Consider the following 72089-nt stretch of genomic DNA (forward strand, 5'->3'; position numbering starts at 1 on the left):
TCAGGCAGTGGCTAAGTTGCCCAGGGAAATGATGGAGTCACCATCCTCTGAGGTGTGCAAGAGGTGCTCGGATCTGGCGCTGGGCGACGGATTTAGTGGGTACAGTGGTAGTGGTGGTGGGCGGCGGCCCTGGATGATGTTAAGTGTTTTTTCCACCTTCGGTGCCCCTAAAACCCACGGATCCTTTGGCGAGACTCTTCCCTCAGGGCCTCAGCCGGGAGCGCGCGCGGCGGGGCGGGGCCGCCGGGCTCGCGCCCAGGGGAGGCTCTGGCCAACGGGCCCGCGCGCCAGCGCCCCGCGCGCTCCCGGCGCTTCCTTCCGGCCGCCATTTTGTCGGCCGTGCCTCGCCGCGCCGCCGCTCGGGGAGGGAGCGCAGAGCGCCCGCCCGCCGCACCCCGACAGACCGACCGACCGACCGCCGGACAGACCGACCGACCGCCATCGCCATGTCCAAGCGCCACCGCCTCGATCTGGGTGACGATTACAGCTCCAGCAAGAAACGCACCACCGACGGGTAAGGGGTGGCGCGGGCGGCGCGGCCCGCGGCGGGGCGGCTGCGGGGGATGGCGGCGGCTCCCGCGCCATCCGCTCCCCATCCGCAGCTCCGGCCGCTCCTCCGGGGCTGGCGCTCCCTGGGGCGCGGTGCGGCCGCCGTGCGAGGCGGGGAGAGGCTGCAGCGGCGCCGGCTCGGCCGAGCAGGCCGCGGCGCCTCGCGGCTCCGCGGGGCGTTGGGCCTGGCTCGGTGTCGGGCCCCTCGGGGGGGGATGGCGGCGGGCGGGCGCAGGGCCTCGTGCGGCGGCGCCGCCAGGGGGGAGGGAGGAAGGCGCCGGCCCAGCGCCTGGGCGAGCGGGCTGGGCTGGGCGCCCGTGGCGGGGGTGGCGCGCTGCTGGGCCCGCGCCCCCGCGCCGCGCTTTGTTTGCGGTTCTTCGCATTCTTATTTGTATTCACCCTTCCCACTCCTTCTCCCCTCTTCCTTTGTAGTTGTTTACTTAATCTCTGGCTTGAAAGGGTCTGGCAAACGTGGGCCTAGAGGTGAGCACGAGGTTTGTGCAGCTCGTGTTATTAGTGCCTGCACTGGTGGGAGCGTTGTTCCTTTGTTAACGTCTTTCACCCAGTCACCTTCGGTGATGTGCTTGGCTTGAAGTAGGAATCGATGGTGAGGTGGGTTTTGAGGTAGGGGGCAAGGGAGTGGTTTTTTTTTCTTAGTTTTGCGAAGGTTGAAGTTTTAGGACTGTACTGCACACGCTTCAGCATATTTTTGTTGAGGTTAAGGTATTTACAGGAACACAGACTATGCACTGATGCTGTCCTTAAATTCAACGTTACTTTAGAGCTTTCTTTACATAATCTTTTCCCCTTTAAATGGGCAGGAAGGGGAGAAAACGCAGGCGGCTCTTTAAAGTAAATTTCTGAAGTCTCGAGTACAAAGAAACGCAGTGTTTATCTAGTCTGGCCTTCTTTATGGAGCACAGGAGGCTTCCGTGAATTAAACAATTACTAAAATCCATCAGCATTGTTTTGGACTGTTTATCTAAGAAAAGTCCTTCAGTTTGTTCTCAAAAGGATACAATGGCTCTAAAGTCTAATGTAGCAGTTAATATTCACTGATAAACAGTCTTTGCAAAACTTGCCTTTTTTTAAGGTAAGCTTGTACAGCTTCAGTTTTTAGCTTGTAGAGTGTGATGAATTTTTCTGAGCTAAAGAAAATAAACGTTTATTATTCAGCTCTTATTTCCTGTCTGTGGGATCAGCATAATCACGGGTTTTTTTTAATATATTGAGCTATTTGTCTTAGTTAATGCATTTTTGGAGGATTTCCTAGAGAAACAGCTCCTCTGAATCTACAGAAAAGTTGTACATATACAGCTTTTCTGTATGTAGAGGCTTTTGTAAAATTATCAAGTGTTTCTGTCAAAACCGGGCGTTACTTAAATGTGGTATGACTGTTACAGTTGGTTGTAAAGATAATCACTGGTCAGTATTTCCTTGTTTTTATGTTGGTGGGTTTTACAGTTTTGGTGTGGCTTTATTTGTCGTGCAGGTGTGTGTGTGTGATACAGGTGTGTTTTACTGATCATGTAATGTCATTCTGAACTCTTAGTCTTACCATTTTGTATGTACTGCAGTGAGTTCCCAACAGTGTTAAGCTAGAAGACATTGACCTTTATGGCATCTAAAAACTGTAGAAATGCTGGTCTTGTGCCCCTTTTTTGTCCCCTCTTCTGTAGTTAAAGCATTAAATAGTTTAGGACTGAGAAGAACTCACTCTAAGCATGATTAGTTCTTAGATGACCTGAAATCTTAATTCGTGTAGCACGAGTCATACTGATGTTAAATGGTTGGTTTGTTTTAGAGTAGTTTGGTTTTGCAGCTTATGCAAGGCCATGAGGAAGATGTGTGGAGTCTCGTTAAAAGCGTGTGTGTACCTGCCTTCCTCTGTGCCAAGAGTGCCTTTCTGCAATTGAGGTGGTTTTGGAGCTGGATTAAGATGGATGAGCTCCTTGCATGGTTACCACTTCACATTCAGAACAGCAATGTTGTCTTCCATCCAAACTGGACTACCTCACAAATTATGAAAGTTACTTCAACTGAACCTGCATTTTTTAGTTCCTCTTTCGTGGAGGCCTCTGGTATGGGTGGCTCTACTTGGCCAGCAGGTTTGTAATTGTTGGTGTAACTTTAAACATCTGCATGACATCTGTTGTTTTCCAGACTTGAAGTATTGTCTGTGAAGTAAAAAACATTTTGGAAAAATAGAAATTGTATGGAAGGTTTTTGGTTACAGTGCTTCTGTGAATTACATACATACTATTTTAAAGTATGTTAATTTATTTTCAAATATATTTGAGTTTTGTAACATCAGAGTTAGTGATGTAGTGGGTTGTATCATTCAGACTAATTGTACTTGGTTGATTTCTGTATAGATCAGAAATGCCTTTAGCTGCAGTGCCTTTTTTGTATCAACTATTGGGATAAATACTGTTAGATGGGCTTAAGCTTTCACTGTGAAGATCAGTGGTTTACCTTGAGTGTTTTGTTTCTGTTTTTATTTTGTATGCTTTTTTACAAAATAAAAGTAGCACTCTTACTTAGTGATTGCTATAGTGCTTATTTGGGGTTCATATATATTATATGAGTGTGAATGTAAGGAAGTGAAAGCAAATAGCAGACCAGACTTTTTCACTTAAAAGCAGAAAAATTGCCAACGCCTTCTGATCATGGAGGCTGTTACTGGTTTCAGGCACAAGACAAATGCGATTAAATAATTACTGTTAATTTTTGGTTTTGAGTTCTGTTTTCTTTGGGCAATCATGAAAAAGCAACTAAAATGTGATAGTTTATAAGTGAAGAACTGCCAAGCCACGTTTTTAGATAGTTAAGGAAATTAATATGGCAGCATAACTGTCATTCCTTTTTTTTGCTTGTTGACCAAATGAGTGTATGTTTGCTAAGCTTCAGTAATAATGGGAGTCTGATAAACAGTTTTAGGGAAAGAAAGTGCTGCTGTATAATTACAAGCGTTAGCGAGTAAGTTTGAAGGCATGCTATATGTTGTGCTGTTTCTATGGTAGGGTCTGGTTGCCCCTGCTTCTAGTCTACATTTTGAAAACAAGAAATAGACTCAACTCCTTTTATTAAAACATAAATAGTTTTTACTTCTGAAATGTACATAAAGCTTGATCAGTTTCCTTTCTGTTTGTACAATTAAAAAGCTGTAAGAGTTCACTAAAGAAACAGAGAAATGGGAGATTAATGGTTTTTCCATGATGGATTGTATTTTTAGTCCATTTAATTAGCTTTTTGTTCATGAGATTGTGTTTTTAAGTCCACACAAGTAGTTACCAAGTGCTTCAAAGAGAGTGTTTAAGAGGCTAGATCAGAGATACTGATCCAAGTTAAAATTAATGCTAGTGGGAAGGTTGGTTCTTCACAAGGCTGGTGAAATGCTTGTTCTGACACATGGGAAGGGTAGGCAGCAGTGAGAATCTATTAATTTTAGTGCTAGTGCTGCTTTGTGGAGGCTGAATTGAATGGGGAAGGTACACTTGATGGTCTGTAGTGCAGAAGCTGCTGACCTGATACTGAGTTAACGGTTTTGGAGTAGATTCTGTTGGTATGGTTTATTTACACATAAATTGTATACCAGGGAAAGATACAAATCCTTCAGAAACACACATACACAAAAGAATGCTGTAAAAAATCAAGCCAAACCTGCACGTTAGTAATGTGACTTATTCTGCCTTTAGTGAAGTGTATTGTTGCATTTTACCCTGGCTTTACCATTCTTGAATTGCTTTTATACCTTTATTTCTTTTTCCTGCCGGTCATATTGCTATGACCATGTACTTGTATATCCTGGTGCCTGCAGCTGTTTAGAAGGTGAATAAATAGCTCGTCAGCCAAGTCCAAAGCTTTGTTGCTGTCTGATAAGTGCTGTTAGACTCTTACACCCTTGCGAATAGCAGAATGAACCTAATTCTTAGGGGAAACTTTTATATGGAGAATATGAACCTAGTGGGTTCTGAAATATCTGCCTGGCATTTTACAGTAGACAGATTTCTAGCTTGTACAGTATTTGACTGTGTTGGAAGTAGTGTTAAAGCTAGAGTATCTCAGATTCAAATACCCTAGAAAGGGTCTTAATTTTTAAATTACTCAGAGTCCAAATCTTGAGGAAAATCTGTTTACAACTAAGTAAGTGACAGTAAACGGTATGTTTTGTAATCTTTCTTTATTCTCAGTGAGTCTGTGTTAAAGAAGTAATGTTAAAAAAATCATAATATGACCTCTATTGTCATATGTTGAATTATTGAGGGGAAAAAAAGGCTGCATACATTACATTCATTCAGTCATTTATACAAGAAGAGTAGTGGTGGTTGTTTAAAAAGCACAGCACACTTTGAATTAAAATTTATAGAACCAGTAGTAATATAATCTTGGTTACTGCATCTTCCCTATAGGTCAGAATTTGGTATTATTTTGGTAGTTACATTTGAATGCCAAATGCATGTTTAAAATAAAAGCTGTGGAGAGCAGTGTTGGCAAGAATTTTCTTTGGACATGGTCTCTAGACATGCCTTAGTGTTGGTGAAGAAGGAGGGAAGGTTTTGTTTTTTGCTTAATATTCCTAGAAATGTTTGTGTGCACTTATTATAAAGCCGGTGTTGGCTTTGTTGTTTTGCCCTTTAGATGGGATTTCAGTTAATGCAGAAAAAGAGACAAAGCTGAGGATATTCTCTCTTTTGCAGGCAAATATGCCACTAATCTTTTTAACTTGATCTAGTTTAAAATTGGATTGATTGTTTTTCTAAAGCAGGGCTTTCTTCAAAGTCCTGAATTGGGAATTTTTATTAAAAACATGCAGCTGTAGTTTTTGGGTCAAACTGTGGATTCTTTTCTGAGTGTATTTGTAGGAAGAGTGGGATTGTGTGCGAGAACAAGTACATGGACTTGCAGAATCAGAAACTCTCAAAAAGACTGAGGTCAGAGTTTGAGAATACTGTTTCTTTTTCTTTTGCACATGCAGTGAATTCTTCTACTTAGTATTTGGAACAAATGTGAATACATAAGTGCTGTTTAAGTGTGTGGTAGGAGGTGATACTGGAGAAGATACAGCTTGATAGTGTTGGGTTAACATAGAGATAGAGTTGAACTCTATGATCTTAAGGGTTGTTTCCAGCCTAAATGATTCTGATTCTGTGAACTGTGATGGTTGGTTTTAAGTCTTAAGTTCCAGACTCAACAATCTCTATATTAAAGTAGATGGAGTCAAAAATGTGTGTAAGACTTGAAACAAAAAAAGCTACAGAGTAATTGTGGTATAATAAAATGAAACTTCCACAGCTTGCTTATTGAGTTGATTTTGGATGAGTATAATTCCTTTGGTAGGTCGGCAGAAAAAGCTATTTAGTGTTCTTATTTTTCTGCAGCCGCAGGTGAAGATGGGAAGAACTGTGAGATATCTACACTGCGCAGCTGATTCTTTATAATCATTGGATGAAGAGAGTTACAATGTTCATCTCTCCATGAGATAGCTTTCTTCAGTCTTGCCTGTAATGAAAGGAGCTGTTGTAGTGTTTAGGTACAATAAGTGTAGCTATATATATATCTAATGTTGAGTATGCATCATACACACTGTTGGTCCTTATCCTTCCAGATAGCTGCCTGAAATACTTTAAAGATTTGGTTTGTATCCACTTTACACTGGCACCTTTAGGGTTGCATTGAATCAAAATTCCTCCTCTGCATTTAAATATTCAAGTGTCTCATTTTCTGCTGTGTCTCTTAACTCATTTTAGGAAAGATCGGGACCGGGACAGGGACCGAGATGACCGTTCGAAAGATCGTGACAGGGATCGTGACAGAGATAGAGATCGTGACAGAGAAAGGGACAAGGAGAAAGATCTGCGACCTACGTCTAACTCCACATATTATGCGGCTGCTGGGTTACCAGCTATCAAACCAGCAATGATTCCACACAGTATTAACCCTTTCACAAATCTACCACATACCCCACGATATTATGATATCCTGAAAAAAAGGCTGCAGCTTCCTGTCTGGGAATATAAAGAAAGATTTACAGATATATTGGTTAGACATCAGTCATTTGTGCTGGTTGGAGAGACTGGGTCTGGTAAAACAACACAGGTGAGTTCTTATCTCTGTGATACTGCTTTTTTTTTTTAAAGGTTGTGGCTGTTGCTGGGTGTGTGTGAGAAATTAATTGTGTAGGAATACTTAAAAAACTGTGAGCAGAACTAATTTGATGAATGTTATACTTGCTTAATGTGTGCAAAAGTTGAGGAGAATCTTACAGCGTCTTTCAGTACTGATTCCAGGCTGCTGCTTCCGGTGGGCTTTATGATTGGTAGGTTCCTGGTAGAGGAAGGTGGACCTTTAGTGGTGTGACAGAAGTGTACTAATCCACAAACCGAAGTGGTGGTTCCACATAATTTATTTAGCTGCCTGTCTGATGTCAGCTACAAAATGTGAGCTTGTTCATGTTTTGTGAAACTTATTGCTGCAGATAAAAGGAATTGAAATGACGAATACTATTCTCACATCTGGTTAGCTTTCGGTGATAATCAAACTTGAGAGGTAGAGTCTTGTGTTTCTTTGGTGCTGAAACTTCTCAGAGATTGTAGAGCTTTTTAGTGCTGCAGTTAAAAATCACTTTTTCTTTTTGTGGACTCATGGCTGTAAAAGTCTTCCTCAGCACCAAAAGTAGTGATAACAGACGTGTTAAGACCTTAAGAAAAATTTCCTCTTAAGCCTTAAGAAAAATTTTGAGGACCAGTAAACAGGAAATATCTAAGATACAAGGAGCACCTTGGTATTTATAGCAGGGCAGATTTGTTCAAAACCTTATCCTCTAGTTTGTCCTGTGTTTAAAAGTAATGTAAAAAAATTCTGTAATCTGATAAAATCCTTTTGTTTAGGCAGAAAATAAAAATAGAAGAATATTTTAGTCTTTATAGAATTGTTTGTAGCTGACTTTAAGTCTTACAGGCAATAAAGTTTTGGTCACGCAATTTTGGATGTTGAGAAAATGTAAAGGATGTAGTAGTATACTGGATATCTTCTATAGATGTGCTTAAAATATTTAAAGTTACAGGACCTTGCTGTACATTCTAGGAACCAGTGTTGTGTTAGTGGGCACATCATCTCTTGTTTTTTTAAACTGTATAAGCCAAGACCAGGAACGTATAGAATTCTTCAGAAAGGTTTGATTATGTAGTTATATGGAAGATGAAGTATCTTGGATGTTATATTAAAAATGTTACTTACCCATATGAAAACAAGATTACTTGTTATGTGGTCTGAAAATTTGAAGATCTAAGGGTTGTGTCAGTGTCGTTCCTCAGGCATAAAACTTTTCCTGAGTTGACTACTTTAACCCTTTATGAAAGGATTTAAGTAATTTAACATATCTTTCCTAAAAATGCTAAAAAGCTACCAGAAGCATATAAACTGTCTTGGAAGTTTCTCTGCTTCCTCTGAATTTGCTCTGTGAAGTTGCAGATACTTTTTTTAAACAATTGACAGTGTCTCTGTAGGGACATACCACTGAAAATTGTCCTGCTGCCACCTAATGAAAATTCATTTTCCATGTAATAGTATCACATCGTTTTTGTGGTCAATTGCTGTCTTAAAACCTGTTAGGGGATGATTGTTTTTCTTCTTAAATTCATTGATCAGAGCAAGATAAATACTTTTCTGCAGGTAAGAAATCCTTCAGTGCTCAGACTGTAGGTGTACATAAGCTGTTAATGTCAACTTTATACAAATACAAGCACCACTTGCTTATTATTTCCAAAATTAATATTTTCTCTTTCATTTTGGTAGTAGAAGAGAGTATACAGTAGTAGATATCTTTTTGATAGTGAACTACTGCCTTCCAAGTCTGTTCCCTGATTATTATCTGCACCTCTCCTGTTTAGACAGGTTGAGAGAGTTGGGATTGTTCAGCCTAGAGAAGAGAAGGCTCTGGGGAGGCCTTGTGGCTTTTCAGTACCTGAAGAGAACTTAAAAAAAACATGGAGAATGACTTTTTACATGGGCAGATAGTGATAGGACAAGGAGAAATTACTCTTAAGCTGAAACAGTGGAGATTTAGATTAGGTGTTAGGAAATTTTTCACTGTGAGAGTGGTAAAATGCTAGAACAGGTTCCTGGAGAAGTTGTGAGTGCCTCATCCCTACAAGTGTTCAAGGCCAGGTTGGATGGGGCTTGTAGGATTCTGGTCTTGTGGGTGGCATCCATGGCCATTGCAGGATTGCTGAAATCAGCTGATCTTTAAGATCCTTTGCACCTGAAACCATTTTGTGATTCTCTAATTATGTACATGTTTTTGTAGAACACCCAGGATTGGAAATGCTTGGCTCAGGCAATGGAAGAAACGGGTTGTTAAACTTTTCTCACTTGTTTCACATAGACTTTAACCCCAAAGTACTGAAGAAGTATATTGGAAGCCAAGACATTAATTTTCAGTTCTTTAGTATTTACAGTGGCTTAATTTGTAGTTTAAACTTAACCTTCAAAGTTAACTGGTTTTTCTGAATTGCTGGAAACGGGCTCAGTGGTGGAATGGGTGTACTAGATTTCTCTTAGGAAGGGGTAATTACTTACTGTAATTGCAGTGTTTACTCTTTTAAATCTGAGATCATATGTGGTTCTGGTATAATAATTTCACTTTGGTAAAGAGAGTGGTAGAGTGGCATCTCCTTTGCATAGTGATGCCACTTCTTTTGCAGGACTTCTTGGTGAAGTCCAGAAGCAAGGTGATGCTTAATCCATGTGCAGGAGAACTGACACAGGTTCTCAAATAATGAGATTTAGAGAATTCTATCATGTAACTTTTAACTGAGGAAGTTCTCAGTAAGTTGGAGAGGCTCAAAAAAGCTAGAAAGGGCAGTGCTCTTCTGTCTCTTGCTGTGCATTCCTGATGGCGATCAACAAAGAGATGCAACCCCCGTTTGAAGCAAGCATGAAGCCAATTTATTGATTTCACTCATCAGTATATATACCTTTCCAGCTATGGCTAAAAATAGCACAATCACATGATTGGTGTTTCTAAGTAACATTACTTAATCAGAGCTCTGCACTGAGCCTTTGCACAGACCTGTACAGACCAACATAGGCACGTACAGTCTTGCATGATTTATCTTAAAGCACACCTTTTGCTTCTCCATTTAGAGATCTGCCTTGGCTTGCCAGGGCTTGTGACCTACCAAACTTAGTACATCCACTTCAGTCATGAGTTGAGCAATGCTCTGAGCCCTGTTCTCCAGCTGCATTTCTGCATCTCCCCCTTTCTTTTCTAATAGTGTAGTCACCACCTCCTTGTGCTTATGGAAGTTATGTTTGAAAGTCTCTCTTAATTGAGAAAGTCCTTGAGATTAAATGAGGCTAACTAAAGCCATTCCTCCTACTTTTGATATTGATAAATTGACCTTTTTTATAAGGAAAGTCAGAGGTTTTGATGATGTTGCAGGGTTTGGTTTTTTTTTTGTTTTTTTTTTTTTTTTCTGTCAGTGGAATTAACTTTAGGCTAGGTTTCATAAGAACAAAATTACAAGAAGTGTTGAGTATATTCCCAGACCTGACTGAAGTAAAAAATGCTGTATGGCACAGTCCTTTTTCCCAGTATTTGTATGTCTTTGAAAGCTGGACAGAAAAAGTCTTGGGGTGGTTGCCTGCTTAGCACAGGGAAGTCTGTGGAACCCTTTTCTTTAATTTCACCAGTGCTGAAGGTTTTGCTGTTTACTGGAAAATCGCTGTTAAATTGGTTTTATTTCATTCTGCAGTGGCCTGACAAACCTGCTGGTTCAACATTTATTACAGGAATTGCTATGTTTAAAGTCAAAAGATTTCACCTAATATATATACTAATATACTAGTTGTGCTATTACTATTGATTTGGGAAGCAGGGGAGCCATGTATGTGTTACAGAATAGGGTTTCATGTTGCTGCTTTTAGTGTTCAAGAACTGCTATTAGTTCTAGTTTTGAATAGGATTTTCATAAATTTGAGTTCAAGTCTAGTAGTCTCATGTCATATTTTGATTCTATTTGCTTTATTGTTCTTATATTTAAAGTGGAAATATATTCTTCATTATAAATGCTTTACATGACATCTGCTTCTGGTTATGTTTTACTGTTTACGTATGTCCATTTTGCTGTAAAAATATAGTAATGAAGAACCAACATTTTCTTGGTTTAAATTACACTTTTTCTCTTATTCCTCATTGGTTCAATGTATAAAGAATGTGTTTTCTTTTCCTCTTTGCTTTTAATACTTTGAAAGTAATTACTAAGAACAAGTGGGGTTTTTTTTTAGTCTAGGCTTGGAACTAGTTAGGCCGGGAGATGTTACCTCATGAAGTATTCCACTGAGAACATGTGGAGAATAATCTATCTCCATCAAACTGTTACTGACCATAGGAATTCTGAATAAAACTTATTTTGGATTATTCTTACTGTTTCCACGTTCCTAATAGGAGCAGAAAACTACTGACTGGCAAATAAAACAAGTGCTAACACAGGAAGGAATGCATAGTGGTTTTGTGTCTGAAATTTCCAAAGTAATAAACCTAATGAACATAATTATCTGTGCATTTTATTTGTTGCATTTCTTGGCTACTGATCTCCAGTTTTGAGTGTGTTAGCTTTAATTTTGGTTGCCCTTGGAGTGTGTTGGCTGCTGCTAAATACCTGTAAAAGGTATTGATCTGACAGGGCTAAAATGTACTGTGAACCTATGTGTTTCCATGCTAACTTCAAAGATAGCTATGTGCATGCTTAACAAGAGTGCTTTATTTAGTAGCATAAGTAGTGTATCTGCTCTCCTGCTTTGGATGTTTTTTTGTGTGTAATTGACATTTCTGTGGAATTCTCGCTTTAGGCTCAATACAGAGGTGATAGATTCTGTATGACCATTTGAAGTGTGTTTATCAGTGAATTTGATTGTTGCCAGATCCCTCAGTGGTGTGTTGACTACATGCGCTCGCTGCCTGGCCCGAAGAGGGGAGTGGCGTGTACCCAGCCACGGCGAGTGGCTGCCATGAGCGTGGCGCAGCGCGTGGCCGATGAGATGGATGTCATGCTGGGCCAGGAGGTCGGCTACTCCATTCGCTTTGAAGACTGCAGCAGCGCAAAAACCATTCTGAAGTAAGTATGGCAGCTCTCAGGTAAAGGTGTAACAGCATACTTGGAAGTGGGGGAATCACAGGGTAATGAAGAATGTGAGCGAAGTTATGAAAGGAAGAATAAGGGAGTGACTCTGGATTGGTGCATTGTGTGTGAGTGGGGAAGAGACATGGGAGCTGTAGCATGAACTGAGAGAAACCTGAGGTCTCAGGCATGAATAGAGCTGGAAATGATTCATTCCTCTTGAAGAAGTCACTGCACCCTGTAAAAATTAATTTTAAATGATCCATAAAGAAGGTGGTGATCTGAATAAGTATGATTAAGGTGCTGTTCATAATAAAGCCCTTCAACATGCAGTTTCCCTTTGTTGTGCATTCAGCTGATGTTTTATGTGTGATGTCTTCTACTCGGGATCCTTCTGGTAAACTTATTTCAGTAAAGAGAACTTCTGAAGATTCAAAACTGGCCTATACCTGGCTCTGGAACACATAGGAGTGTTTTGTTGTCAGCTGCTATAGATTCTTGTGCTGCTAGGAACCACATTTAATACATCATTTGCAAATTACATTCAAAATGCTCTATTAAAAACACCACAGTGTCTTTCAAGGATTAATACTTTTCTATCAAAAGATGTCTTCTCTTTGGTTGTACAAGTAGTTGAAGGGCTGGGCATAAAGTTAGTATGGAAATAGAAATGTAACAGTAGGAGAAAAGCAAGAAGTGAATAAATGATTTGCAGACAGAAAAGGAGAACAGTTGCAGAAACAGTTTATCTTGGATTTTAGAGGGGTTTTTAAGTTTTCCCCCCATAATCCCAGATTCCATTTATACTCTATTTCTACTTGAAAACTTAAATGGTCTTGCTACAGTGTTGGAAGTAGTTTGCTGGTGTTCCTACTTTTAAAAAGTTGATTAAAAGCTTAGTTCAAGAAACCTAGTGAGCATAGATGAGGATTCTGCATCAAACCTAATAAACAGAATGTGTGTTGGCATTTGTTCAGGTATATGACTGATGGTATGTTACTTCGTGAAGCAATGAATGATCCTTTGCTGGAGCGCTACGGTGTTATAATTCTTGACGAGGCCCATGAGAGAACACTGGCTACGGATATCTTGATGGGAGTTTTGAAGGAAGTTGTAAGACAGAGGTCTGATTTGAAGGTCAGTAAGGATGAAGTCCAACAGCATCTCTGTTCTAGTTGCAGTCATACTGGATAAAGTGTCTGTGTACTTACCATTAGCTGAGTTTTATAATTGCTTTTTGATCTGTGGTAATGTATATTGGAAGGCTAACCCTAGGAAATTCTGAATGTGTTTTGTATTGAGAAAGCTCCTAGAAACAATGTAATTGTAGCTTAACCTTGTGTATTGGACTTGGAATTTTTTTGAACCTTTATAAAAAGGGTGCTGTATTCAGTTAATAAAAGCATTCAGCAATTTACTTTCTTAAAATTACATATTGCATGCATAACATGTCACAAGCTCTTCTAAATGTTGAGTAACTTTTTGTCCTCTAAATCTACAGGTTATAGTTATGAGTGCTACTTTAGATGCTGGCAAGTTTCAGATCTATTTTGATAACTGTCCTCTTCTAACTATCCCGGGTCGCACCCATCCTGTGGAGATATTCTATACTCCAGAACCCGAAAGGGACTATCTTGAGGCTGCCATTCGAACAGTGATACAAATTCACATGTGTGAAGAAGAAGAAGGAGATCTCTTACTCTTTCTTACTGGACAAGAGGTACTTTTTTCTGTTTTCTATTCGTTGTTCCATACAGAAACTGCCATAAGTGACTTATGTAGTCTAAAACAGTTTTCTTTCCTGGTTTATTATTGGGATGACCTGAGGTTTATCTACCATACACTGTAGGTCCTTCGACATTGTACATATCTGCATTGTAAATTCTGTGCAAGGCCTTTCAATAATGAGACTTCTCAGCAACTCAAGTACTTCAAAAAGAGAAATCCAGAAAATGAACCCTAGGTTTGTACTGATGGGAACCCCAAAGATCTGGGTTCCTGAAAGCGTCCTTGTTTTTTATTGAAAAGATAGTTTTGTGCACTTCTGTACATGTGTTGTACAGCTTAACTAAAGAAGAACCATTTGCTTTGCTACATAGCCAGTCATTTTAATAAGAATATTCAGATTTTGTTTTTTTATTAACTTTGAGTATTAGGCTGTAGATTTTATGTACCATAAATTCAGGGAGTTAGGTCTCAGAAATAGACTCTGTGCCCTGAAAAAGAGGATTGCATACAAGCACTTAGACTAAACTACACCAGGAAATGAAAATTTTCTGGAAATTTTAAGTACTTCACTTGATATAAACTGGGGTATTTTTTTGGTCTTGGTCTTTTTTTGAAGCTCTTTTGAGTGTCCATATTGGTAAATTGAGACTGAGAAGAGGTTAAAAACGCGTAGGCATTTTGAAAGTTTGCTGGAGTAAGTTACCCTAATTGTGTTTTAGTAGGGGAAGAAGTGCCACTAGCAAAAACGTTTTTCAACTCCTTCTTGGAATTACTACTCTTACAGAACTGCCTTTCAAGGGATGTGGAGCAATTCAGTGTCTTCTAAGTATACACAGCCTTAACTATGCCAAGGGGGGAAAGTGGTACAAGTAACTTGTGATGCTAAAGGTACCTAGGCTTCTTGAGTAGACTTGCCAATCATAAAGACACTGACTCTTAACATGAGTTTTGAGACATTTGATTTACGAGTCTTCTGGCAGGTCATGTCCCTTATAAACCTAAGCAATGACTGTCACTATAAAGGCAAATATTCTGACTTTTACATTTGTCCTTCTTTGACTGGAGTATTGCTATAAGTTAAAGTACAGGTAGGAAGAAGTACTTTTAGTGATAGTGGCTTTGAAACCTACCTGCTTGGTTTTGATTTGAAGTTGTAGTTCAGACAAGTTTAGTTCAGACTAGTTGGGTACTTAAATGTGTGAATTAGTGAAACAGCTGTTGCAGAGGGACGAAAATTGGTGACAAGAGAAAGAAATGCTCCTGTCCTGTAGTTTCAGCAGATTTTATTTTCTTAGCAGATATTCTAAATCAGGCTTGTCTTCAACCTTTCACAAAGCACAAATACATGGCCTTCTGATTTATGAATTGCGTGCTCACTACATCAGGTGCTATGTATTACTCTAAATAACCTGTTGGAATAATCACTGCAGGGCATGGGATGAGTGTCTTCCTTTCGCAAATGGCTCTAGACTCCAGATCCACCAGCACTACAGATGTCCTCTGTTATTTTGTATGAACAGGTTCTTGGATTTTCACTGGGTTTATTTGCAGGACATAATGAATTATAAGCAAATTCTAAATAAAACTCAGTATGTGCTCTTAAATGTATTTATGTAATTAAGCGTAAAAGCATCTAACATTGTGTTTTACTGTGGTTACTGAATCACTTTAAAGCAGTCATTGATAAGCCAGCATCCTCTGCTCTGGAGTCTAGAGTTCTCCAGTCCATGTGTCAGTTGATGGTACTACTGGAGTTGACTCTGCCTGGAGCTAGTTGTAGTTTGGGTGGTTAGCATGAAATTCAAGTCTAGTTAAGCTTCTGTTGAGAAGCTTGGAAGTACTGTAATGCTTTTGATGATTGACATTTTGGGGTCTCTGTACCATCATAGTAAAGTCTCTGTATCACTGTTGAATCTAAAGTGATGTGACCTGCTGTACTCTCAAGAATGGGAAAGTGTGCTCTAGGTACCATTACCACTGTGTGCTTCAGATTCATTAGGCTTAGTAGCTAGGCTAAAATTGTTGTATGCTAGACAGAAATGCTTTGTAGTTATTTTGGATTCTTCAAAACACGATGTAGAGGGTGCAAGATTATTTGTTTTTCTTGTCAGAGACGTGCATATACAAAGTTAAATTATGGAAAGGAAACATGCTTTAGCTGCAACAGTGCTAAGGTGGCTTATTCAGAGTTTGAGGCTAAAAATGAGGTGTAGTTGCAGTGGTCTGTGGTAGTCTTGTTCCTTATTTGCCACTGTCTTCTCATTCAAATGAATTTGAAGTCATTTCATATGGGAATTAAGATAGATAGCAGTTAATTAGTACAGATTAGTTAAGACATAGAGAAGATGATGAAACTTGGAGATAGCAAGAAGATTCTGTGTTGTCATGCCCAGAAACTTAAAAGAAGCTTAAATGTGTTTGGAAACTAAAGGAATCTTTAATTGTATTCGCCTGCTACTGGGTGATAAAATTGTTTTTAGTGTGCAGAAATATGTGTTCAGTAAAATTTTCCTTCCTGAATTGTGAAAGGAGCAAAAGGATATGATTACATTGTATGAGCTGCTTTTAAGTCCATTAATAACAAAAGAGGATGTTTAAAAGCAAAATTTACTAGGAAAGAACATTTTGAAACAGGACTTGTCCTACAGGAAAGTTCATTTGTGATTGTTAAAACAATCAGCCCCCCTGCTATATCAAGAAAATTTCAGGACATGGGAGTAGTGTTCATGTTTAATGCCAGCATTCAAAAAATGTGTAGCCTGCTTTATTGGGTTTGCATGGCCAATCTTTGGTAGCAGAGTGGCTTCTTTGAGGAGCTTCTAGCAGCTTCATTCGCGTCCAGCAGAGTCAATCCCTGGCGGCTCCAGAGATGGATGTGCCACTGGACAAGGCTGAGCCAATGATGGTCATGCCTCTGTGATAACATTTAAGAAGAAAAAACCCCGAATTATTTAGTAGTTGTAATTGCAGCCAGAGAAGAGCAGGATGAGAACATGTAAGAGCAACAGCTCTGCAGACACCAACGTCAGTGCAGGAGGAGGTGCTGCAGGCACCGTAGCTGGGATTCCCCTGGAGCTGGTGAAGCAGCTGTTCCCTTGCAGCCCATGGAGGACACCTATGCTGGAGCAGGTTGATGCCTGACAGGAGGCTGTGACCACGTTGAGGGCCCGTGAATGGAGCCCCTCTGGAGCAGTCTGTCCTTGAAGGACTGCACCCTGTGGAGGAGTGACCCATGCTGCAGTAGCTTGCAGAGGTCTGTTGCTCACAAGATAGCGAGCAACTGATCGACTGAGCAAGATAGACTCATGCCAGAGAAGTTCATGGAGAACGGTCTCTCTTGGGGGGGTTCTTGTGCTGGAGCAGAAGGACTACTCTTTCAGAAAAGCAGGATAAATAACGTGATAAACTGACCATAACCCCAGTTTGCTGTCTCCCTGTGCTGCTGGGGTAGGAGGTAGAGCTGTGAAGGAGGGAGGGGTGGGGGGAAGGTGTTTTTAAAGTTCTATTTTAATTTTTATTATCATGCTCTGATTTTTTTAGTAATAAATTCAGTTAATATATCTAATCTGAGTCTGTTCTGCCCATGGTAGTATGATGAGTGATCTCTCTCTGTCCGTAGCTCATGAACCCTTATATTTTCTCTCCCCTGTCCAGCTGCAGATGGGAGTGATGGAGAGACTTTGGTGGGTATCTGACATCCAGCCAGCATCAACCCTCTACAGCAGGATAGCTGTAAGCTAGGTTGCCTGTCATCAGTCACAGGCAAAATTGGAAACTGAGAGGGATTTTGTTTCACAAGGGAAAAGCATAATTACATTTCAGTCAACATGTCTTTCTTAGACAATAGGTGTTGTCAAACTTGTTCTCAGTCTTTGAGCTTACAGAGCTGGTAGTCTAGTTGTGTAGATACACATTTGTTAAGCCTGCAGATCTGAGAGGCAGTTGGTTTATTTTCTACTGGATTTCTTCTAAAACAGTATTAGATTTTACACTCCATTAAGATCAGTAATCTGAGAGTAGGTGTAACATACTTAGAGATGAAACTTGGGAGGAAAAGACAGAAATAATGACACAAAAACTGTACAGATCTGTCTTACATGTTCTGGTAGCATGAACATTTACAAGTGCCAGTTGTGTTCTCTGTCACCTTTTTTTTTTTTAATGCCAAATGCATCATTACACGTTTATGAGGAAGAATTCGAGTTGCATCTGGAGATGTGAAATACAGATCAGCACTGTTCTTGATTGTAGATAAATATACTTAAAATTGTTGAAGTTCAATATTCTAGAAAAGCTTAAAGTGATATTGGTAAAACTGATGATTTAGAAAAGAGTTCCAAAATATTTTTCTTGTTTTGGTAGAAAGTTTGGTAAATCAGGGTTTATTCTAGAGGCATAATATTTTCATCACAGTGAGACTGGTTAAACTCTGGAGTTGAAAGAAAACAGACATTTTTCTGTGGAAATGGAAGTAAAAATTGCCAACTCTCTTGGTGGCAGTGATAGTGATTGGGTGAGGTTAAGAGGAAGTCTGTGTACTGAGCTAAAGATAACACAAGTTGTCCTGTTTAGATTGAGATAGGAAGTATTTGTGGAGTTGGGCAACATGAACTGAAAAAAGAGCAATAATACTAATCTTCTTCAAATGCTAAGAGGAAGAAGGTTTTTTGCTCTTCATTCGAGAAGATGCCAGTATTAAATACTAGAAATAAATTAGGTCAAAGAGATCTTGAATATGGGAATTACACCAAGGCAAAATCAGTTTTGCCTTGACTGAGCAGTTTTAGTTATGGTCAAGTGTTGGGTTTTTCCATGTTTTTTTGGTTTTTTTTTTTGTCTATGTACATAATTTTGCAAAGTTTAGTTTTGCACAGTTTGTATTCAGAGGTCTGAAGTGGTGCTGCTCTTGGTGCTGGTTCTTTCTACTGCTGTTTTGTCATTTTAGCTTGTAGCAGTCTGCTTTCATTTCTAGGGGAAGAAAGTGAAATTAAGGAAGTTCTTCACAGACTTTGAGGACAAAGACTATATTTCTAGAAAGGTTCATGCCATCAAATCCAGATGTGACTAGCTATGCCCTGCATGTGATGGAACTCAAAAGGGCACAGGTTAACATTTCTGCCAATTATTTCTATTTTGCAAGGTACTTCTTATTTATGCATTTGTTTCCTTTGCCCTATATTCCTTTCTACACAAGGTGAAATTGCCTTACAGCAAGTTTTTTGGCATTAGTTTCCTTTGGGCTTTAAGAGTTATGTCTGTTTGAGCCATGTATCTAAGATGAAGCTAAATCTGACTGTATAGTGTAGCAACTGATCTCCTGTATCATGATCCTGTATCATCCCCTATTTAAAAGAGTTTAAAGTGTTTTAACTGGAGCAGTCTTGAAGTTTTGCTCATCCTGTGAGATTCATTAAGTGAATCAAATACAGGGTCAGCTGAAGAAAGGGGTTATGCAATAATGTTCCCAAGGAATTTGTTTATAAAATTATTGAACTCTATTTTGCATGCAAGGTGCTCAAATTGTCCCATTGAATGTGCTTAAATGACATCACTACTCACCATCTTTTTGTAGAAAGAGTTCTGATAAAGATGAGATACAGCTTAGATCTTATGATTGTGTGGAGCCTGGCCCCCAAGCTCACTGGCTGTTTGCATAGACCGCTCTGGCCTGTGAGGTAGAGAGAATGCGTGCACTGGAATTACTTTGGCTTAGGGTAACTTGTGGTCCATCTTTTCAGCAACTGCTGTTTAGTATCAGTGTAATTTCACTATACCTTCTCCATGGCAGCACAGATGAGTCTTGCACACAAACAGAAGGCAAGGATTGATAGATTGCAAGAACGGCGTAACTCAGTAACTGGATGCCACAAATATATTCAAAGGAGTGGGAAATGCTGAGGTTTGTTCAGCCTTGAAAAAAGAAGGCTCAAGGTAGATCTCATCACCATGAGCCAGTATTTAAAGGGTGACTATAAGATACATGGAGACTACCTTTTTACAAGCACCCACATGAAAAGATGACGGGTAATAGATAAAAGTTAATCCTGATGAAATTGTGATTAGACATGAGAGGAAAATGTTTCACAGTGAGAATAATCAACCATTGGAATAAACTCCCGGGGAAGTTGCGGATTCCACAACATTGGGCATGCAGGATTCAGCTGGACAGGTTGTTGGGCCGTCATGCCTAGATTGTTTATGACAAGAAAAGTTGGATTAGATGATCCTCGAGTTTCCTTGCAACCTCTTGTTCTGTGATTCTGAGAGCTGCATTGCTGCTTGTCATTTTGGGTTTCTTTTTATGTTTGTGGTTTTGGAGGTTCTTTTGCCTACAATTGCATGGAACTTGTAATGGAACTAGTAAGAATCATGTATTATTTTCAGCACATGCTTGCTTCTTGAAGATGGGGTGCACTAACTCAGTAATAAGTGCAATTGCTCCTGCAGTATTTTTCTGTTCATGATCTTCAATAGGAGCACTTTGACTGCAAAAATGCCATCAGGAAAAGAAATGGAAGCGAATTTCTACAGAGCATTCAGCTTGAACATGTAATAAAGACTTCATTTTCAACAGCAGAAAAAAATAATGTGCATGATAGGCAAAATCAGTCTCTTGTGTGATTAATTTTATACAGCTCCTTTTAGAGGAACTGCTAATAATACATTCAAATCCTTAGTTTTTGATGCAGAGCTAGGGCATGTTTGGTATTGGAGTAGTGAGATGATACAGAGCAGTGGAAATGTGTTATTGGAGGCTGCTGATAAGGTATTGGCTTGTGGTTCATTTCCTTCCAGTTTCTCTTTGCTGTGTGTTTTGATACACAGTCTGAGGAAGCAGGAATTTGCACAGACAGTATATAAAAGTCATACCTGGAAGATTTTTAGTAATAAGACTTTAAGGTATATTTTTTTAGGAAAAAAGGTGAGTATTGCTAAATATTACTTAGTAATACTTTGTTCGAGACATGAACAAAGTTCATACTTTCAGTCTGGTTAGTATTTACACATCAAAGATGGTGATGGGGTGAAGATTTAAGCGGTAGTCCTATAAGTGGTGCTCTCGAAGTTAAGCTGTGGGAAAACTTATGGTCCTCTTGGTTGTAATCCTGGCATTCTGAGAGTTCAGGACTCATTTGTTAAGAGGTTTCATATGCAAAAGTTTGCTTCTGGGCTGGTGGACCTTTGCGTTTCTGGCTGCACAAAAAAAAAATAGCTTTAGGGAGAGGAGTAAAAGGTAGTGAATCGAAGTGGTTTGGGGGTTTTTTTTAGGCACTAGCCATTAACCTGACTTTTCTTTGGAAAAGTAAGTTAAGGTAGAGTAAAATTCCTGTCAGATTTAGGAGGCATAAGTAACCTACCTACTGCTCTGTGAAAATACAGATGGCTGCAATGCTGTTACTAATAAATTGAAGGGTAAATGTGCACACTAGTCTTGCTTTGTTTTCTAAATAATACAATGCTAAGCATTGACTCCCATGCAGACTTGGGTCTTGTACAAATGGAAGTTGACATTTACATCCTGAAGCTTTTTTGGGGTTTTAGAATTGCTTACTGATACTTAAGGCCCCAAATTAAATTTCCCTAATATGACAGATACTGTAAACATTGCCTGTTGTCCGCCAGTTATTTGAAAACAAAGCAGCCTGCGCAGGTTTTTGTCTAGAATCAGTCAGTCACACAGATTTGTTGGAAGGAGCACCATTTCAATTTGCTTAAATTTGATTTAGTAATGATAACCTTGATAAAAATATTTTTCCAATTGCAGCTTTTTTTTTTTTTTTTTCCTTTAAGCTATTTTTATTTAGCTGTAAATTCAAAATAAAAATTGTGGACTGTCACTTGGATGTTGAGGTGACTGTTTTTCCTGCTTAAAAAATATCCACCACCCCATTACCTCATTAAACACTAGTATATATAAAAACAAAAAAATTCTCTTTACTGATTGTAGTTTGTTTTGGAAGCTTTTCCAAGGAAAATCACTTAAGGTGTTGATAGTGTGGAAGAGTTTTGGGGACTCTGTGTTAATGTTTAGAGTGTAGTACTGTGGGATTCTTAACTGCCACTTGATTCTAGTTTCCATAGTGTTGCAGCTTAACTGTAGCTATTGCCTGTGTATTGTAAATTTATTTTGATGGGATCAAGAGGAAGCTTCTGGAAGCTTTAAAGCCCAGTCTGATCACTGGGTTTTGTGAAGTACAGATGTGTTGTCACACTTGCAGCCTGAGAAAAAATATTAAATGCTAGTATGATCTTTCTTGTTTTTGTGATCTGCTTGCTTTTTACCATTTGGTAGTCAGCTCTTTTTAGAATGAGTGCATCAGTGGACAAAGTTCATCGACTATGATTTTACTGAGAACTATTTCTCAAATACTAGTCCTAAGAAGTCTTTTTTGTGGCTAAATTTTAACTTCAGGAAGTCTCATGCTTTTTGTATGTTAGACCTGTTGACTTTGTTTAACTGTGAAGCAGGTCCTTTTGCTAATGCACTGGGCATTGTAGGTCTAAGTGTGGGTTCTTAGATCTTTGATCAGGTCTATTCCTGCATCCTGTACCCCCTTACCCACTATCTCAGTGTGGTAGTTCAGGGCTTTGAGGAGCTCTTCAGGCATAATCCACACACAATGCAAGTTCATTCTACCTTCTTGTTGTTCTGCCTGAGAAGAAGTATCTTCTGCTCTGCAGATTGTTCAATAATCTTTCTTCCACAAAGGTGTTTTATAATGATTTTTTTTGGAGTAGGTGGTATACAAATATTTACAGGTGTATGGTTGATTTGTTTGTTTTTAAAAAGCCTTTCTTACTTGAATTAAGTGGGATAGAATTAGGCTTGCTGAATCTTTAAAGGATTAAAGATAGGATTGTGCCTTTGTCTCATTTCTGGATTTAAATATGTGATGCAAACAGATCTTGAACATTCAAGGGTATCCTTAACGCTTTCAAACTATTATTACTATGCAAAATCCTTTTCTCTTGTGTACATAGGGATACCAATTTTGGTAATCATCTGTGTGTGGTTCTGGATACAGTTACAATCATAGAATATCCTGAGCTGGAAGGGACCCGTTAGGATCATCCAAGTCCAACTCCTAGGCCTGCACAGTATAGCACCTATATATATATAGCTATGTATAACCCTTTGTCAGAGGGCTTTGTCCGAATGTTTCTTGACTCTGGCAGGATTGGTACTGTGAGGACTTGTGTGGGGAAGCAGATGTACTAGTAGTAGATCTACTGAAGTAGATACACTATTTTCTGTTGGAGTGGTAAATAAAAGGAAAATACTCTTTATTTTTCAAATTAAAACTACTACTATTAAAGTATTAATTTTTACGGTCTTCATATGAGTGGTAGTGGGTCTTGGTCTTCTGCATCCTTCTTAAAGCAGTTTGTGATGAGAGGTCCATATTTACCTCTGCAAATATGGCATCTCTATTTTGAAGTATTCTAATGATTAGAGGTACTTTGAAACTAGATTGGTAAACTCTAGGAGGAAGTAATACTTTTATCTCATCTGAAAGTTGATTAGTAGCTGTGTACACAAGTCCTGAAGAGTGTAGTGCTTTTGTTTTTTCTTGCTTGCTTGCATTTTACCTTCTCTTAAGTATAAAACTGTCCTGGAACTTCTAGTTATTACTATTGAAGACTAAGTAGCCTATCCAATTATTACAGCCTTCCTAATTACACAGTATAATCTACATAAATTCCATGAATGGTGTAGTGACCTTCAGATCAGGAATTAAGGTCTGCTGTATTTTTGTTTATATTCTATTATTTTGTTTATATTTAACTCCCTTTGCACTGGGAGGCTATCACTGAACTTGGAATGAGATTATCAGAATAAAGGATACTTGCGCCTGTGTAGGAAAAAAAAAATTCATCATTCTCTTACAGTAAGCCATTAGTGGGCATTCCAGCTCAATTTCTGTATACCCCGTACATTTCATGAATGTGTTGGAGTTGGGTTTGTTGGCAAAGTGCATGGTTTTGGTAAATATCTGCAACTCTCTTAAATTGGCAGTGCGTTATTAGACAGCATTAGGCGTACTCTTGAAAGGGCTCTTGGGCATCAAAGAGCCTTCCTTTTGTTATGCTTACATTAATTGTATACACTGATCAATACAGAACAACTATTGTCTGTGCTTCTTTCAAACTCAGTGCATTTGTGCTGAGAATTTAAATGTCTCTTTAAAAACAAGTGAAAGAGACAGATTTGGTCCAGATCTACCTGAATTCATGATTTCTAAAAAAAGAAACTGCTTTTGCCTTTCAAATCATGGTTTAAAGCAGTCATTTTACAGGGCTTTTATATTACCAGTTCAAATATTTGCTTTAGGGTCTTAAGTATCACTTCAGCTTCAGGCTAGTGAATGTGATAAGGGAGGTTCCCCTCTTTTCTCAGAGTGTGTTGTAGTAATTTTTTTTTGCTTTTACGTACTGTTGCTTTTTGTCATTACTGTATTCTCCCCCCCAGTGGTTCAGATGGAAGATCGATAGTTGGTCAGTGTTCCTCTTAGTTACGCTAGTGAAGGCTCTGTGATTTTTAAGTTGAAGATAATGAGTGGTGTTACTTATAAACCTAAATTTCTGAACACTCTGATTTTCCTTAGATCTTGTCATAATTATTGGTCACCTAGCTGGCTTAAGTGTAGTAGTTTTAAAATGAAATGGACTTAGAACAGTTGGGCTGTGGTGAACCATTTTGTATGGTAAGCAGAAAGTAGGCTAGAAAATACTATCGTAAAAAAGGCATAAAACGTCTTTCATCTTCAGAGTATTTCACTGATTTTTCTTAAGCTTAAATGGTATTTCAGTTAATTTTAAAGTAAGATCTGAAACCTGGTATTGAGAAGTTTGGTTTTGAATATCCATGTTTATACTGTAAAGGTGTTTGTTCTCATTAGGTACAATGAAGCAAATCTTCCATATAATTGCATTAGTGATACGTGACATTAAAGCTTAATTGGCTTATTTTAAATATCTTGCACATCAATTTCCTTCAGATTGTGAAAATTGAAAAGGTCATGAGTGCAGTTTAATATTCCAGGGTGAGAGATTTCAATTTTAGTACAATTTGTAGAGATTTAATTAGGAAACACGACTAAAAGAAAAAGGATGTTGAATGCAAATTAGGCTGTTCATTAGAGTATGGAAGCTGAAACATCTTGAAGTATTGTGGAAATTTGATTGCAGATTCAGTAAGCACCTTGATTGATTTTTTTTTTTTTATTATTTTTTAAAGTAGAAGTTATTGTAATCGTTCTTCTAATTGTCATAAGCGCTCTAAATATGCTTCCTTTTCCATGGAGTTCTCTTCTAACCAGTATTTTTGTTTTGCAGGAGATTGATGAAGCCTGCAAGAGGATAAAACGTGAAATTGATGACTTAGGTCCTGAAGTTGGTGACATAAAAATCATTCCATTGTATTCCACCCTTCCTCCACAGCAACAGCAAAGGATATTTGAACCTCCCCCACCAAAAAAACAAAATGGAGCAATAGGAAGAAAGGTAAGTACTAAGCCATGTTAGTATTCTGTTCTCTAAGTAGCTGCTCACAGTTGCATGAGCCATGAAATATGACTTTGAGCTCCTTTAAATATATTTGGACAGCAACAAGTACAAGGGTTATTTTTTTTAAATGAAGCCTTAGAAATGCAGTATTTTATCATATTAGAATTTTTAGATAACTTGAAATTTATCTTTCAGTACAAATCACGGTTCTGTCATCCATCTCTATAGGGCCAGGACTTGAGCTAACAGTTTGACTTGTCTGAATTGAAATGGGATTCATTTAAGTTCTTATGTGAAATATAATTTATGTGGAGGATGGGATTTTTTTCCATAAATAATTATTTTGAGATGTGCTTTTTTGCCTTTTTTTTTTTTGAGACAATTTGGGCTGTCTCTTTAAGGTAGGTTGTCAGGCAGGTTTTATCTGTTTCTTAAGGTGTATGAAAAGGTGCAAGTTAACACAAGTATGTTGAAGTTCAAGGCTTGTATTTTTGTAGTAATAAATGAGGAATTGAGGTTCTTTCGTTAGGCAAAATTGAGAAACTGAAAAATTTAAAATGGCACAGTGAATGTTATTCATAAAATAAATGTGTCAATGCTCACAATAATCCATAGTAGAAGCTGTTTTATTAGAAAGGAGTCATAGTAAAGCTTCCTAAAACTAAACTCCCGCTCTAGAGAACTGGCAGTCACAAAGCTAAGATTGTGAAGCTCAAAGCTGAATCATACTATGTGCTCTAGGCAGGGTTTGTTCCTTGATTATTTGTTGGTTTTCTGCAGTACAATGCATGTAGATTACTAGTGACAACTTTCTAGTGTTCTGGAAGAGTAAATCACTTATTAAATTTAGTGAAATTATCTTCCTTTTCCTGTAGAAGTTGATTGCAGGAAGCATTCAGTCTGAAATCATGAAGCTAATGCTGCAACAAAATTGTATTTGCAAATGACTTAAATGAATGAAATTGCTTTTAAGTAATAAGCAGCAACTGTGTATTTAATTAAATTTTCACTTGTGTTTAAAACTGTGCCCTTCAAAATAGATAGGTTTTGGCTTTCTACATAAGCGGACAACAAGTGCAGAGTGTAGTTTTTATGTTGAAATGGCAGAGCCAGTACTAGTCTCTGAAAGGAAAAATACTCTTGGTGTAACAGCTGTTTAACTACAAGAGAAGTTGTTACGCCCAAAAGATTCCTACTATAGGCAAAAGCAGGTATAGCATGTAGGCAGCAGACTCAGACCTATGAAGTTACTTTTCCTCTTCGCCTGCTTTGGCTGAAATATTCTGGCTTCCATGTTTTACTTTTTATCCCCATAACACATCTAACTGTGAGTGAAAGTGCATCTGCGCTGCGAATTCTTTAAATGTTAGTTTAGTTTCAGTTAGTCTTAGTGATCAAGGTATGTAAAGTAAAACTATGCGGTGCTGTCTATTTAAGAAAATGCCTGTTTTCATCCAGTCTTTTTGGGAGTGGAACCTAGATTTTAGAGCTGCTGAGGAAAGAGATAAGAGGTGATCCTAAATCCTTTCAAAGGCTCTAATTGTCGTACAAGTGTAAGTGAAGTGCTTGCAATAGCTGAATAAGTATCTCCTGAGCTTTAACTTTGTGGAGTGAGAGATGTTGGAAGTGGTGTGGCGGTTTGCTGTAGTAGTGATGGTGACAGCTAGTAGTGATGCAGCTTGTCAACTTCACACTTTTTTGTCCTCTCTGAGCTATCAAAGTAGCTGTTATTGTGAGAAGGCTTAACAATGTTTTTTAGTTGAGGAAGATGAAGATGATTTAACATTTCTGTTTGTGTTAAAGGCTCCTTGTCATCCCTTCTTTTCAAGCTGTATTTTAGTTTGTTTCAGCAGTCTTAAGCATTGCTAGTTAATATATAAGCAACATAGATACATTTTTAGATGTAGATACTATGTATATTTTAGTATTCAAAAGAAAGTTTTTAAATTCTTCTCAAATTGCAAAACTACAGCTAAGGCTAATTATAATAATTTTTTTTAGTTTAGTGCTAATTTCAATTGTTTGATATTCAGGTTACTTTGTACTTTGATTTGGACTTGAAAGATATTCTTTCTTCAACCTTTTAAAAAATTTCTTCTGTTTTTACAGTCAATAATTGTCATTTTTTAATCAATGTGACATTAACAAGTGATATCTGTATGTGCAACAGAATCCGCTGTGTAACTAACTTTTTTTCCTTCTACCTTAGGAAAGTTCTGTATAGATTAAGTGATTTCAGGTACAAATTAACTTGTTGTACCACTGTGGACTAAGCTTACTAACTGTATTGAGTTCCTGGTATTGAAGTGTCCTAATGTAAATCAGTGGTTAAAAGCAGGATAAAAGCCTTTTGTCTCTGCTCTGTATTTGAATAATCTGGGTGAATGGTTCTGTACATTAGCAAAAACAGAAAAACACAAAACTTCTTAAGTGAGGAATACTCTATAACAGCAAGCTAAATGTGGATTGAATTTAATTCGTATATTTAATGCCTTTCAAATTTGTAATGAAAATGTATTGAGATTTTGCACTGACTTGCAGTGATATTTGTAGCTGTTATCTCTTGACTAATTTGTTCAGATACCTGTGAATGATATGCATACAATATTTTTTGTTTGAGGAATTCTAAGTAGCACAACATTTTAGGGTGAAACACCATAATTACAAACTAATTGTTGGTGTTTTTTCCACCAAAGTACTGCTTTCAATATATTGTAATATTTGGGCAAGTTTAGCCCTTAAGAAGAGACAAGCTGAGTGTGATTAAAGTAGCTGACTGGCAAAGTGGTCAGCCAGCAGGAAGGGAAATCAGTGGTCACTGGCCTCACTAAGTATTAGAGGTCTCTCCAGTTCTAATTGATAAACTGAAAGCAGTGAGACAGAGTGCTTTGAAATTAGGAAGTGGAAGGTAAGCACTTTTGATGAAGTGCTGAACAGATTTTGGGTCTTTTCTGAGATAATTATGTGTCAGTAATGTGATTCAGTATTGGGATAAGAGCTAATGGTATCCATAGCCTGTTACACTACATCTTTGGACATAAAAATTTAAATGGTGGCAAATCAAGCCTCAGAATTCTGATAGTCACCTTTGCTTTAATTTTTGCATGTGACTTGAGCTTCTGAAAGGCTAAGAATGTAAAGATATGTTAAAGGTGTTTTAATATCTGGTGATAGAAAAGACAAAGTAGAAATCAAATACATATTGTTCATAATTTTAGCTGGAATGTGTCAGTAACAGATTTATTTCATACCAGAAGAAAATACTGTGCTGGTAATGTATATAACTTTCAATTTAATATTATTTAACCAGTTTATCCTGTTCAGGATTTTAGCAAAAGATAAAAAGCTAGTATTAATAGATGATGTTAAAGGGTTCCCATTATAACATGTCGTTTTGTACCAGAGATGTGAGAAAAAAATTTGAATAGTAGTTTCATAAGTTAAACATTTGCTCTTCTTTTTCTCAACTAACATTTGTTAATGTTGTTAATAGACCCATAGGGGAGCAAAAAACAGTGAAAATTGCTTTCTTTTCACTAGAAGTTCCTCTGGTTGATTTCAGATCATCCTGTGAAAGTGTTGAAGTGCTGCTCTGGTAGTTACTGATTAAGTGATGGAAAGTTTACTGAAAGTTATTTGTGCAGATACAAAATTGGAGCCCTTCATCTTCAAGATGAAGTAATTTCATTTAGTTGTTTGAGTTTTTGTTGGGTTTTTTTTTTTGACAGGTTGTGGTGTCCACTAACATTGCTGAGACATCATTGACAATAGATGGTGTAGTGTTTGTGATTGATCCTGGCTTTGCAAAACAGAAGGTAAGTACTATTTTTTCCTCTTTATAGTAGGAAAGTTCATGGAATCTGTTTTGCTCAGGCTACTCTTCCCTTTGCAAAGGGTCTTTTGACAGGTCTTTTCAGTTGAATCTTGAGCTTGATTGGTTTGAATTTTTGTTTTTGACTCATGATTTTTATGGTTTGCACTCAGTCCATGAACTTCAGATAGAATAATTTTATTTTAAAAAAAGAAAGAAATGTGATAATTTTGTGTTAGACTTGGAATATAGTTTTTTCTAGATACTTTAGGAAGGGTAGTTTTGTACTATGTCTCTGTGCTTGAGGATACTCAAGTAAAACAAATTGTATGAAAGTAAATAAAAGTGGTTCCAGAAGCCTCCTCTTCTTTTAAGTCACCGTAGAAAACTCCAGCACTAAAATGAGAAGAAATGATCCCTGATGTTTCATGTCAGTATTTATCATGTACTCCTGCAGCTCTGAAGATTGTAATCAAGCTTGTATTGTGGTTCTTGGAACATCATAGGGTGTTCAGAGGAACTGAAGTAGCTTTCCTACAGTCAACCCAATAACTGCATAAAATAAAATATGAATCTCATTGTCTTAATCTGTTTTTTTCACTAAATGTAGCTTTCTTTATAACTTGGTTTCTTAGTCTTTTCCTTTAATAGTGGTACACATTGTTAGGCTTTTTAACTTTTGCAGAATGAGACAAGACACACAGTAGAATGTGAGTATAGATGATGTGTTTTTATGCATGAATTTCAGTCACCATTAAGGCTGAACTTTTTTCACAGCTAGTTCTTTTTATGGAAGGTAGTCTTCCAATATAAGAACTAAGGTTTCTCTGTGTATTTTACATTGAAATACACCAGAAAGGTCTTAAAACATGGACTGAGAATGTCTTCCTGTGAAACTTTTTAACTGCTGCCTTTGTATTCCTTTTCCCTGAGCCGTATTGAGTTGGCTAGGTATGACTGCAGTGGAATTTTTACAGTAAATGCAGCAGATATTTTGTACTGTGATAGTCTGTATGTATCCTTGAAATACAGTATTGTTTTGTCATCAGGCTGATCTTTACAGTTGCATAAAACCTTGATGTTAGATTTTTCTCATCTCTAGAATGATTATTCAATCTCATAGTTATATCAAGGCAACATTTTAATGGGATTTTTGAGCATCGTGAGCGTTTAGCACTTTTACCATGAAAATCTTACCTAAAAGTACGTTTAAGAACAGGGAGCCTGGCAGGAGTTGATGTTAACAGATGGATAAAAAATGCTGTTCTCTAGACAGTTGTATTTGAAGCTCTCTAAAGTCTTTTGTAGCAAGCTTTTTTAAATTTTCACATACATACAACTTGTGCAGAAGCTATGTTTAAAAATAAGTTTAAAGCAGTTTGGATAGTTGTCCTATCCATGAACACTGTTGATTCTTTTACCTGCTCTGCCCTACTCTGCAATAGGTGTACAATCCTCGTATCAGAGTGGAGTCTCTGTTGGTGACTGCGATCAGTAAAGCGTCTGCCCAGCAGCGAGCTGGCCGTGCTGGTCGTACTCGGCCAGGCAAGTGCTTCAGGCTTTATACAGAGAAAGCCTACAAAACTGAAATGCAGGTAGGATTGTGGTTTTTACATTGTGTTTATAAGAATGTCTGATTCAGGTTGTTGAGTGCTGTGCTATTAAACAAAATTAGAATTTGAATGCTTCTGTGGTATAAAGTGTCTGGAAGAAGTGTTACAAATTTTCTTTTTTTTTTTTTCCCCCCCTCATCCCCCCAGGACAACACATACCCTGAAATTTTGAGATCTAACTTAGGATCTGTAGTATTACAGCTCAAGAAGCTTGGTATAGATGATTTGGTGCACTTTGATTTTATGGATCCTCCAGGTATCTCTTTCCATCTTTCCAATCTTTATTTTTGTGGCTATTTTATATAATGACAACATGGCATAAATTCTCTCATTGTTTTTTTCTCTTTTTTTTTTTTTTTATTATAAACTGTAAGCAATGTCTTTTGTTTATCCTGAAAATCAGTGCTCTGTGTCATATCCAAGCAAGCTTTTTCTTTCTGTGTAAGAGCTTTTAGTGGAACCAAGGAAGTTACTGAAAGCCCCTTGCCTTTAGAGAATAACAGAAAATTCTTGACATGAGAAAGTCTGTTATTTGAGGTTTTTTACTTGTCACCTTGATTGCGTGTCCTAATTGTGCAATCAGTTAAAACTGTTTGTAAATAAAATGGGCTGGTGTTTTTAAAACTGAATACATGGTTTGGCTCAAACTCTAATTTATATACATCTTTCTTCTAAGTGTTAAATGTTCATATATGCTTCAGAAATAACTGATTTATATTGCTAATCAAAAATGTAAGTCAGTCATATATAAATAGGTGAGTTGTTTTTTTCCCCTAAAATAAAAATCTGACATATGCTGTAAGTTTTTAAATAGTTCTACAGAACAATTAAATTCTTTATTCTGCACAACATGTATGATAGCTTAGCAGAAAGACTTCTGGATTTCCTTTTATTTTTCTTTATGGGTTAATACTGACAGTGTGAGGAATGCAAGATAAAGAGAACATTCTTACAGTCTTTCTGAAAGTGTATCTAAGGTATCTAAAGTTGATATGGCTGACATATTAGGACTATTGATCTATTTAGTATGGAACAAGGGAAAAAATACCTGCAGGGAGAAGTGATATTACTGATACTGAATATTTCACAATGCCACTGCTTCTGAATTTTGAAAAGCAGTAATCTTGAAATATTCAAAGCTTGTGATTAGGTTAAAAGCTTTTCTATATGAGTATGCCCTCCTTGCTGCCCCTATTCATTCATGCTTGGGTGTGTATTGCTGGATTTGGTAACAGTTTTACATTTGGATGATAGTGAATGGAGAACAGAAAAAAAAAAAAAAACCAAACCAAAACCCCTAAATATTATAACAATCTGTGCTTCCTTGGTTTTTGCTGATTGAGAGCATTTTGGTTAATGTGTGAATTCACATACTTTTTTTTTCTTTCAGCTCCTGAAACTCTGATGAGAGCCTTAGAGCTTTTGAATTATCTGGCTGCTTTAAATGATGATGGAGACTTGACTGAGTTGGGATCGATGATGGCTGAATTTCCATTGGATCCACAGCTGGCTAAAATGGTTATTGCAAGCTGTGACTACAACTGTTCTAATGAGGTCCTATCTATTACTGCCATGTTGTCAGGTAATAGCAGGAATAGAGAAACTAAACAAATTGCAGATCTTCAGTTTGGGGAAAATTTAATTTTCCTACATCAGAAAAATAACATAATAATATTTTTAATAAAATTAGAATTACTTTTTAAAACTTCATATATGGGTTCAGTTATTAAGGATTTATGTTGAGACCTTGAATCTTGTGAGTAGTAATATTGAAAACTAGTGCATAAAATGATTTAAGAGTTTGCTCCTAACATCAACATTAAAAATATATATATATATTTGAATTGTTAGGAGTGGGGAATCAGACTAGTGGAACAGAATTTTCCATTTAGTTTCATGACCAGGCCCAGAAATGTCATCTTGGCCACAAATTTTTAATGAAGTAAAGTCTATTTTGTATTGTGCATTCTTCTGCACTTTGATAAATCATGGTCTTCCCAAAGGGATTGGAGTATAATTAAATCGTAAACTTGTACATGATACATTTTTCAGTCATTAAATAGCAAAACTGGAGAACAGTCAGTATTTCAAAGGGAAAAAAGAAGCTTGGAAGGAAAATGTATCTTTATAAGAATTAACTGAGGTGTACAGTTATACTCTGCTGCTGTTGCATGAATAGCTCTGTGTCAGAGCAGAGCTGTGTGCTGAGAGAGCTTAAAGAGAGGAAAATGTTACTAAGCAAACCTTGTATTTCATTTCCCCGTTGTGTGGAAATGACTTTGTTTTATAACTAGAGGTCATAGGACAAGCAGCAGGTTTTAATCTGTTATGGAAATGGGGGTGTTCATACTCTGAAGTACTCCTTTGTCTGTGGGATTTACCTTTGGTAATCTACCAGGCTCTCCACAGTGCAGGTGTATTGCTGACATGCTTAACTTGGATGGATAGAAAAAAATATTTGACTAAGTGTAAAATCTGTTGCTTCAGTTTAGTCTTACAGTATATTTATATGAAAGTTTTAAAGAACAAGTTAAAATGTTTGTTTCAGAGTTATGATTGTTCAGACTCAGAGCAGATGGGCAGGGCAGAATCATAATATTTTTCTTTATTTAAATGGTAGGCTTAATTGCGGAGGTGGTGGTAGGTTGGTGCCTGTCTTTCTCTTCTCTTTCCCCTTCTCCCCCAGTATCTACTATAGGTTTAGGTTTTTTGTCCATGGCCTTCAAATGATTTGCTTTACTCCCTTTCCAATTTACCTTTTCCTAGGCCATGATACGTACTTGTTTTAAACCAAAATTAATGTAATTATAAATAATTTTTTTTTGAAAAATAAAAAATTGATTGAAGCTAGTTAATATATGGGCCATGACTAAAACATTACTCTTAAAAAACCCATAGTCCTGGTCTTTGTGAGGGCTGTTTCCCAAATTAAGCATTTTAGACCTGCAGCATAATAGTATGTTTTGGTGCATTAAGTGCACATAAGGATTGTCGGGTTGTTGATAGCAATCCATGTATTTAGTTTGGACTGAATGGGAAACTAGGTGACAGAAAAGAGCAAAAAGAGCATTAAGTAAATGAGCAGAATAAATGATTACACAACATTTTATAAGAGCCATAATGTCATGCTGTAGGATGGAAAGTACTATCACTTTTCAAAACACTGAATTAAGGCAGTGATGTAATAATCTGGATTTTGCTTTTATTAGTATGAGTTAGAAATTAAAATATACTTGATATTATCTCTTTTTTTCAAATGTGGGTCCCATTATACAGGGTGTTTATTTCACGCCTGCATTTACATTTTCTTTAATACACTGGACTTTGTGGATTTGTTACCATGATTCACTGTTACAGTGTGATTTATTTATTTATTTATTTTCCTCAAGTTGCATCTGGTATTCAGTTTACAGTATCTAGTGCTTTGGGACTTTTATACAAATTTAAGAGTAAAGAAAAACTACATAACTGCACAAAAAAGCCCTCATTTGATAGGGGTATGTCATGCAAAGAAGTGTTCTCATGTGTTCTCAGGGCTTCAGTTAATGAAAAAACTAATGTAGTTCCAAGCAGCTGGAAAAATATGAGAAATTTTTTAGTATTTAATCATTAATTTTATTGAAATTTAACCTCTTAAAAATTGCACTTGCTTAAAATCAAACTGATCTATTTTCTGGTATAGATCTCTGTAAAGTAAATCACAAAATGGGTAAGGTTGGAAGGAATCACAGTGGTGGCCTGGTGCAACCTCCCTGTTCCAGCAGATCTCTTATAACTACTTTCAAGATCTTGTGGGTTGATAGTAATTTTACAGCATACTAGCATGTTGATGGATCATGAATTAAGTTGGCTGCAATACTATATATGGTCTTGGCTAGCTTGTGTCTGGAAATAAATGATAAAACGTGATTTTTGGATGGAAGTGAGATGAGTCAGATGTATGTAAGAGAATGTAACGATAGAGAAAGCTCCTCATGTTATATTTTTTGATATATAGTTTTTATTTGAAATAGTACCAAAGGACGGTTTAACCTTCCACCACTGCCGCTATCATCACAGCCTTTAGACTTATTAATACTTTCATTCACATGTTTGTATACCAGTGCTGATAGCAATACCTTGTGGGAAGAGACTTGACTGGTGTGCTCTGTCTGGTAACAAACTTTCAATAATCAAATCTCAAGTTGTTTAGACCGTGCTAGTACACTACAGCTTCAGGATTATTTACTTTGTCTGTTGGGGCTTTCCGGAGAAGCAAATTTGCAGTTAAAGTGTTTCATTCTATGTGGTACTAGCTCCTGGTAGAGCTATCAGCACTGGATTTGAACTAAGATCTGTTTAGCCTTCCAGTCTGTGTAGGTAACCTTGATGGCCTTCAGACTAGTCATTTTGATGCATACATATAATTCTATTCAAATAATCAGGTACTCTGTAGCTTTGAAACCCTCTTGTCTTACAGATGTGGTTAGGTGTTGATGTACCAAATCAAGGTAGTAAACAGTCCAAGATGCAGTTGGAGGCCATCCTGCCCTGCCCTATGCTCTGTGAACTGACCTAGCTAGGCCTTGTTCCTCTATCTGTGAATGCGTGACTCATCGATATGGGCGTTTGTGTTGGGCCCATACCAACCTTGTTTAGTCCCACAGTGTTTTGTTCGCCCCACGGAAGCAAAGAAAGCAGCAGATGAAGCCAAGATGAGGTTTGCCCACATAGATGGAGATCATTTGACGTTGCTGAATGTCTACCATGCTTTCAAGCAAAGTAAGTCTGTGTCCGTTATAGTAAAATTATTAGTTATGCTTCGTGTTGCCAACTTCTGTTTCTGTGTTCCAAGTACACTTGAAAGGCTTGGATTTTGTTATTTAAGTGCTACTTTCCTTTGGGGGTCAAGCAAAACCAAAAATGTCCCCAAGCAATCTTGTAAGAAATTGATGAGCATGCAAACAAGCCAGGCTTTAAAATCAATGCTGGGTAACCTTGGACAGAAGGAAGCAAGTGTTCCTGTAATTAAGAAATATTGGAAGTTTATCTAACATTAATTATAAAAAAATCTGCATAATTGCTTAGTGATTTTTCAGGGAGAGCAGTACAGAAAAAACTGTGAATTTGGAGAAGGATATGTTCCTAGAACAAAAACCTTTTTAATCCTAACTTCTTAATGTAGTTAGGAATTCAGTAATAGGTGTTTGGAACAGATTGGGAGGCAAAGGGGTGATGCATCAAGAAGAATCAAGGTAGAACTGTGTGATACATATGTTTCAAGTATGTAATTTCTGTGGATGGAATTTAGAGAAAATGTATGGTCCTCTTCCGCATAGCTGAATATATAGTTTATAATTTAGCAGCTTAAAGAAGGTAAAAATGAACAGGTGAAGCTAGGAGTTCTTGTGAAAAATGAAAGTGACCCACTTTTTTTAACAGTGACTTATATTGGTGGCCAGTAAAAAGATTGCTATAAACTGCCAGCCTGGTGCTCCAGTTATACTTTCCTGTTAGCAAACAAAAAGCAAGCAGTCTTTTTACCCTGAGTAAAAAGAAATGCAATTCAATGCCCCTTTCTGTTACAGATTTGATTTAGAAATTTTATATTGAAACCTAACACTACCATTATGTGACAATCCAAAATAATGCAAAAGTACAAATACATTCAGTTTACAATACAAATGAGAGCTGAGAAACTTTTATTAAACATCTGTAAATTTGTTGCTTGTTTTTTTCCTGTTAGCTTTTTCGTTAATAGGATCTGGTGGACAATTTGTGCATGTTTCTTTAATACTCAGTTTACCAAGGGATGGAATTATTTCAGGAATCATTTTGTGAAATTGTGAATTGACCTTTGGGATCAGAAGACAAAATGCTACTACTATTTGTATCTAGAACAACATAAAACATCTATGGGCAATCTGTGATGCATAGTTCAGTTGGCTCAGAAAGCAATATGCGATGGTACTGCACAGTAGAATCATAACTGTACCACAGCTTCATTCGTACTTCATTTAAAATATATTCTGTAAGATAAGCCCAAGTTCTTTCTTGTACTTTACCTCAACTTCCATAGCCTTTGTTCTTTTCAGTGCAAATTAAAAAAAGTCTCTTCTTTCTGAGTGTTACCTTGAGTTTTAATTCTTAAGGCTGGCTTTGTTGGATTATTCAACTGAAAAAGATTAGAAGAGCATTACTTGGAAAGTCAGAATTCCTAGGGAGATCTGGGTTTCTTGATGTGAAACATGCAGGTATTTATACTGACAGAATGGCTGAGCCTTGCTGTTTCATCAGATTTCTCAGCTATCAGCAGTAGGAACAATTAGAGTTCTGTTACAGTGGCTGTATTTTACCAGTCACATTTACTTAAACTGCTGTGAGGCGTGTCACACTTAGAACAGACTGTTTGTATAGCTCTTAGCTGTTACTTGGGTGCATAATTTAAGGTAGGGTTTCATTTCTCAAATACAACGTAGTTATGTACAGTTGTCTTGTATGTTCGTTGCGTGCGACACTTAAAGGTTGTGCAGTGTTCCTGACATCAGGAACGTTATGTTTTACACTTCAGGTTTGGAAGATGGTTTTTCTAGTTGCAGGATGGGATTTTTCAAGTGTCTGAAATTTATTGGTGTGGTATTTCAGTAAAACAGCAGTGTTATTAGTGAGGGGGAAAAGCCCTCCTTTTCTTCTGTCCTGACCATGTGCTTCCTGAATAGAAAAGTTTTGGCAGGTTACCTAGTTGCAAGAAATCGACTGAATGAACCAAGAGCTGTTACCATTTATAAAAGTTTATGGATATTTTTTGCCTGCTTCATCTGACTGATGAATCGGTTAGTTGCTATTTTATTTACTTCTTCTAATTTTGATTCATGTTTTCTAATGTTGCAGATCATGAGTCGGTTCAGTGGTGTTATGACAACTTCATTAACTACAGGTCCCTGATGTCTGCAGACAATGTACGCCAACAGCTGTCACGAATCATGGATAGATTTAATTTGCCTCGTAGAAGCACAGATTTTACCAGCCGAGACTATTACATCAACATAAGAAAGGCATTAGTTACTGGGTATTTCATGCAGGTATGTGTGTATTCTCATAGGGAAATCAGTTCAGTGTTCGTGGCTCATAATGTTAGTATTGCTGTTACAATTTACTAAAGCTTAATATATGTTATTTAAATTACATGTGGCTAACTATATTGCTATGTAGTTTTTGTCAGGCTGCTAGGGATGACTCGAGTAGCTCATTCTTCAGTCAAATGGAAAAAAATGTTCTAGGCAGTCTTAACAGTGTATCAAAATCTCCTTTCTGGCGTGACCATTCATGAAGTAACTACATAAAACATTCCAAAGTAACTGCAGAATATGTAGTTCTAAAGTTACTTGTAATCTGATACTAAAAGGGGAAGTACAGCGGTATGTAAATGTGAAAAATATGATCTTTACAAAGAGTATTTTCTTTTGTATATTTTTCCATATTTGTATTTTACTTTTCAATTACATGGGTCAGATACTGGAGTACTGGAGCACTTCTGTAATCTCAGTATGCATACTGTTTGAAATGCATTTGCCACTTGAGCCAGGATGCTGTGGAAGCCAATCTCCCCTGCTGCCACCTGCATGCTTTGCATTTCAGGTTAAGCATGCCCCAAGCTAGAATGCAGGCTGCTTGGGTTTTTGTTTGTTACTTTTTTGTTTGGTTTTGGTGTGTTTGTTTTGGTTTTTTTCCGCCCTTAGTCCCATCCTGTGATTTTTCTCTTCCAACATTCATGCTTAGGACTGCTAGAGTCTCTTTGCTGGCTCCTGCAGATACAAAGTGAATCTTCATCCTTATTGGCTCTAGACTGTTGTGATAATGCTTTTCATAGCAAAAAAAAAAAAAGCATTTGACACATCTCTGCAACATCTCTGCTACAGCTTGATACCTCGCTTCTGGAGAGCACAATCTTGTTGTCTTGAAGAGGCTGACCAGTGCCCATGGCATTTCCTAATTTTGTCCTTGGGCTGCATTCTCGTGGTGTTTAAACACAAATGCTTGCCAGTTGGTCAGTGCTGTGCAAGTGAAGATGGCATGGGCCTGACAAGCACACCCGAACTGGGACACAGACTTGGACACCCTGTCCTTAAACCGCCTCTGCCAAGTACTGTCTCCAGGGCTCAGCCAGTCAGTCTGCAGCAGAAACATCTTCCTGGGTATTCAGAATACAGAAATATCAATGTCAGCAACTGCATTTCAGTGTAATGCAAGTGGGAGATTAAGGCTGTTGGCTGCTCTTAAATAATTAAATGGTTCTAAAGCCCCACTTCCTGTAACCTTTCAGACAAGTAGGCTGTAACAGTGAGTCCTTGAATTTGGGGCATGTTTTCTGCATATTTCTTGGCAAATGCTTCAGAACACATTCCCACCTATACTTTTAATTCTGTAAATGCTTTGAAAGACAACAGTTCTAGCTGGCATTCCATTTTGGGCCCCAGGCAGGTCTGAGTGCCACAGCTGCACTTTTGTTTGGCACTATACCCCATTCCTTCTTTCACTTAATTGGACCTGTGGGGAGGCCATGTAGTTGAAAGTTGGTGTGGTCTCAGTTTTGTTTCATGTTACTTGGAGTGAAACTCTTCCTCTAATTGGTATTTTGTGTTAGAAAATACTATTCTCATGCATGGGGAGCTTCATCAGTGTTGGTGCAAGTAGATTTTTAGTCTGTGCATCTTAGAGGAGTTAAAGATCTTAGTATTTTTGCTGTGAATAGAGTAGTAAGTAGGCTATGCAGATGAAAATTAAAGCCTGTCCAGAGGTCTCCTTAGGCTTCCGTGGTCAGTAGATTGTTTACTGCCTCCCTTACCCAAAATGCCTAATGGAATTTTTGGGATGTATCAAGAGATAGTTATAGCAGACCTGATGAAACTGTTTGGAGTGGAAGCCATTTCAGTTGTGATTCTTCTGCTTCAAAGTGTTTCAGTCTATTTTAGTTTGAATTCCTTCAACTCTTTAAATCTCTATGATAGTGTGGGACCTATTTGACCTTGACTCTGAACCTTCTATAATGAATTCCACATTGCTTTAAGAAATCTTCAGTAGAAAATTTTGAAATACTCAGATGTGTTTTACCAGCAGCTGAAGTACTTACAATTGTAGTCTGTATACACATTACACCCCCTCTCTTCAAGCTAATACTCAGGCTGTAGCATTTGGAGGTTCTTGTTCAGAAAACCTTAGTAATGAAATGCATACATCATCCTTTGTCCTCTTAGTACAGGACATGTGTGGAATTCCAAGTGTGGGCACTTGCAAAATGTGTGTGTGTGTTGTAGATGGCTTCTGCATGTAAAGTACTAAGGTCTGTGGACGACACATGGCAGAAGTTGATTCTTTAGACTTTCTAAATTTAAAAAGACAATGTGAAGTGGAAAAAGCAGTAACAGCCATTGTCTTGAAATACTTCTAATTTGTTCCATTGTTTATACCTTGTAATTGCCTGCTGTCCTGAAACGAGTCTTAAAATTTCACTGTTGAATTTTCTGTACTAACCAAGGCCAGTGGTTTAGGTCAGACAGTTTAGGCTTGTACTAACTATTGTAATAGTACTGGTTATGTAATCAGGACTAAATACTGTATGTTTACCTGCCTTCAGTTGTGTGTCAGAGACAGATAAATGTGGAATTTCTGCTGGTGATGAATCATCTCTTTACCCTTCATATTTAAATGCAAATTTGAATTCCAGTAAATCTGCCATAGACAAGCAAAGTGAGTAGTAAAACAATTTAAAGCTGTCAACAATTCTGTATATAGTAAAACTTCTGGAAAGACAGATATTGACAATAAGTTAAATGTCTTTTTAAATTTTTGTGCTGTGCCACAGATTTCTTATAGTTCTTATAATGCAAAACTTTCAAAATTACTTTCTGTATCGCACATCAGAATATGCAGAGGACATGTAAAATACAGCAAGGGTAATCTTTGCATAAAGAGAAGTACTGATTTCTCAATTATTTTGTTCTGAACATAGCCTTTCTTAGAAAGGGAGAGAAATTGGCATGTTGTACTGTAATATATTTGTAAGTTGGTAATAAAGTTCCAGAACTAGGTATAGATTATTTCTCTTATTTTTGTTAAGTAACTAAGCATACTTTAGAAAAATCTAAATAGGATAAATACTGTAACTTAGTGTTAGCTGGGGATCAAAGTAAGTAACAAGGATAGGTAACCCCGGAATGGAGGCTTATTCCTGATATCCATTGAAAAGTGCTTAGAATCTTTAAGGTGTTAATAGTAGTTGAAGTAACTGTGGTTAAGACTAAGCAAAAACTAGTTATGCTACAGAAAGCAAGCTAAGGAAACAAATTGGAAAAGGCAAGCAAATGACAGAATATCTTAAGGATGGGTCATCTTCCTCTTAGTGATTTTTTTTTAATCAGTTGTCAAAAGCAATCTAGGTCTTTATCATTGTATTTTCAATCTAGTATTGAAGACAGAACAAGAAATAGTTGAACATTTGAATCAGAATTTAAAAGTGGAAGCAAGTCCTGTGTTTTCAAATCAAAGAATGGATCAGGTTGGAAGGGACAACAGTTGGATTATCTGGTCCAACCTCCCAGTTCAAACAGAGTCATCCTAGAGAACATGGCACAGGATTGTGTTCAGATGGTTCTGGAATATCTCCGTTGAGGGAAACCACAAACTCTGGGCAGTCTGTTCAGTGCTCTGTCACTGCACAGTAAAGAAGTTAGTAATGAAGTTCAAATGGAACTTCAATCTGTTTCTCTCTCTTGTTTCTTCTATTGCTTGGCACCACAGAAAAGAGCTTGGCTTCCTTCCTCCAGCCACCCTCCCTTCAGATACTGATGATGTCTCTCTTCTCGAGGCTGAACTGGCCCAGCTCCCTCAGCCTTTCATTGTAACAAAGATGCTCCCGTCCTTTAATGATCTTTATAGCCCTTCTCTGAACCTACTCCAGGATCTCCATGTCTCCCTTGTACTGAGGAGCCCAGATCTGAAAACTTCAGGTGGAGCTCTCTAGGACTAAGTAGAGGAGCACTCATCCTGCAGGCAGTGCTCTTCCTAAAGCACCCCAGGATACTATTCGCCCTCTTGGTTAGAAAGGTATGCAGATCAAGCTTAGAATCTTTCTTGGGAGATATGACTTGGTCAAACACATGGTGTATATATCATGGTCACTACAGAGGATAAACTTAAATGACCAATACCGTACAGGAATTCAATTGTCAGATGAGTTGCCTTCTAATTAAAATCTCATTCCTGATGCTACTCAGCTTTGGTGCTTATTTCTTGTATGGAATTATGTATATTTTCAAGTCTTTACATAATCAAGCTCCTCCAATAATAGAATGGAAATAAAATAAGCCTGTGACACAAAGGTAGTCACTGGTGCATTTAATAGTATTCATTTTGCTCTTGAAGAATGCAGAAGAGTGGTGTAAAACTTTTTAATATATTCAGAAGCACTCCTGCATGTGCTGCAAGCAGAAATTTTGGAAATCAAGGCAACTGCCAGGATTCCTTTGGTGCATGCTATCATTCTTTTGTCAGAACGAGGACCAATAATTTCTTTGAACTGTCTGTCAAGACTAGCATGCCACAATATATAGCCCTAAATCGAAAAGGGCTGGATCTTGTGATACTGTTCCTGCTTTTGACCTTACAGTTGCATTTGGATTATGTTTTAGTGTTTGATTGAAGACCCTAACTTCGCCCTCTAGGTTCAATGACATGATAGCTAATAAATAAGCACAAGCATACTTAAAATTTCAAAGGAGAGTGCGTAATTCTTACTAAAGTTGTGGTGAGAACTTGAAGTGAAGCATTTAACTTTGGTGGTATGTGCCACTGTTTCCATTTGGGTTTGTCATGTTCATAAGAATAGTATATTTGTCTTTAAATCATCAGCCGTGTGGGCTTTCTGGGGCTACATAGTAATCTGTTGCAGCAATACATGGGCTGGCTTGGCACTTGCCCATTCTTTTAAAGTTGTGTTCAGATAGTCTAGTTCTTTGGTGATCTCAGGGTTTTCAGATATGTTCTGTAGGATCTTGCTAGCTACCACTACTCATTAAAATATGAGCTCACTTCCAAGACATACTTTGTATGATCCTGTGATTTCTGTGGAAGCTCACTCCCTGTACTCTGAAAAACATCACAGAATGGTTGAGGTGAAAGGGCCCTCTGGAGATCACCTGGTCCAACCACCCCTGGATTTACAGGCACTGGTATTGCTTGTAAGCCAGGGTTTTAGAGGAGTGATTTAAGCTGCTTCACATTTGTACTTGTTTGTTCTCTTGTGTCAACCTTGGTGTGTGCCTGAGCCCATTCTAAATTCTTTCTGCTCAGTGACCTGTCAGGCCACTTACAGAGTGGAAGCAAGAATGGGCTTGGTCAGCTGTGGTGGAATAGTGCAGACCAGGAATGAGCAGGAAAATGTAGCAGCTGGCAGATCACTCTGGAGCCATAGCTTCACTCTGTATTTCCCCGCAGAGTTGACCCTAAAATTCTTTACCAAGGTGTGTGCCAACAAGCATACTCTGTAGAAAAACTTAAGAGGACAAATATTATAGCTCACTGATATCTCAGAATTGAAGCCATCACAGTAGTATGTAACCACTTAAAGGTGGCTTGTCCCTGATATCAATGGTCTAAGGAAACATTACATTTTCTTTGTAATTGGGGTTATTCCAGTTCTTGTCCTTCCCTGGAAATTAAGAGCTAAGTGTATGTTTCTGGAGCATTTATTTTTCTTTTGAGTATGCTTCAGAATTATACAAAGTCAATAAGAAACATAGCTCTGCCATTACAAATTACATGGTAAAGGAAATTGTATTTGGGAAAGGTAGAGTTTAAGACTTCACTTTTAATACATATGAGTGAGACTGAGGTGCTAAAGGTAAATTGTATTGAATTTAACAGCACACTTTTCTAGAATGAAACATTAATAATGCATTGTTCCATCCTTTCCTAGAAAGAATTAGAACAGGTAAAACAGATACTTTTGTGTGCATGTGTACTTTTGATCTGAAAAATGAAATTGATTAAAACTTCCTTTTAAAAAAACTGAGGTGCTGTGTTTGTGCTAGGCCTGTGACAAATGAGTGTCTAGTTTAGTCTAGCTTGCACCTATACGGCTGTTTAGTATTACAGCTGATGTTGTATTGAGTTAAATAAAATTAGGCCTAAATCATTACAGACAGTATCTGTTAATCTCCATTTAAAAGAACCTCTGCTGGTTTCCCAGACTTGAAATAAAATGTTCTCTCAAATATTTTGTGACAAAATTTGCAAACTATTGAAATAGTTTGTTCTACTCGTAAAACATGTTCGGGATATCCATGTCATAATGTTTTAAAGGGAAGCGCACTCAAAGTAAGTAATATAATAAAAAGAGATTCTGGTGTAAAACTTGGTAGCTATTGCTTTTGGAGGCCTGGGGTCTTAATCTAATATGTGGAATTTGCAATTGACTAGACAAAAAAGAAGGGTAAAATATACCTAGGAATTCAAGGAAATACACAGTCTACATTGAAGGAAAACAGCTAATGAGCTTATTAAAAATAGGTCTTTTTGATGTCTTTCAGCTGTTGCCCAGTCAATTTAATCTTCTTAGTTCTCTGTGTGTGTGTGTGTATATATATATATATAATGAGACTAGGTTATTTTCAATTACTGGTATCAAAGGGTTAATTTTAGTTACTTGTTCTGTTAGATTAGCTGTTTGTACAGAGGATATCATTCTAAGGATAACTGTCTGCTTTACCAAATCTTAATGAGCTAGGTATCGGAGTATCTTGGCAAGCCAGGCATTATTCCCTTTCACAGAGCAGGAAGCTTAGTCAGAGGGAGGTTAATTGATTTTCACCAAGGTCACAGCACAAGTGTGTTGCTGAACCTACATTTTCCAGCTCTGAAGCTCATGCTGTAGTGAGACCTCTCTCATAAAAGGATAACATTGTGGCTTACTGGTCCCACAGTGGCTACTGCAAATGAAATGCTTGAAGCAAATGTCTGTAGTATACCACAGTTGACTTTGTGTGAAGTTGCAAACCTGTCCAGTATATATTCCCTTCCAGTACTTTGTGTTTGCATTGTTGCTGTTCTCATAATGATTATTCTCTTTGGGTGATAATTATTTTTGTATGTTGCTTGAATTGTGTATTTAAATATACGCTTACCATAGTAGTTAGCAAAAACATCTGGCATCTTGATTGTGTCTATAAAAAGCATGAATACTTGAAGTGGTCAAGTCATGTGCCAAATTTAGATGAGGTTTGAAAGTTGGGTTAGTATGTTTTGTGTAGAACATTCAACAATCAGCTTGAAATCGCTTCATTTAAAAATTACTTGTGTTCATTAAAAAATGTCTTTTTGTTTAGGTGGCACATTTGGAGCGAACAGGGCATTACTTAACAGTGAAAGATAACCAGGTGGTGCAGTTGCATCCTTCCACTGTTCTTGATCACAAACCAGAATGGGTGCTGTATAATGAGTTTGTCCTTACAACGAAGAATTACATCCGGACATGTACAGACATCAAGCCAGAATGGTAAGCCAGAGTCTTGCAACAGTCATGATCTACTGTAGAGTTCTTGGGTTGTTTTTTTTTGTTTTTGCTTTTTTTAAGTTGAGGTCATTCTTTTCACTTTTCCTGAAGCTAGTTTTACAAAAAAGGTTTGAGGAATGGCAATGGTATGGACCTCAGATCTTGTAGGTGACTGAAGGTTGTCTTTGTGAGTACTTGTGCCTTTTTGTGGGTTTTGTGTTTAGACCTTTGATGCTTGGACTCTGTGTGCAGTGCACAGCTTGACTTAGAACCAGGTACTTCAGTAAGCTTGGAGTTGCAAAGTTTGGGGGTAGGTCCTAGCACCCACTTGCATACCTGAGTTAGGAGATACCAGTCCCTCAGTATCAGTTCTTCTGTTCTCAAGATCTAAGGCTTCTTCTGTCTGATTATTTCAGAAGGCTCTTAACAGTTTTTATGTTTTCTTAAAATTCTAAGGAAAGATGTGATGATAGTGCTGCAACTTGCCATGTCATGATATTTATTCATCAACTAAGTATATCAAGGAAATTGGAAGCCTGAATCTTTGCAGACAAGCAGAGATGTGAAGCAACTTGCCTGTCTTTAAAGTTGTACTTCAACTACCAGGTTGCAGTAAGCTTTGGGGACATAGGAAGCTCTTCAGTTGCTGTGATTTTACTGTTCTGCAGGAAGAGTTTAAAGATTCATAAGCTGGAAAACACAACATATATATTTATATTGTCTGTAGTAACTTAATGGAAAATATGTTTGAATCCCCGCTTAGAAATCTTGTTTCAACAAACACTGTCTAATCTAAAGCAGCATCCTGTGGCCTTGGTTGTATTTTTTAAGTTTAAAACAGCTAAGGCTGAAGTGTACTCTGACACAAGTGGATATTTGCATAGACTGCTGTGGCTGACGGGACTCTGACATTAAGTAGAGGCTCTGGCTGTGTGGGTTACCATGGCAGGTATGAAGCAGGAGGAAGAGTCTGTGAGGGGCACATGCCAGACAGCATCTCGTGAGACTCGTGTGCATGCTTTTTGCTTTGGACTTGGACACTTGTTCAGGATGGCACTGCTATTTTAAATGTATGTGCAGAATGAGCTGAAGATAATGGATAACCTTTGTTTCCTTCAGTTGTAGAACTTCTGTAAGATGCATCTTAAAGTTTGAGTAACAGTAACAAGCTTTTCCTTTTTTGACAGGCTGGTGAAAATTGCCCCTCAATATTATGACATGAGCAATTTTCCACAGTGCGAAGCAAAGAGACAGTTGGATCGCATCATTGCCAAACTTCAGTCCAAGGAATACTCACAGTACTGAATTTATGCTTTGAACTGAAGTTATTCAGAGGACAGCTTTAAGAGATGAAAGGATTCAAAGTTCAAGTTGTGCTCTTCACTTTGGTTCAATAATGGCCTTTATTTGAAAGCTTTTTAATTTTTCTTTACAGTAAATATTCCATTCTGATTTCATAAATTAAACATTTATGCCTCCCTTTTGTGTTGACACTGTAGCTCATACTGGAAAAGCTAATCAATGTTTTGCAGTTTATTGAAAGTAGTTCTATATATAACAATGTTATAAGCATTTCTTTAGAAATGGTTGAAAATGCTTCTAAAAATGTGATTATCGACCATGGTATGCATGATCGTTGTAATTGTTGACATTCCTTTTAGAAGTTGTGAAATGTTACAACTTGTGCTTCTGTAGACACAATCTTTGGCTTCAGTACAAGGGTACTGACTTCAATAAAGTCTATTTATACTAATTTTGTGCCACAGTATGTCAGTATTTCTATTGTTTTGACTGAATATGAGAAGCCCATTTAGTCTCCCACTAAACTGCTGTTTGATTGACCTGGCAGTAGTTTAATATTTTAATATTAAAAGTACAGATGTTTAAGCAGCACAATGACAATATAATATGATGCATACAATGTTGATCCCTTGCAAACTTGTTAAAATTATTTAGGAAAACTCAAAATGCATGCAGATGTGTTAGGAGAATGCTTTCTTCCAACATAGCCCTAAATATTTCTCAGACAGAACTGTAGTGGTGTGTCCTATAAAGTGAAGTGTGTGTGTGTGGCCAGGTAGAAATTGTCCTGCTGGGCAATATTCAGGTACTGTTTAGGATCAACACAAACAGCAGCATAAGTGACACTGTAGATCAAATCACACTGCACTGTTGTAATTTCATAGTGATTTTTTGTGAAATATGATTTGACAGCATAATCCCATGAAGAATTTATAGTAAAATTTTTTCACAGGGCTGGAGCACCTCTCTTAGGAGGACAGGCTGAGAAAGTTGGTATTGTTCAGCCTGGAGAAAAGGAGGAGACCTTATTGTGGCCTTAAAATACCTCCAGAGGTTTTAGAAGAATGAGTGGGGATTTTTACCAAGGCCTGTGGTAAAAACTTTTGCCAGTGACAGTACAAGGGGCATTGGTTTTACTTTGGTAGAAGGTAGATTGAGAAATTTGTCACTGTGAAAGTGGTGAGGCACTGCAGCAGATTGTCCAGGGAATTGTGGGTGCCAAATCCCTGGAGTGTTCCAGGTCAAGTGGGATGGGGCTTTGAGCAGCCTGGTCTAGTGGAAGGTGTCCTTGCCCATGGTGGGAGGATTGGAACTAAATGATCTTTAAGGTCTGGTTGAACCCAAGCCATTCTATGGTTTAATGTATTTGATCAGTTTTCTATTTTTTCTCTTCCCCTGGAATACACTGAGCTTTGGTCCTGCTGACAAAGAGCCAGCTGGATCAGCTCTTGCTGAAACTGGTTCCCTTGGGAAGAGAGCTGTGCTACTGTCATGCAGTAAGGCTAAAGCAAAAATAGGTTAGATTTGCAGAGCTGGTAACTAGCCTCAGACTAATTTTAACCACTGATGTTTGGGGTATCCTGTCCTATTTAAATCATAGCACTGGGCTATAAAATTACTTGGATTTTATTCCATTTCCAACTTTTTTTCTAATGGCTGCTTCCATGATGGAGAGTAGAGAAGTTTTGAAAACTTTGTTAGCAACTAAAATAGTAATAGTGAAGATAAAAATGTCAGAAGATTAAAATTTGAGTGGATTTATAATATGCAGTAGGCTTGGGAGTGTCTCTTGGGTTTACTGAGTGAGAGGGAGTGTGAAATGAGTCTTTCCTACCCTTTCCTACCCTTCCAAACCATTTTCAGTAGGAAGGAAGGAAAGAGCTTCACTTTGCATAAAAAGTCAAACTAGATTGTATTTTCTGACTGCAGTTAGAAGAGGTTTTATTTGAAACAGGGATTCTGAACTTCTTAAGCAGCTGGATTTCAAACTAGTATTCCTGAACATGCAAATGTAGATTTTGCAAATTTCTGCTCTGGGGTGACTCAGGCTGGATATGTGGAGTTTCCTGATGACTTGGTTATCCTCTCTGTGGTGAGCAGAAGGGATTGCTCTGTGCAGTGCTGAAAACAGGCTGCTCCCCAGGTAAGAACTGCTCTAGTATTTGTGTGCAGCCTTCAGCTGAACGGTGTAGAACCACCTTCGGCATGACTTTGCCTAGGTCTGGCAAGGGCCACAGACAGTGCTCTGCATGAAATGCCTTAGGGATCCCAGAACCAGCTGGCATCAGCTGCTGTAGCTTGGGTCCTTGGGGAGGGGGGAGCAGATGGCTATGGCTGTAAGTGGAACTTGAAAGACTTTGGCTTGTTCTTGGTGGTTTTATTTTTTCCTTGAATTGTCATACCCACAAGCTCAGCTTGGGCTGTGACAGCTGACCTGGGCTCTTCTCTGCTCTGCCTTTGCTACCAGGAATGCAAATATGACTGGCCAAACTTGTGTCCTCTTTCTTGACAGCTGTGCAACCCTGCCACCTTCCAATTAAGCTGGTGACGCCTGGGCTTAATTAGAAGGCTGGCGGTGTCCCAGCTGTCACTGGGGACAGAGCAGGCCGGGTGCCCCCACCCCTCCTGTGAGCAACAGGAAACAGCTTTCCTGCTGGGATGCTGATGGAATCTGGGGGATAGTGCTTCAGGGACATGGAAGCCTTGACACCTGGGGAACCTATTGCATTTGATACTTGTAATGACACTCGTGTATTTCTGAAAAACGCCTCCCCTTTATTGAAGAACTGACAAAGCACTTGAAAACTCAAGTTTAGGACTAAAGCATTTTCTTACGGGGTCTTTGTGTGCTGTGTATGGAGTTAATCCTTTGCTAAGAATTGAGTAGTGGAGAATGGCCCCAGGGTTGGAGTGGCTTTGTGCAGTCTGCTCTCTACCCTGTACTGATCTCAACTGAAGCCATTCAAGAGTTCAGGGTAGAAACACAGACTCCCTTAAATCACTGTGGGTACCTGAAGAATTACTGCAAAACTCACTTTTGATGTAATTTTAGAGCCATATAGCAGTGGGAGGGGAGCCAGGTGTCCAAGGAGTCATTGTCTATCTCTGAAGGAGTAATGACGGGTACAGCCGGGCTTCTTGAAGTACAATGTTTCCTGAGCTGGGCTTCTTGAAGTACAATGTTTCCTGACTCCTACCGGGAAACTATCAGGAACCACCTCCTTAGCTACCACTGTCTCAGGTACAGTGGATGCATGCAGACGAACTTGGGTTTGAGAGTACCTCTGGGGTTTTTTCAGTTCAGTGTTGAAAGGTAAAAGCTTGTTCCATTTTTTCTGATGAGAAAAATGTCAAATAAGGTTGCCCAGAGAAACAAAAGTAGACCAAGAAGGAGGCATAGGACTGAGACTGCTTTATCTGTGAGCGTAGGGAAGTTACTGCCTCCCTCTTAAACATGTTAAAAATACTCCGAGCTCTGCCCGTCATCAGAGCTCTGGCTGCTTATACTTACATACTTAAGCAGAATGCAGAAAATAAGGGGAAAAGATAGAAATCAAGAGTTTGCTGGTGTCAAATAGAAATTCAGCTTCTGTTTCGTTGTGTGAAAAGCCACAAGTAACTACAAGACACTGGGGCTCTTTTTGCTGGTTTGTGGAGCGAGGGTTCCTAAATAAAATGCAGTTGTCCCCAGCAGCTGCAGCTTTTGCTGTTCTGCTATGTTCCTGCCTTGCTGACACCACTTTAAGGTGTTCAGACTGTTAACTGAGGGTGTACATGTATTTTGGAGTAGAGAGGAACTGCTCCTTAGGATTAACTGGTTATCTGCTTTGGAACAATCTAAAAGGAAAAGTGATGTGTTGTTTACTTAGAGTGATCCTTTTATCAGAGACGTTCTGATGTTTTTGAAAATACTTGCTTTGTATATAATTATTTAATATAGTGTGGGACATTTGAAAATACAGAATATGGATTAGATGACAGGAGAACAGTACTAAGTGAAAGGAGTATATTTTTTGAAAAGAGGAAGTCTTCCGTCGTAATTGTGCTGCTGTGTAATACCTCAAAGCAGATAAGGGCTAGTATCAGTGTGAGGTCATAACTGTATTTAGGTTTGTTAGATGCAGAGGTAGTTACTAATGGCTAAGTACACGTGGTTAGGTACTTATCTTCATTATGGAGATACAAAGAAGTGATTAGTTCATACTGTGTTTAGGTTAGCACTTAGAATTTTTGTCAGGGAATAGAATAAATGGTGACTCCATGCTTTGCCATGTTTTGATGTCATAAAAGCACCTGAACTCTTGCTTTTGGGAGGTCTGTATGTACTGCAGTGCTAAAGACAAACACTGATGTTCCTTTGGGGTTTATGGGAATGTCTTAATTCTTTGTACCTGTGCCCATTCATGGAAGGGAGAGAGCAGCTGGGTTGGTATGTTCTGTATCACTTTGGTCAGTTTTGTCTGATCACCACCTCCCTTTTTGGATCAGGGCTTGTGTCACAGCATTGGTTTGTGATGTGTAGCTTGCAGACTGCACTGCTATGCGCTGCATACTGGAAACTGCTCTTTATTTGCCATAAAAAATGCAGCTTAAAGCAAAAATGCTGACATTAGATTTCACCACTGTCATGGTTTCATTTGAAAATATACCGTAGCAGAAGTCAAAAGGCAAAAAGTTTTCTTTGCATCCAGTCCAGCTACAATTATTAATTTGTAATCAGATTGCTCTAGTTCATTTCTAATAACATATAGCAATAAAAAGCCATAACACACCATGACAGTAGAAAGCAGAGAGTTATATTCTAAAGTACACAAATTTATTCATTTACTGTAGTTTGTGAAGATTAGATGTTTATCTTGGTTTTAGAACAACTGAGGATTCTAATAATAAACACATTTTACTATTAGAAGTATAATCTTACTCTGGTCGTTTGTTGACCTAAATTTTTTTAACTTCATAGCTATGTATGGGACATTTGATTTACGTGAAGCAGTGGAAAAATTACCTACTTGGTCAGCCTTACCTCTGACACTGGTAGCTTTGTTTTGGGGTATGTACACTTCCTGGAACTGTTCCTAGAATTGGACATCGATTCCCAGTAATACAAATGTCTCATATTTTTAAGCTTCAAACAGGCAGCTTTAAATCCAGAATGAAACCATTATGAGAGTATTTGCCCCTCTCTTCAGTTTTTCTTTCACAAATGATAAGCTTGGGCTGCCTCTTAATTGGTTAACTGATGCGTTTGAGATAAGTGGTTGGCATCAAGCAGATTCAAGCTTCCACTATCAAGGGATTAAACTAAATATGGTAACAGCAGTAAAATAACATTCCTGTAGAAGCGATAACAAGACTAGTTCTGCTGATTGTAGGTGTTTGATCTTGCAGTTTCAACTCGAATATAGTGGTTTCTCAGGAACATTGAATGTATGTTGGACAGATGATAAAATAATTTTCATTTGTGTACATCTCAGCTCTGAGTGGTTCTTCCAGCTGTGAAAGCTATGCAGTAGTTTTGTTGTATAGAAAAATAAAACATAGCACAAATTAATGCTGATAATAAATATTTCTTGTGGCTTTAAACGTGTTATTTTGGGTTGGTCTTATTCCTTTAGCTAAAGTAGGCCTCTTGCCTTCCATTTGAATTCAGTGTTAATTTTGTGAGCCTATTCCATTAATGTTCCCAGCCTCATTGCTTCCAGCAGCATAAACAATAAACACTTAGAGCAGCAGCTCTTACCAGGCTCCATAGAGTGGAGGGCTACTGGTGGAAGTATTTCCCTGAATGCTTTGTCTATTTAAATATTCAGCTGAGCAGTCAAACCACTTCTACTTATATTAGTAACCAATTTTAACCTCAAAAATACCAACCTTTTCAGCTTTATGAAGATGCTAGTGTTTGCTATCAAAATTTGTGTTCTGCTTTAAAGAATCAGACTTAATTTGACCTTTCAAACCTTAGAATTGTATCTTTGAGGTTGTTTCATTTTGCATGTTGAATAATAAGTAACTGATAAGCCTTTACTGTGACAGGGACAGAATCATTCTTTTTAAGAAATTAATGACCTTTGAACCCTTCCTAAAAGACTTAAAATTTGTACAGAAAGGCTTACACTTTGTACAGCAATAGCAGCAGCAGGTTTGAAGCAGTGTGAGTCACGACATGTTTATCTAAACCACTGTCCAAGAGGGCATTGACAGCTTTTTTCCAATGTGTTACTGCTTATACAATATAATGGAAGTAAACTCAAATTACTGCTACTTCTACATTCTTTAAACAAATAATTTGATTAAGAGCACAAATCAAATACAAGAATTGGAAAGAACTTAAAATTCCAGTCTTGATATTCATAATATGTACCCTGTTTGTTGAAAACTGGCATTTAATATTTTGTAAATTTATGGACAATGAACAGTTTCTCCTTTTAAGCAAACCAGTGTTGAAGTGTTCTTGCTCTCAAGCTCCTTGCTGGACTTGCTGGTATGTAAATCCACACTATTCAAATGTCTGTTCTCTACATTCTCAAGCATTGTCAAATACAAGGTTGAATAGTAATGCAGGGATTCTGACTCTTCTGCAGCCTACAGAAATCCTGCTTGTTTCTGGAGGAGAATTATGGAAGGAAAACTGAGTAGGAAAATCTCACTTTGAGATCTCATTCATAATCACTTTTGTTCTTCACGAAATAATTGCCTCTAATGGATATTATTTTTGCAAGTAAAGTTTAAGGATACAAATATAGTCTAATGGCTTGATATGAGACTAATATTTAGATCTCATTAGGTACACTGAGGTCTCAGAAATTAATTTATTTTTAGCAAACTAATTTGTTCATAAAAACAACTCTACTAATACTAGGTTTTCTATACTCAGAGTAGAACTTCCTAAATGAGGAACAAAGTCAACAGCAAATCTTTGTTCTTACTACTTAGAAAACCTGCTTTAAGAAAAACAGTTTATTCTTTCTTTGACTAATATGTAAAGAAAAGGACAAGCTGTGTTTCCTGTACAAATGCCTGCCTAGGTTTTTTCCTAACAAGGTTTGTTTTACTTAATTGGCTCAGATATGATGTCACTGAAGAAATCTAAACTTAGTGTTCTATCAAAACCCTTTGAAATATCTATCAATTATTTCTGAGGCTTTGCTGCCTCTTTGTGGTATTTCTTGTGTAAAAATGGAATTCTGTATTGATAAAAGCTTTTCTTGGGATTTTGCAAAAGACAGTTAAATGCAATTTCCCCAAGTTCTACCATGTGTGGTTGCGAGTCTGTCTTCCTCCATCCTCCACGTTCCTTCCCACGTGATACAGCCCATAGTGCCAGAGGAGTAGCTAAATATTGTTTGAATCTGTAATACAGTTTGTGATGTGAAGGTGATATTGCTGTATCAATGAGCTTTGAGTAATGTTCTGAATTAGGTGTAGCCTCCTGGCTTTTTCATTATCTGAACATTGAGGAGATCTCCTCATACCTTTCAGTACATCCATCCTTAGACAACATCTTTACTGTGACCAATACGATAATGCTGAGTCCACTCCTTTTTCATTACTCAGTACTTTGCTAATGAGCCAAATGTACCCAGAGGCTGGCAGAATAGCTGGGGGGGGATGGTTCTCAGATGTAAAGATAGTTACACTAGAGGCAGGGACTCATGAGAAGCCAACCATCTTGATTCCTGCTGATTTGGGTTATTCTAGGGTTCTCCCCCCAGCTCTGATTAGTTACTTCATAACTATAATCACACAAACATAATCACAGGAATGCTATTTTGGGGAAATTATAATCTGATAGGGCCTTAGCAATTTATTTACATTGTTAATTGGTGGTGAGGCTATAAAAGTTATGAACTACCTCATAAGTTCATGCCTGCTGACATTTGAATGGCATGTATTTGCTGGTTATTTATAATTTTGGGGGTATTGAACTGATGGAGATTACTCATGTTGAAAAGCTGCTGGAAGGCCTGAACTAGGAATTAAATTATCATAGTGGCTTCATTTTGTTAACAGTCTCATTGAAAATATCTTGCTTGCAGGACAATCAAACTCATCAGTGTTCTGCTCTTCCACTTCACTAGACAAAGTTTTAATCAGTGGCACACTTGATCTTGCAGAATTCAAGGAAAATAATTTCCTGCATTTTTGAGATGAGCAAAATTCATGTAATCTAGCTTTAATACTCCTGTCACTTTTTTTTTCTTTCTTTTTGAATAATCAGCTTTACTTCATTCAGTTGCCTTTTCATGTAACTTCAATTATCGTGATGACCCAATGCTTAGATGGAATTTGCTCATGGATGAAGAGCAAGCAACTGAATCTGAACTCAGGCAAAGCAGATAATAGAGTGATGGTGAGATCAAAACATTTTGAGAAATGTCACTTTTTCTTGGTTGTGAATTTTCAATCGGTCTTTGCATTTAGATGGCTTCTGAGAACCTTGTTACTCATTTCTGATGATCTTACGTAGCAGCACTGAAAAAAAATTAGTTTTTTACTGTCTTTTCTTTTTCCTTGGAGCTGCTATCCTATCTTAGCAGTCATCTAGCTTCAATTATTTTTTTAGCTGTTGGATGAAGCACAACAGCTTATGCAATCTTCACCATCTAGCAAACTTAGAAAAATGAGTTGCATTTCAGGCCTTGATTTTCTTATTCAAAAGTTACAGCCTGAACTCAGCTCTGGGACTGGAGACCAGGAGTACCAAAGCCAGTGCTAGTTAATTCTTTGGTATAACTGAATTTCCTGAAGTAAGGGTTTAACCTGTTTGTGCAGTAACCACAAGTAATTTTTTAATGGTATTGTGAAGCTGAAGTTTGGGAGTGGTGTCCTAGGATACTTTAGAAAAGCTGTATTTTGAATAATCTTGAGCTGTTATCCTAGCATTGGAACATCTGCACCTATAGCTCTTGTGCTTGAGGCTGCTGAATCCATTTTCTGGGAACTCCAGATCTCTCAGGTAGCTTGGAACTGGGCTGTGTAGCCATGTTAAGGTGAAAAAAACTATTTGGATTTTATCTAGAATACAGTGAGAAGCCAATGGGAAAAAGAACACTGAAAAGATGTTTTAGAGGTGACCACTGTTGCTGTGTTCTGATCCACTTATAGTTTGATTCTCAATTATGTCTAATCTTACATTTTTGTATTACAGACACGAGTTATCTTTCAAGTTAAACAGACGCCTAAACACTCTGAAATCTCCACTTATTTCTGCTTTAAGTAGGCTTTTACTCCTCTGGGGCTAATTGCTTTTATAAACATTGTCTAACAGTGTTGCTTGACTTTTCCAAGGTTCTGGTACTTACACTGTTGATCTCCTCAAATATTAAAAAGATGTAATACCTAGCTCCAGAGGTGTTCATAAAGCCAAATAAAATGATTTGCTGGAAAGTGCTAAGGAAGCTTTAAGGTATTAGCCTAATAGAAAACCTATCAGTGGACTTCTAAAGCCTTTCCTCTTCAATTTTTATGGACTGTCTTAATTGACTTTTTATGCACTTATGAATGGACTAAAAAGAAAGTATTTTCTTTTTTCCCTTTTTCTTTTACCTGCAAATAAGATAGATGGACAGCTTCTAACTTTATTTTAGAATATCTGCTATTACAGACTTCCCCTCTGAGATTTTCAACTAATGAAATCAGGTGAAGTTGCACACTTGCTACACAAGTGACAACAGTGAATAAAAGAATCATATTCAGAAACATTTTGAGGTGTTTATGATCACAAGCTTTAAAAATATGGGGAACACAGCCCTAAGTTTAGATGCTACACTGACTACTGGAGGGACACTAAGCTAAACAAAACCATGGAGTATCACCTTCTGTTACAGAATCTTAGTTTAGTGGCTACAGCTGAGTTGAACCCTGATTCCTTGGGATTGTTTTGATAATCTGTCTTCTTATGTGGAACATCTAAGTTGCACAGGAGTGGCTTTTCTATCTCAAGTTCTCCATATGCTTCTCAAACCAAAGACCTCTAGAAGCCTTCCTTGCTCTTCAAGAAATTTCTAAAGAGATCACTCTGAATAAAGAAAAGGAAGATGCTCTGCCTTCAGCCTATAACAACAGGATACTGGTTTCCTCTTTGAGAGGTCTCTGACAAAACCTGCCACTTGGTGATACCAGATCTATTTATTGTCACAAACAACAGCCCTTGGCTTCAGTCCTGTCTCAGTGCATTTCATGGTCTAACCCCAGCCAGCAACAAAGCCCCTCACAGCCTTTTGCTTCCTCCCCACCTCCAGTGGGACAGGGGAGAGAATCATAAAAGTGGGAACACTCATGTGCTGAGATAAAGACAGTTTAACAGATAAAGCAAAAACCATGGGTATAGATATATCCCAAAACAAGGAATTAATTCACCCCTTCCCATGGGCAGGCAAGTATCCAGCCATCCCCAGGAGAGCAGGGCTCCATCACCTGGAAGGATGACTAGGGAAAGCAAACACCATCACTCAAAATGTCTCCCCTTTTTATTTCCTCCAGTTTAGCATGGTGCCACAGGGTATGGAATATCCCTTGAGTCAACTGGGTTCAGCTGTGCTGGCTGTGTCCCCTTCCCAACTCACTGTGCACCCCCAGCCTCCTCATGGTGGGGCAGGATGAGGAGCACAAGAGAAACCTTGATGCTGTGTCAGCCCTGCTCAGCAATAACAAAAGCATCCCTTTGTTATCTACAGTTTTCAGCACAAATCCCAAGTACAGCTCCACACCATCTACTGCAAAGAAAATAACCTGCATCCCAGCCTCTTGCTGTCTGTGAGAAGGCAAGACCAGCCTTATTTAAAAGTTCCATCCTGATTCACTTTTTTACATGCAAAACCTGTCTGTTTTGGGAATAAATTCCACCCCTCTCCTACTCCTCCAAGAAAAGTTTCTATCTTACTAGACTTTGAAAATCTTTAAGGTGAAAACATGGAAGCAAAGAGCAAAGCAAATTAAATTCTTGATTGTATTTAATGAGATGCTTTTCTAGCTGCTTTGATGGTCTTTATCTAGTAGCCTGGCACATTGTAACTGCTCAGTATTACACATCTCTGAAGATATTTGAGTGATTTTTCTCTGTTCCATCTGCACCATGTCTTTTTTTTTCAGCACCGATGAAGTATTAATGGTTATCCTGAGATACTTTTGTTATTCAAACATTTAATGGCTTTTGCTGTTTCCTCCACCCCTCACCAATCCATTTTTCCAAGTTCTTTACAAGAGTTTATTTATCTCCACTTTACTTCTTCCTGTCTACAGAACTATATACACTTTCAGCATCTTTTCTATGAAGCTGTTAGTGCACTGGGATGGGATATTACACAAGAGCTATTTGTGGATTTTATTATGTTTGGTTACACACTTCAAATAATAAAAGTTCACCACCACCATTGCGGTGACAATTATGTTAATGAGCTAACACAAACAATAGACAAAGACATTATTAGCCCTTTCAGTAATGGCTGGTTGACTGAAAACACTACAAATGGTCTGGAGGAGCAATGCATAAGGCTGTACATTTTCAGACTTTGTTCTGCTGCCAGCAGAAGTGCATTCTGTGAAGGCCTTGAATAGGTTCAGAGTAGTTCACAGCCACCAGCAAAGACTACAACGGGATCTCCACTGGTAACAGATCACTGTGCAATTAAGCTTAACCTCCTACCAGTGATGGTCCCCCAGAGGAACTCTCTGAAATTAAAATGAAGAGATTTTGAGCTAGACCAAATGGTTAACAGCAGGGTGAGGAACAGTGTTTGAAGGAAAAAGATAAGAAAAAATCCCAAACAGTTAACAACCCATAATCTGTTTTAAGAGTTTTGAGGAACTTGGCATGGGAGAGGCAGTATATCTGTCACTAGAGGAGAGGGAAGTAGGGTAAAATGCTACCTACTGAAGTGTATAAATACATCAGGGAGAGTGCAAAATTTGGCAGATAGATTAAATAGCTCAGAGGTCAGGCTATGCTGGAGTATAGAGTGAGAATATAATGCACTAAGACTTAATATGAAGATGAAACATGCAATGTGAAATTGCTTAGAATTTTAGAAGTGAGATGCTTTGAACACCGACCCCTCAGACAAAGGGAAATTCAAGAATGATGGTGAAGTGGCAAGGAATTTTATGCCTTAATTGTTGCTGTTTGAAAAGCTGAAGTAAATCCTTAAGCCATGTGCGTTTTGTGGGTGACTGATGAGCAGCCTAGACAGGATGGAAGGAAATACTGGAGCAATCTGAGAAACGTCATTGTGAACATCCTGAACACCTTGTTTCTGATCTGCTTTCTAGACGTTGTTACTGGGAATCTTCACTGTATTTTTACCTGGTTTAGGGCAGGATGAAAGGCTCTTTGACCTCATCTGGGACAGAACTGCCTGCCACAAATGTTCCTCTGGATTATGAATTCTTGGCTAGCCTTCTTTTGGACAAAGTCAACTCATGTCAAAAAGCTGAGTTTCTGCTATGTTCGAGTGTTTTTCCCAGGATTCCATACTTTTCATACTCATGCCACAGTTGTTTTCTCAACAAATTGAATGGCCAAAAGATTCCATGGATATTACTAAACGGTGTTTTCTTCCTTGGAGTGTCAAGTAAGGAAGGGAAGTGAGGACTTTCAGTGGGCTTCTAAACAGCTGTACCAAAAAACTGTGTCTAGTCTTTTCTGCCGATGGCTGTGGGTTGTTATGAGTACTGTGTGGTGCTCAACAAACTTCCTCTCAGCTAAACTTTGGAAGTAAATACAGTGTTTTTTAAAAGTTAAAATCATGTATTTTTATATGAAACAAAACAGCTATTCTAAAAAAACAAAACACTAAACCCAAAACAAAACCAAAATAACCATCTACATTATTTGCTTTACATTTACAATTAGCTGACTTCTGTGATATCGGTGTTAGCGGAGGAGGGCAGTGATCCCCTCGATCTGCAGATCTGGGTCTGCAGGCAGGGTAACGCATACTCACAGACAGGAGTCAGTAATCCAATCTATTTCCACTAATTTCATGAGAAATACTTTAAGATCGTGATATTTCACATGACCTCGCCGTGTCCGATTAACAATCTGGCGACGGCTTACGGGCCGTCAGTGCTGCCTTTCCTCAGGGCGGGAGCGTTCCCTGTGCCCCTGTGCGGGGCTGCGGCGGGCGCGGCCCCGGGGCCGCTCCTGTCATCACCGATACGCTGGAAAAAGAAAAAAAAACCCGCTTTTCTCCCTCTCCTTGCAAACGGGTGCTGAGGCAAACAACCCCCAAAGGAGGAATCAGCGGAGACCGCACCTGTCAGGACGGCTCCTGAGAAGTTTCCCGTCGGATCTCCCGCCCCCTTCTGCTCGGGCGCCGGCGGGTTCGGGCTGCGAACCGAGCGACAACTTTGGCTGCGCGGTACGGGCAGCACTGCCCGGCCCGGCCCGGCCCGGCTCGGCTCGGCTCGGCTCGGTTCGGCCGGGCTGGGCTCGGCACAGGCAGTACGGCACGGGGCACGGCTCAGCACAGGGAACACCGCACGGCTCGGCTCGGCACGGGCAGCACAGCTCGGCTCGGCACGGCACGGCTCGGCTCGGCACGGGCAGCACAGCTCGGCACGGCACGGCTCGGCGGGGCCGGGCGCGGGGCGGGGCGCGGAGGCCGGGCCGAGGCCGGGAGGGCGGGCCCGCCCGCGGCGGCGCTGCCCCGGCGCGGCGGGGGAGGACGCGCGTCGCCACTTGCCCGCTCCTTCCCCGCCGCGGTGCGGCCGCAGGTTCCGCAGGCGCCCCCTCGTTCCGTGCGCAGGGGCCGCGCTGCCGAGCGGGGCCGGGCGGGGATGGCGAGCGCGCCCGGCGCTGGCGCTCCGGTGCCGGGCTCTGTGGCGCGGCCCGTCCCCGGCGGCGGCGGCGGCGGAGTGAGCGCGCGCACGTGACCGGCCCCGGCCCCTCGGTGCCGCCGCGAACGGCCGCGCTCGCACACTCAGACACACGCGGAACCCGCGCCTCCGTCCCTCCATCCCCGCACCCATCCCTCCCTCCCTCCAGCCAGGCAGCCCCGCTCCCCCGCACGCACCGCGCCGGCCGCCGCCAGCGCGAAGCTGTCGGCACCGCTCCGCGGGGGCAGCGCCGGCGGCGGCAGCGACCGCGCAAGAGGCAAGAGTTTGCGAGGGCTGCTCGCGCCTTCCCGAAGAGGTTTTGCTCCCGGAGGATGGCTGGCTGCGGGCTGTCGGAAGACGCTTGCTTCTCCTCCTTCTTTTACAACTACACCTCCTCCTGGGAGACCTCCTACAACCAGGTAAGAGGTGGCCGGTGCTGCGCGCTCGCCGCCGCTGCGCCCGCCCGGCTCCTCGGGGAAAACGACGGTGTTGCCAGTGTGTGCACGAAGGGTCTGGAAGTGTTCTGTTCAGCGCGTGTGTGTGTTGCGGGTGTGGGGGTTAAATCAGCCGAAGAAAGAAATCAGAGGAAAGAGCCTCTTCCCGTGTGCCTTTCAGCCCTCTTCCCTCCGCCCCCGCCCCTCCCGTGAGGAGGACTAAGGAACGAGAGCCGTAGCCCGCGGAGGGCTGTGTGTTGCCCTGGAGCAACTCGGGGCTCAGCCGGGCAACTCGATCGGAGTGCCCCGAGCCTGCCCTGGGCTGCGCTGAGCAGCGCGCTGAGGCGGCGGGCGAGTTCGCCGGGAGAGGGGAGCAGGGTGCGAGTGACCGGCTGCGTGCGAGAGGGACCCCCCGCACCCGCCTCCTCCTCCTCCTCCTCCTCCCTCAGAAATGGCTGCACACGCATTCAGATCCGTAATTTCGGATCCTGCCCAGGTGGAAGTAGTTCGGCTCGCCCGTCTCTGCCTGTGTTTCACCCCCGATGCCCCCTCCACGCACTTAACTTTGATGACTGTGCACTGCGGAGCGCGCAGCCGGTAACGCCGGCCCGCTCCGTCCCTCCGCCCGCGCCGGGGCTCGGGCAGCGGGGGGCGGCTGGCGAGGCGGTGGGGACAGCGGGGGGAAGCCAGAAATCGCGCCTCAGAGGTAGAGAGCTATTCTGGGAGCCTCCGAAGCGCCTTTAATTAAATAACTGTTGTAGTCTGCTGCCCCCGCTGCTTGTCTGGTGAAAGTCTACAGGCAACTGTCATTTATAAACTACACCGGTGTGTGTGTGTGCGTGCGTGCGTGGGGAAGGGGTTTTCTGGCGCTGGCGTGACAGGAAAAGTTGGGCAGCGGATGGGAGCGGCTGCAGAGCGGACGAGAGGCGCCCCGGGCTGTGCGGGCGGTGGTGCGAGAGAGCCGGGGGATCAGGGGGTCACCTCGCTGCTTCCTCCCTGCGGGGACACAGCTCAGGGGAAAACGCGCAGCCAGCCCTACGACCCCAATTTCCAGGAGACTGAAACCCCCAAAGTAGCAGTTAGCAGTCTGAGGTTGCACCTCACGGCGAGGCAGGGAGAAGCCGCGCGCACTTCCCCGCTCCAGGAGTTGCAAACGCCGAGCGGCGAGGAGCCGGCGAGCCCGGGCGCGGTGCGGCTCCGGAGCCCTGACAGCCGAATAAATGAAATAAATGAATAGGAATCTCTGTGTCCCGGGTGGAGCGGAGCCCGCCGGAGCCGTGCCGGGTGCAGCTGCCTGCCGGTGTGCCGCCCCGGCCGGGAGAGCCTTCCCGGCGGGGAACAAGTCAGGCTGGCGTGCGCCGGGGAGAAGGGGCTCGTGTGAGGACCGGGCGCGCATCCAGCGCAGAGCCAGCGCCGAAACGCCGTCTCCCGGCGCGTCTCCCCCGCGGCTCGGCGAGGCCATCCCGAGCCGCTCTGGCAGCGGCGCTTGGCCGGTCCGTGCCGGGCCGGGAGGGCGCGGCCGGGGCTGCCCGGACCCCGAGCTCGCCGCTCGCCGGGGCTCGTGTGGCCGGTGCTCGCCAGCCCGCTCGGGTGTGTGTTCCTCTGCACGTACCGAGGGCACACACCGGTGCCAGTGTGCCTATACGAGCGCAGAACGTGCCTTATCGTCCTGCTGAATGCGAGCCCATGCGAGTCACTGGGGTTTAAGAAGGGCTTATGCCTGGTATGAAAGGCAGGCAGTCACAGGGAAGACTCCTTTGAAACCATCAGAGGGGGAAAATGCTTAGGAACGCAGACAATAAAATCAGGTTTAAACCAGCTCCTATATCTAAAGTTAGTTTCATTCTGTAGCGAAACAGTTCGGTGAAAGAACGTCATTGTGAAATGATGGGTTCCCTTACATCCCCTTTCAGGAGAGCAAGCCGTATCACAATGGAAGCAGGAAGAATTGCTGGCAAATCCTGAGTTGATCTGTTCTAAATACCAGTGTTGAACTGTATCTAGGGGAAAACGCGGGAGATAATTCAGAATGCAGAAGGTCTATTTATAGCAGGAGTATATAAAGTGTAGGGAATATACACAAAGTTGAATTAAATATGCATGATTAGGAAAGGTGTTTCGAAGGAGAAGGTGTAATCATTACATAGCATTACAACGGACGAACAGATGAGCTTGCAAGAGCTTCCAGGGTGAAGATGAGAAGAATTTTTAAGGCACATATTCTTTCTGGTGCTGAAGGCTCCTTTCTATTTTCATCTTTTGCGTATTACGTTACCATTTATATCAGTCAAATTCATCAGCTGAGGATTAGCGGTAGATATTAATCTGAATATGAAATCAAAACGAATATGGGATTTTGCTGCAAATAGATTTTGCTTACAAGTTTTAGCACTTAAAAAGGCAGACTTGGCTCAGACTTGACTGTCAGCCATATTCGTGTTTGTTTGTTTTTACCTGAACTGTGTTTAAAAAAAACAAAAGCTTGCAAACCTTTTCTTCTTGCTAAATTTAGCAACATAGCCGAAATAGATTTTGTTTTGTTTAAAACAAAACAGCAAACAGAAAAACTTTAAGACAGAAAGTGCTGAGATGAGAAGATGGGTTGACTACTGGAAAAATAGTTTTTATTCCAAATCAATATGATGCACTCTCAACATTTCATACGAGGTAAAAGGATCCCTTGTATAATATCAATAGCGGCTCAGCCATAGCTTACTAAAAGAATCTTTTCCTGGCATCTCAAGGATTTAATGAGAGTATAAGTAATCAAAATACGATTCAACAATGGGACCAGCCAGGTTAAAGAGAACAATGACTTCTAGAAGCACAATATACTGTCTGGCAGCTGTTAAAGGAGAGATGCGATGTTTGCTTCATAATTCCGGGACTCAGAGATGTGTTTCAACCTTTATATTTTTGGTGCATTAATGCAGTTCGTTTTTAAGCACAAGCTTATATGTGTGATTTGTTGGTAATATTCTTGGGAGGGAGCTTTCCCATTGCATATTAAATTTCAAAGTGCATCACAAAAAAGCTTGTATTGGAGAAATCATGTCTAGAAACTTTATGAAGTCTGGCTTGAATCAATTTCTTAGATAGTCTTCCAGAATATAAGGCTCCATATTAGTTACAAATAAGACTTCACATTACTAAGGATAACTTCAAAAAGATTGAGTGTTCTCCTGAAGCTTGCTGTCTTCTTTTATGGTTATTGTGGTACAGGGACTTAACCATTATGCTAAATTCCAGCGTAGTCAAACTTGTAGACTTAAATCCTGGGAAGTTCGAACTGTGGTTGCATAATCTTGCCTGTATTGTCTTGCCAGTGTGTATAAAACTGAGATGAAGGAATATCCATCAGACTTCCTGTTGATTCATTCTGTATTGTTAATTTTAGACTGTCACTCTACTTCTGGTTCATTATTTTTGCCGCAACCTTCCTGAATGTATCTTCTGGAAATTCTCTTTACATCTGTTTCTTAATTAGAAGTCATGAGTAGAGAACAGCTATTTCTAAGTAATGCAAAGAGGTATTCAGCCTTGCAAGAGCAAAAATATTTTTCGGCATAACCTGTCTATGCTGAACTGGCAGGATTATTATTTGTATGAATTATTTCTCATTCTCCAGTTCAGAATTAGATACGTTGTTGTGTTACTAATCTGTGTGGTTGGGAAGTGCTTGAAAATAACTTGAAATGTAGCTAGCGAATGGAATTCTATGACTAATGTATAAATCTGGATACTTATTTTAATTTGACCTCAAAATTCTTGCAGTATAGAAGTAAAATGAGGAGTATGCTGCCTGACTGATGCCATTATTTCAGAGATTTTTCCCTGCAACTCTCAGCCGTGGACTTAGTAACTGGCACCATTTTCTTTGTCCTGTGTTTTCAAACATAGCAGTACATTTTACAACATATTTGGACAAAATGTATTCAGTTGGTATTAGTAAGTCAGTGAAAGACGAAGCTGAGAGCCAGCCTGGTGGGTTGCCTCTTTGTCTTTGCATGAGCAGGGACAGAAGTGTCCTAGTGTAGCTTCCTGCCAGTGTTTTTGGGGAGTTGGACTAAGTGTAGTATATTGCTTTTATGCATTTTTATTTTACCTAGTATATGACCAGTGGCCACTCCTCAGGGACAGTAGACCAAAACACACATTTTAATTTATTTTTGTTTCCATATTTTCTGGATTTTTTTTTTTCTTCTTTAATGTTGTTTGAGTAGTAGAACACGAAATCGACACAGGTTTGGAAACATGCTAGATTGATTTGTGCTAATGCCCTGCACATGCATAGCATATATTGAGTATGTCTGTGTATGAGTGTTGAATGAGAGATACCACTCTGTACAAGACTGGACAGTGCACTTTATGGTTTTTGAAGATGTTTTTCTTAAATAGAAGAAGACTCAGTCAATAGTTGTACATTAGTTGTTGGTGGAAACCAATGGAATAATACCATCATTCAATAATACCATACATTTTAACAGAGCCTGTAACTTTTGTGCAAATAAAAAGAAGACTGTCAAAACTAAATTAGTTAAGAGAAAAAAATGCAATCCTGGTTTAGTATTAACAGAAAATGCTTCATAATTTAAAAAAAAAGGTGAATTCCAAATTTAAAGTTTTTCCTGACTCCAAGGGGTGCCTGTGCACAAAGCTGAAAAAATAGCAGTAAAAATGAAAGTGAAACTGAAGACACCTATTTTCTTGACATCCCAGCAAAAGATAAATGGTAGGATAACGAGAAAGATGTAGTTTATTAAAAACAGGTAATGGACTTTATTAAAAATGTTGTTAAACATGATTCTCTGTCTTCCAGAGATTAATGCCTAAATTGCTCATTCAACACAGTAGCTTTGAAAAATATATTCTGAGGGCAGGTTGATGTGACAAAAAAAGCACTGTTTAAACTGGGAATGAGCCATTTTCTCATGCCCAGAGAAGAGCAACTAAATAGCTGCACAGTAGAGCACAATAGCACAAGTTTAAAGCACATGCAGAAAATGGGCAAGATATTATTGTTGTATCTTATTTTAGAGGAAAAACTCGTGCAGATTGTGTGTTACAGTTATGGCTGCGATGAACTAATGCAGTTCAGTGCTTTATACAGAAGATGGGATTTTCAAAAATAGAGTTTTGTTCAGGAGAGAATGTCAGTAGTTCTAGCAATGTGTTCTGAAGGAAGAGGGCAGGGAGTTCTTAGCTGGTCAAATGCTCATGTGGTCTAAGCAGAAATGTAAAAGTGCAGGGTTTGCATTGGAATGAGAATGGGGTCATCCACCCTTTGTACTCATCATCAGGGAAGCAGAACCTTCTTCCAGAGAGACCATAGGAAATCAATGAGTACACTTTGCTAGTGTAGAGATAAATGTGTGCTGCAGAAGGGTATTAAATATAAAAGGGCAGCAGTAAAATGATTTACTACATCAAGCAGTGGAACTTTCTTTTGGTCACCTAAAAGGCAATTTTCATTTTTTGATAACATAATTATATTTTTTTAATATTAATAACCGAAAAAGGCTGGCAAATCAGCTATTCTACATGGATTTGAGCTATACAATGTAAGCTAGGAAAGGCTTGATAACAAATGGCAGCTTATTTACAAATATATACATGTTTTTTTAACATATTATCTGACACTTAAAATTTAGATCATAATGATCTGATCTGATTTACTGAAAGTTAATGGGATTTTTACTGTTTTTTTTCCTGAGGCAGCGTGGATGCTTGTGCTCCAGTTTGTCTCGCCGTGACCAGAAGGTATCACTGAGGGATACCAGCACAACGGATGCACATAGGAGAAAACCTGACGTACATTTAGGTGTAGAGGCTTAATGAAATGTGCAAGAGCAGGTGCACAGTCCTAATGTGTCGGTGGTTTTTTAATTTCCTATGATGTGTCTGTTTGCTGTGTGAGCAAAACTCCCTTGTACATTTAAAACTTGCAGGGTGTAGAACTGCTGAAATGGACAGAAGCCAAACAACTCTACGGTGTTTTTTGTCTTAGACTCTGTGTTCTCTACAAGTGGCAGTTTAGATTCTCCTTCTGCTGCAGAGCTGTGTGTGACTGTCTCCTCTCAAAAGGTAAAATTAAAGTGAGGAGAGATTACCAGCAGAGCGACCCTTGCTCTGGTTATAGCACTTGTGACACTGGTGCTAATTTTGGAAGGAGAAATTGGGTATTTGCAGTTCCACGTGAACTCACTGTGACCCAAAATGATGAGAGGTGTGTCTATGCCAGCACTTTTCTTGAGGGCAGGAGTGTGCTGTGTTCATCCCAGCACTGCTGTGCTTTGCTTAGTGTTGTAGGCTGATCTCATTGCAACTGATCAGAATTCCTTTTGGATAAAGCTGGACCGTGAGATGTGTTCCAGGAGTACCCCAAGTGCATTGGAGCTACAAATTTATATTCAGCTAATGAGATGAGATCAGGTCTAGGGTGAAGTTAAATTATCAAACCATACCCTGAAGTGTGGTGCAGAGCATGAGGTGCAGGCATGGGATCCTTGGCACCAGGTGTCTGACTCTTCCAGTTTTGCAGTTCTGCAGCTCTTGCTTGTGTAGACAGCCCTGGCCTCCAGTGGTGTTTGTCTAGCAGAGTGCATGGCAGCCCCAATTTGGGGAGCTGCTTGGATGTTTGTGATAGAACAGGTCACCTGACATGCACCCTTATGTTGCAATCATGAGGCCATTATTCTTTCCCTCAAAAAGGGGTAGTTTGTGCTGGCATGAAGAGGAAAGGTCTGTTTGATCACTTGTAATATAACACATGAGAGAGTAAGAGGCACTGGTACTTTGGCTTGCAAAAGCTCTCCACATTTTTAACCCATTTTATTATTTGCAAGAGCAATTTAGTTCCTAATGTTAACAATGAGTGATTATGATTCTGTACTTCCGTTTACAGCACAAATTAGCATTTTGTTTTCCATTACAGCTTTTGAATGAGGAATTTAATGTATAATTTGCTGCAAATAGATGTTATCATCTCTTTGGATGTGAGCAACCACATAAACTTGAGCAAATGATAAAAATGGAATCAATTACTTCTCAAATGGAAGTAGTTTACAAACCTTCACAAACAAAATGGTGGTTATTGTAACAAATAATTAGGTTTTTTTTTTAAACAACATTTATTGAATTCTATTGACAATTTACTAATTGCATATAGAATATTTAATCATCCCCCTCACAAAACACATTCCAGAAAATATATGGATTTTTTAAACTGTAGTTTCCCTCTGTCATCCTTGTGTGAAGCTTTTCTCATACTTTTACAGGTATATTCACCTGTACAAATGTTCCAGGAGGGTAGCACTGAACCACAAATCATGCTGCTGCTGATTAGAGAACTTCACAACACTCTGGTATTAGTAGATTAAGATTGAAATTGTGGAGGAGGGAAGAATTAAGAGTAAGTGTTGTAGGCTGTATGCATAGCCTGCTGAAGGTGTTGTAAATTTTTCTGCCACTTCTGACCCCATGATCTATGTTCTGGTTATTAGAAGGATAAAGAAGAAAAGAGACATTATTACAGTTGCTAGAATGAGTGAATGCTGTCAGTCTCTACTGTAGGGGGAGGCAATATCTTGTACTTTAATGAGTTTCCTAGTTTGAATTTCACAAAGAAAGTTTTTCACTGTCAGTTGCTGCAATCTGTTTCTGTATTATACAGAGTTATTCATGCTTGGAGAAATACCAATCCACAGACAAAACCAGTGTGAGAAGCAGTTCAGAATCACACTCAGTCTCTTCCCATTGCAGAGACTTTCTTCATATCTCTAAAGGATGTAATCCAAGCATCATTTTCAGCCCCTTCCTTTCTAAATTCTGATGATTTTCTACATACTGGCTTGCATATCTGTTTATTTCTGATCCCCTAAAGCTCTGACCTAAAAGTCACCACCTACACCATTTCCTGTCACTGTGAATTAATCAGCCTTTTCCTCACAGCCATCCCCAGTGACCCCAGTGTATCCATCCACTCTGTATACAATGTAAGCCCTGATTGTACACAGTGTCTAGATTGCTCCACCTACTCTCTTGCCCTTACTTAAAAATTCAAATTGAAGTCCATGCTTTGTCTCATTTAGTACTTTAGACTTGACACCTCTTGTCCTTTTAAAGCCTTTGCATAATTTACTTTTTCCCTGTTTACCATTAGTACCAACTCTTTTTCTTTGTTGCTGATGCTGGATTTGATGCTTGTTGAACAAGCACTTTTTGCTATCTCATGCTTTCCCCTTTGACTCATTGAAGTCATGAACCCATTGAGGAAGATCATGTAGGCTTTCATCTACCTGGTGTCTTGAAAGCCACTGTTGTCTAATTATTAAAAATGAGTAATCTTATTTTGCACTTGGAAAACTGTGGAACAAACTGACCCAAACCCCATTCATCACTCTGCTGCATTTCACTCTATTCATCTGTTACTTGTTTCTTTAGGTTGGGGTCTGCTGCTATACTTGGATCAGTCTGTAGATCAGATGAACAATAGCTTTTTATTTTTCTCATAATTAAAAAAAGACTAATGATGTATTTTTTCACTTGCTTCATTCTACCAAACATTGAAGTAATTAAGGGGGAAAAGAAAGAATGGGAATAGTATAGCTTGCAATTCAGGGTCCTATATTCAGCCTTTTAGCCTTCTTTTGAGACCATGGAGCTTATAGTTTAAGATGGAGCTTTATCCTAATTTTTTTTTTGAGGTGGCTGTTGGTTGTAAAAATTCATTTGCCTTCTCATTTTGACTATGTCTGTTTATTTGTTTGGCCCTTCTTTTTGTCTTTCAGAGCAAACTGATGTGGGCTAGAGCAGGTCAATATTAGGATACTGTGTATTTGCAGTGAAATTTTTTGAGGCTTAGAATGTGTGTCTGGTGTAATGATTCCTGAAGGGCTGATGGAATTTTATTTTAGGAATGTGTGCATTCATAAAACATATCCACAGTTGTCATAGGCTCCCTGGGCTGAGCAATTTGCAATGTCAGAGGTTTATTTGGATTGTAAAACTCACAAACTCACTCCAACAAGATAATTTACTTCAATTATTTCTTTTTCTATTTCCTTTTTTAATTACATTTTTTGAGTCAAACAGCACATTGTGAGTTGATATATCTGCTAAACATTGACTTGTCATTCATGATGCTTCTTGTTATACCTGCCTGTACCTCTGTCTCTCAGTTTGCTTAGGCCTTGATCCAGCAGACCACTTAATTGCTCAAGAGTAAACACTTGGAAGTCAAGGGAGCTGCTTTACAGGTTTAAAATGAATGTGTGGTGTATTGGATTGGGGCCTTAAACAGCTGCATATTGAGGGCAGAGAACTTTGCTTCCATCGTGCTTGTCAAGAGCTTGCCATGCTTTGAATACATTACAAATATTGATGGTAATTGTGGTGGGAGCAAGAGAGCAGTGAGGAGATCAAGGAGACCTGGTCATGGTAAAGGAAACCTGTGGCAGTTCAGTGTCTTTGTATTTAAGATGGTTTTACAAATATAAGGTGATTACTCTTCTCCCTGCCAAAAAGCTGCGTGATTAAATGAATAGGTGGTGCTCTAAAATGCAAAATTATGACAGAAAGCCTTCCCTGAAACATACTTGAGAGTGGGAAGGTCCAGGTTTAAAGAAAAGGAAAAAAATAAGATGGCTGTAAACATGTAATGGAAAAGAAAAGATTGTAAGTAGGACATGCACACACTTAAATATTTAAGCCCTGTGAAACAATGAGAAAATGAACTAATGACCAGATAAACTAGCAAAACAAAAGTAAGGTTGCACTCCTAGCCTTTTTTTTGTATTTTCATCCAAGAGACTGTTAATTGCTGGAGGATTAAAATAATTCATAGTCAAGGATAGAAAGTGATAACGGTATGCAGAGCTTGGATGCTCCAGCTACACAAGAGAGAGTGAAAGGAATACTTTTCTCTCTGTGTGATGTCAAAGCCAAAAGAGGGGGGAGGAAAGGAGGGGGTTGTGGCTCTTTGATGTCACTTACAGAGTAAGAATAATGCTGTAAAAGAAATAGCATAATCTTTTTCTATTTATCTAAGTCTTTTTTTTTTTTTTTTCCTAAGGAGTTAGGGCAGCATTGTTAATTGATTTTTTCTGATGCTTATAATAGCAGCTGTATTAAAAATAATTTACAAAGAATTTTTTTTCCAGAAGCTGAGCCCTGCAAAATCTGTTGTAGAAAAGTGGGTAGAGAGTGGATTATTATACATCACTGTTCTCACATAATTATAATCTGCTTGATTGATAAAATGCATGTTGTGTTTTTGCACTGTCCATTTTCGACCAGTGGTGTCTTTCCAATAAGATTTGCTGGTTTAATAGTGATAGCATCAGGATGTCTCATGCCCTTTCAGTATAAATAAAGGTTGTCCTAACAGCTGCTCAGACTGTGCTGGAATAGTAGCCATCTTTGCTGGAGTATCAGTTTTTGGCTAGAATTTTTTAACACACTGGGGCTTTTTTCTGGTTACCAATGGTTGAATCATGTCCAGCTGTGAAAACAGATGTGTGGCTTTTTTGGGAAGTAAAGTTAATTAAGGGCAGTTTATGATTTGGTTCTTTTTTTCTTTTTTTCTTTTTTAAATAGTTACTTAAATTAATATTTTTTTCCTGTTTATTTACTGTGAGGTTAGAGGATACCTTTAGAAAATAAATTGGTTTTTTTATGGATGTGAACTTGGACAGATCCAAACAAACAGCATTAGAAAGAAAATTTTGGGCATATCCACAAAAAGAACCTTTAAATTGCACGTTAGCTTTTAAAATAATGTTAAAAATCAAAAGAAGAAATAATTATTCTTCACCATGATAACAAATAGAGTTGAGACAGAAATGGAAAATGGCTGGTTTATCTTGGTGCATGTTGTGTATTAATATAGCTATCTTGCCATTTTAGTCTTCTCAAATCTCTACAGGCCAACATTTAACACACCTCTCATTACAATTTTTGTTTTCTTTTTCTTTCATCTCTGAAAGGAATTCTTTAGGTGAAAACTGGAAAATATTTACTATGTTTCAGATACTATTCTTTTCCCTTTTGTGTTTAGTATAGTTATTTAACTTTAACATTAATGTCTGTCTGTCTAACTTAAAGTCTGCTGGTAGACAACACAGTTTTGTGAAAAGGAAAGGTTTTTGTGTGAAGAAAGTTTTAGTTTTGTGATTCCTTTCTTCTTCTTGTGCTTGATTGTTTCACAAAATAAATGGCCAAGATGGAAAAACAAAACAGCAGCAATTGCTGTTAAAATTAATTAAAAAAATTAAATGTGATAAATTACAAAAATTGCTGTAAAAATTAAACAAGCAAACTTAATTTATGTTACTCTTGTTGCAAATAAGTGTCATTTGAAATGGGAATCTGTTCATTAGAGCATTGTGAAGCAAGGATATTGTCCCTGTGTACATGCTGGGGCTGCATGATGTAGGGAGCAATGACACCCCAAGTGTACAGAAGTGTCTGTGGAATTAACACTAAACCTTCCTGTCTGAATGAACTATAAACTCATTCAGCAGCATTCAACTTTCCTAAAACTATTGCAAGCAGGAAAAAAAAAAAAAAAAAAAAATGATTGTTATCCATATATTTTGCTTCTTTTTTAAATGGGAAAAAAAGAATATTTGGCAAGATCATGGAGAGACCATTACAAAATAATTATACTGGTGGAGATCA

The 72089-nt window shown here is 39.1% G+C and overlaps 1 protein-coding gene across 1 annotated transcript; it reads left to right on the forward strand.

The window, feature by feature from the left end:
* Positions 1 to 297: 297 nt before the first annotated feature.
* On the forward strand, positions 298 to 46612 carry DHX15 (DEAH-box helicase 15). Its single transcript, XM_056489396.1, has 14 exons — positions 298 to 514; positions 6300 to 6648; positions 11476 to 11669; positions 12650 to 12809; positions 13174 to 13392; positions 24738 to 24905; positions 28637 to 28723; positions 30165 to 30314; positions 30480 to 30588; positions 31723 to 31914; positions 34971 to 35093; positions 37203 to 37393; positions 44693 to 44862; positions 46047 to 46612. The coding sequence occupies exons 1-14, from the start codon at positions 447 to 449 to the stop codon at positions 46162 to 46164; spliced, it is 2298 nt and encodes a 765-aa protein (XP_056345371.1). The 5' UTR covers positions 298 to 446; the 3' UTR covers positions 46165 to 46612.
* Positions 46613 to 72089: the final 25477 nt, after the last annotated feature.

The sequence above is a fragment of the Oenanthe melanoleuca genome, chromosome 4 (genome assembly GCF_029582105.1).
Source record: "Oenanthe melanoleuca isolate GR-GAL-2019-014 chromosome 4, OMel1.0, whole genome shotgun sequence".
Taxonomy (NCBI): Eukaryota; Metazoa; Chordata; class Aves; order Passeriformes; family Muscicapidae; genus Oenanthe; species Oenanthe melanoleuca.

Excerpts from the sequence above, each read along its gene's own strand:
- DHX15 (XM_056489396.1), top strand. The coding sequence starts at position 447 with ATGTCCAAGCGCCACCGCCTCGATCTGGGTGACGATTACAGCTCCAGC. Across the intron at positions 13,393-24,737 it reads TCTTTCTTACTGGACAAGAG|GAGATTGATGAAGCCTGCAA; the intron begins GTACTTTTTTCT and ends TTTGTTTTGCAG. Across the intron at positions 30,315-30,479 it reads CCTACAAAACTGAAATGCAG|GACAACACATACCCTGAAAT; the intron begins GTAGGATTGTGG and ends TCATCCCCCCAG.